Here is a 72,089-nt window from a genome sequence, read left to right as displayed (position 1 = left end):
AGTTTTTGTACAAACTTGCTGGTTTCTTTTTTTCTCTCTGAGTAAAGGTGGCTTGAAATATATTTCAGTAACCACCTCAAACAAGAAGATGTTGGTATCCTCAGCGTTCATTTGTCTATTTTAAACAAAATAAAGGGGAACGTTTTGAAATTGATAGTTAGATTTTCCTTTAAAATTGAGATGGAACTGACGATCTATTTAATTGCTGTGATATGGAAACTATCATTAATTTGTCAAATCTTTTGAGATTAAACGTTCTTAAACTGGAGCTTTCCTTTATCGCAAAAATATTTCCTCTTTTTGGTTTCAAGTATCTGGATAACCTTTTTAATAACCAATATTCTATTTACATTTCAATGTTGATTCCAAGTTCTGAGTAGGCAAAGATGGAAGTCAATCTTGCCATGAAATTAGTCTGCCATGTTTTCTAGAAACTATGCTTCACCGTTTTTCATCATAATCGATAATCTGCTCATGGTAAAGCAAGAATATTAATATTGTAGGCTTCTTGAATTTGAAAGTGTCCTCTCTTTAACAAAAAAAGGCTGTAATATTTTCCAGAGACGATTCCATTAAGGTGTATATTAATATTTAAAGATGTTTCATTCCACAGTGTTACTGCTAGAACAGTGGAACCCCTATAGATGGTCCATGAGGCATTTGAAACCTGCAGAGAAAGAAAACATCATTTATATACTTCCTGTTGTATTGATTATCGTTGTATGTTTTACCTTTAAAAAGACAGGATTTTGCTGTTTTTATCTCAAGGTTAGTCCATGAATATATTTCAGACATTAAACCGATTTTTGGTTCCAAAAGTTTTGGGTATTCCAAAGGCTCTAAACCAACGCCAGTTAGGATAGTGGAGAGAGTAATTGTAAAAATTGTTTGCAATTTGTGGATAACTTAATATTTTGGTAAGGTAAATAAACAACACCCCTTTATTGTTTTATACAGTATTATAACAGAAACTTCAGTTCATAAAGGATTTATCATTTCAGTCGCTCTTCAGAAATACAGGTCAATGCTTGCACTGGATCTGTATTCCTGCCAGCACACAAATGTATTTTTAATCAAAAGGCTAATTTAAAATGATATAGGAGCCCCCTGTGTCCACGTATGTTCCCTCAGTCAAAGACATGGGCAGATTGCATCTCTATTCATCTGCAATGCTGTTTAAAAGATTCAATAGTATGACTATGTTTGCTGAGCTGCTTCTTGGGATGACCCTATAGTCATGTTTTGATCAAAGTGAAATGAAGTAAATATGCAGATTCATTCCAAAGAACTGGGATACCCTGGTTTAAACATGTATATGCATAATGCCTGCTTGCCAAGATCCATGACGCATTTGCATGTGGAACGTATAGAATCCTACATTAGCATTCTCAGAGGTAGAAAGCATATGTGTGAGATGAAAAGTATTTTCCGGAAACATTGCGGTACCCATTATGTCTGTTGTGTGTTACGCCAGGCACTCTTCATGTCTTTCCCATTTGGAAGAGGCTAAATTGCGAATGGAAACATTCTCTTAAAACGTATGTTGATTTCAGGTACAACAGGTATAACATAACATGTGCATCATGATACTATATTTGTCACAGTGGTAAACCTATGAATAAGAAACGTGAAGACCAATTGTGTCTTGGGCTGTTTTTTTTCTGGATGGCTTATGGTCTTTGTCTTAGATGATTTACATCTGGCCATGTCTCGGCCCTAATGGTAGTCTTGAAGCATAATGGCCCATGATTATTTTCACTTCCTTTCTAATGATACGCTTAGCGCAAACGTTGACATGCCCCCTTTGTTGGTTTATTTTAAATATAAAAAAGGGCATTGTCGCAAGAAATAGAATATTAAAAAATAATATAAATATATGTTGTAAAAATGTATTATTTCATAAGAGCATTTTCTATAAGAATTGAACTTCAAATCATGTTATTGTTATGCAAGTAGGAAAATTGAAAGTTTTTGTTATCATATATTAATTTTCTTACTCATTTTCCCTTATCAGAGTCGGGGGGGCTGTAGCTTATCCCAGCTGCTTTGGGCACGAGGCTGGGGACACCCATTCATTCATCATACCTACAGACAATTAGGAGTACTCGGTCACTTTTATGTTATGCGAAAGCTAGAGTTCTAGAGCGAACCTTCCCAACACTGGGCAAAGTAGACTCAGACTTAATGCTAGAAGCGAACCCACAACCTTTTTGCACGTGAGCAAGTAGTGCTAACATCAATGCCGCTGTGCGCCTCAGCATCTTTATATTTCAAAATCAATGAATTGTATATATATTTACAACCAACCAGTGAGTTTAACTCTTAAGCGTATTACTGGAAGACATGGGTATTTGCGTTAATAACTTCACAGCTGCACGATGCTACATTATTTTTGATAATCTAAGGACGTGGCTGTAACCACACATCTGACTCTAAGTATATGTCTCAACTCAATGTATTAGTATATGTTTGTATTACTAATCAACTGTTGACGGAATAAATACGATTAACCTTTAAGGTGCTTAATCATAGATTTAATAGAATGATTGTTTTGGATTTGATGATGAATACTGTGGTTCACCTTACCTTGCCTCCCTTTCTCAGACAGTCTGTATGCTGCAGGCTGAGCATTAATTACAAGCTTCCAGATCAGATCCCAATGAGTCTTGAACATTGTCACACACAGAGAAACAAGTGCAGGCGTGTGAGGTCATCTGTTTTAGCAGAGGAATGTAGCACGGCACTCGAGAGGAAGCCCAAGTTGAGATGAATCGCATTTATATAAAGGTTGGCTTCGGATGACCCTTTAAGAGTTTGACTCGATTATTCTAACAGCACAGATGTGTAGTCGCCATATAAATGAGTTCCTAGAAACCAAATGCTGATGTGGGGCAATCTCTTTTATCTAAGGTCACCCGTCATCCTCTGTTGATGTTCTCATCGTTCTATCAGGGTTTAGCGTCGGAGGATGACATCATCCCAGTAGCTCTTTTGCCTCAGAACACCCTTAGTAGGCTCAACATCATTTAATGTTCTGATTGTGAGCTCCGGGTGAGGGTAAACAGACGTCAGTCTAATGCTGAAATGACGTTGGCAACACTGGAAAAACAGAAGATTAATCCAACAGCTGCGGTGCTTCCAATAAATAATGAAACCTCACATGGAGTGAAATATTTGTGATTAACTTCAGAATGGTATTGTTCGGTTACCACTGAAATATGTGCCTTTTTACACGGAGAAGACAAGCGCATCTACAGAATAATATGATTAAAAAACCTAATTAATTAATTTAATTTGCTGTTCCAGAAGTGGAGACGAACATGGGATGAATGTAAACGGTAATATAACTAAATGAGTGAACTAGTTTATAAGGTTCAAATATAAAGCACCTATATTTTGAGCAAGTTCTACACAAAATTGTGACCTTTTTAGTTTTGGGGTATAAGCAACACCACAGCAGTTTCACTCTGTCGTCTTTTCATGAGCTATGGATATTGTCATAAAACATTTAATTAATTTATGAAAGTATTTTACATTTTATGGGTAAATAATACAACTGAAAGAAACCATAAACTAAACAAAAACCTCTTTCTAGCCAGATTTTGGAAATGCTTTTGAGTCTTAAAATGTTGTATGCTGTTCTTTCGACTATAAGGCGCACTTACATTTTATCAAAAATGGCCAGTGCGCCTCATAATCTGATGCACCTTATGTATGTATTCTAGTTGTACTTACTGACCCAGAACTGATTGAATTTGTCAAATGTTGATAAGCTACAGAGCAACACTGCGAGGCTCGGTAGTATTTCTCCTGGAGGCTCCGTAGTATTACTCCACTAGACTCCGCATTGCTCCTGACTGTAGTACAGTAATATTACTGAGTTGCACTGCGCTCAATGTGCTTATAATCTAGTGCACTTTATAGTCTATAAAAAAAAAAAGCTCAGACTTGTCAGTCGCATAAATACACAATGTATACACAACTTTGTTTTAAACTTTTTGGCTTTCTGTTATAGTGCATCTTGTCAAGAGATGGTTCATATAATGGATTCAGCTGCCAGTGTGAAAACATTGGCAAGATCTCTTAGAACCCCAAAACTATTTTGAATATCCAATAAAAAAGGATGGGAATGAGAGGCGTTTTATCTGACAAACCAGTACTTTTGATATATGCTTGTTTTATGTTCTCTAAAACACTACAATTGACTGAGAACAACTGATTGTTATTGAACTTTATTTCTCACAATTAAATATTTGTTTTTTCATCACAGATTGCTTCAGGGAAAATGAAAATGAAAAAACAACATAAAACGTATTTTAGTGATTCCATTGTATGATTTAATTTATTAAATAACAGTTTTTAATTTTTTTATTTGGATAATTATGGACCGTGAGCAGCAGCAGTTGAAAGCTATAAAGGTGACAATTCCTAAATCTAAGTAGAACTCCAAAGGTGAAAAGTGAAATTGGAATGTCGAAAGCTCTTCTTAAATTTGTATTTCAAAGCTATTTCAACAATCATTGTTGTTATCATTGCTGTAAGGTTAAATTCCTTCCTTGCGTATCATCAATAAGCATCTGATTATATGTTCAAACATGCTCTCAGGTCCACACTGAATAACATTGGCATTTGCACACCTCCGAGCTCTATTAGCTCAAGCTTTTCCTCGAACTGTGCAAACGACAGCCTGTAAACCGGTGGCAATGTGTTTTCACAGGTATGAGTCACACAGATCCGAGACGCTGAGGCCGTTATTTAGAATCCAGTAAGCATCTGCTCAACAGAAGCAATGAGCAACAGATGATGAAGAATTACTCATCATAGATTAAGGAATTGATTTTCCGGTAAAAGAAGCGAAGTCGTGAAGATAAATGCATCAGGTTATGGTACAAGAAAGTGTCTGACTTCGGGTTCGCAAGAGATGTTTAAAAGAGGAGTTGTTGTGAGAAAGGTTTTTTTTTTTTTTTTACCCACTAGTGTGTCGTCAGTCTCTTAGCAGAGAGAAAAAGGAGCAGCAGAGAAGAAATTGGTCAGATGGATCAGGGTCACTTGAGGCCACCGTTTCCCCGAGGAGAGGTGGTGCTTCGGGAGTGCGCGGACATTCAAAATAACTGACAGCGATGTGGGTGGAATGAGGTTAGAAGAGAGGCGCAGGCGAGACGACATGACTCATCCTGGTATTAATCTTGGAGCGGAGCGCGAAAGAGTGTAACACGACCGAAGATGCTATCCGAGGGAAAGTTCCAGCCTCAATACAGTGTCGCTTTCCTATGAATTTCATCTGTGACCAGTGGTTCCGCAGAAGCAAAACAAACACCCACGCAGCCTACAGGATGCAGCAATGCACGGCCAACCGCCTCTGTTCAGACCTGTGGTTGCATTTACTTCTTGTGTGGCATTAGAAACCAATTCACTGTTATTGGTAATTAGGAGTTATTTACAAATAATTATACCATATGATTATATTAATTATTGATGAAGTTGTTATGTGTATGTTAAATGAGCCAAATATATAGATTATTAAAATATAAATAAATAAAATCAGAATGAGAAAATATGTTACTACCTTTTTTTTGGATCATGTCGAATTTATGTATAATCTCAAATATATTTTAAACACAATTTGAGTGTATGCGTGTGTGTGTTGTTGTGGCGGTGGCTACCAGTTGTAATGGTCCAACAATAGCATATCAAGGAATAGCGTATCGAAGCCATAGATTAGTGGGCAACTAATGTAAAACTTTCCTGACTCACTCACATCTTTCAAATGTCTTCCTCTCCCAAATGCAGTAAGTGCCCTTATCATGAATATAAAGTTTATATTCCCCCGTCTAAAATCTCGGTGAACGAGACGTTACGAGAGTGGAGTCTGTTATGAGTTTTAATTACACACCGCTTTGTTTATACAATGAGTCCCTTGGAGGTGGAGACTTCCAGGATTGATGACACGCAGTGACTAACCTCAATGCTTGACCCAGACAGAGAGTGGGTGTGGTTGTGGAAAACAAGGGTTAATCTCCAGGAAATAAAGTATTTTCAGGGGGCGGGGCTTAAGCACATTTTGCTAATGTAAATATTTAAATGAAAAGAGAGTTTTGTACGAACAGACACATACTGATGAGTACAAGATCTATTTAAGACACACTTAAATCACATTAGTTGCCCTTTAAAAACGAAGAGTGCCATCTTGTGGCCTCTGATAAAAAAGGATAGAGGACAAATTAGGTGCAAATTAGACACATGGAACACTTTAAACTTCTGTTCACTATTTGAAGAATTATAGCAACTTCAGATCAGAAGAGTTCGCAGCCTTTCTGCTCTGAAAGAAGTCAATATTATGTTTGCACGACATTGATCCAAAAGGCAGCAGCTTCTGATGTACATGTTCTGCATCACATGCTGAATATCGATTGGCCGAGGCATCTATAGGTTCAGCTCGCGTTGTTCAGGCAAGTAGTGACGAAACACTTGCGTCAAAAAATGAACTAATCAATAGGCTAGGAAATAATGTCATGGAAATGTCTAGATCCACAAATATGACATGGTGTCAGGAGCCAATCAAATAACAAAATATATCCCGCTGTGAAACGTGTTGCGAGCACAATGCCACCCTTGTAACCTCACATAATACCGGTAGGATTAGTGGAGCACTGGAAGGACAGGGATCAAAAGTTCATTTGAATTTGCTTTTCTTTTAAAGGCGAAGGCACTTCTTTGACTTGCCTAACAATCTATATGAGGACTTACCCACTGTCACCGGGTTGTCTGGATAATTCAAGCTCAGGTAATTCGATATAAGAGTTCAAGAGCCTCAGCCTAGTTTTCGATGCCTTAATTAGTATACCAGGAAAGAGGTTAGTTTAGGTCCGATCTTATTTCACCCTCCTACTTAGAAAAGACAATGGGTTTCCAAGTTCCTGTCTAGTGTATTTCAGGAGCTTCTTCAACCAGGATATTTTTGTCTTTTCCTAAATGTGCTGATGTTAAGCCTTGTGGACATGAGGAGGCACAATCTACTTACACTCTATACTACCCTGACTGTCTGAATGCTTTGTACTTGCAAAGAAATATACAAATTTAATACAATTCTTGTAGACCTTAATGCCTATTTTTTTTTTTTTTTTTTATTCCCAACCTTTCATAAACTCTAGCGACTGAAGCAGTATTCAGTCAGCCGGAGCTAACTGATCAAATAGACGAAGTTAATTTCTGATTTTTTTTATGTTCTAAATAAAGATTTCTTAAATTCTGAAGTATAAAATGATGAATTTTGCTTGAGTATTTTTGTATCCATTTAAAAGATGTATATCGACTGAATAATTTAATATTCGATGGCTTCAGCACGAAAACTTTGCAATTGAGTAAATGGTGTCTTGAATGGTAGATTTGTAGTCAAGGGCACCACACCTGAGGCCAAGACACTCCCGAGACCATAGAGTTTTTAAATCAACAAAAAGTCTGAAAATGTTCAATGTTAAATGTTTTTTTAATTGTATTTTTATATATAATTTAAGTTGAGACACAACAAATCAACCACAACTGTATGAGATATCTTGAGCAAATACTTTGGATGGAAACTACTCAATTGAATTATGTATTTTATTGTTTTATTAATTTAATTTGAGTACACCATAGCTGTTCTAAGGCTATTTGACGTCTTATTTCATTCTTTTAGTCTGTACTATATATATACAGACTCTGTACTAGTCTGTATATATATTTATACATACAGTATATATGTCATCGAATTAAATATCTGTAAAGATGTAAACTGGAGGCTTGAACGTACAAGTCCAGATATCTAACATCCACTTTTTGAAAGGCTTTGTCTATATTGGTCTATATAAGGCCATATAGATATATGATGAGTAAAAGCAATGGGGGTGTGGAACTCTTTAGTGTCTGATAGAGCTCTATTCTTAGCTTATTTATGAGCTACTGCCCATATGTTGAGTAGCAACTTGGTTGTTAGTACCGCTTAAAGGAACCTAGAAGAAATGCAATTTTCGTAAATGTTGGTTTGAATGTGATAACAAAAGCTTTCTTAAATTACTTTTAAATCATCTGTATGTTTACATGTATTTATTTAATTATCTTTACATGTTTTTATGGATGTTTGTATGGATAGATGTGTAATAGCTGCTGCACAAAACTCTTTCGAGGATCAATAGAGTATCTATCCATTTATCTATCAATGTATCAAAGGGTTGCTTTAGGTAAGATTACTCTCATCTTGAACCAGTTCCCACGGCTGCTCATGTGGTATTGACTTTAAACCCTAAACATGGTCGTGCTTGTACATCACAGTAGATCAGTATCAAACGTTACTCCGGTGCGTCAAATGTTATTTCTGCATAGTCATTACAAGGGGTGTTAGAAAATATCGATGTGGCGATATAGTCGTTATGTTCTTTTCCATGATACTGTATAAAATATATGTATATTGGACAGTACTGTATACATTTTAAAATATAATGAAGTCTGTGTTAAATTAACATGCAAATATTCACGCTGTGTTAATTTTTGAGTTCCAAACATACTTTTTGCCGCTGGATGGCAGAAGTCATTACATCCCCCACATCTAGAGGAGAATTGAAATCCTGAGAGATGGCTTAGTATGAGAGGATACATTGGAATATAGCAGCTTTTATAGCTAAAGTTTGGACATATTTTGGTTTCAAAACAAATGAAAGCCGTTAAGACTTTATGTCTTTAAATTCTACAACGTCAGAGTCAAGTACTCGGGCAATACTACAAATACAACTTTGTTCCTACAGTATCACAATATATCATACGGTTGCCCCGTATTTGTTTTCTATTGCAAGATTCTTCCTAATACACAGCCTTATTAATTATAGGACTTCAAAAACTGCTTCAAGTTGGTGTGAAGAGTTGCTGTCATATTATTGGCTCATTAGCAATTTGTGTTACCAAAAATCGTAAGTGGCACTTCCTGTCCCAGAACAAAAAATGTCGGTTGACCATGACAACAGGCTGTCTGAATGCGAGTATATCCTTGTCCTCCTCCAGCGGACTAATAATTTTGTTATCGAAAAGCCAGTAACTGTCAGTTTTTGTAGCGCTTTGTGACACTTTGTGTGGCTTTGCCTCCTTTTAAGGTAACCTGTTAAGCTCCAGTTTAGATGATTCAACATGGCCCTTTCAAAGGGACATAAAGTTCACATGGAAAACATAAGATTTAAGGATGAATGGACTGAACAATATCTACACAAAGTGAAATGCCACTTTGTGAGGCATAGCTGTTCTTCTTTGTGTCTGTTCTGTTGACAAGGAGTATAATGTGAAAACACGTAGCTTTTGCTACTTTTCATAAATTAATATATATATATTTCCATCCTGCTTCAGCATGCATCATGGTTGATACTATCCATAAATCATTACACATTTCTGCTCAACCAGAAAAATTATGCAATCGTTACATATAGTACATTGCTCTTGAAGGCGTTTTACATCCATGTTTTTACACGGTGCGACAAGAAACATTAGAATACATTGCAAAGAATAAGTGAGGGTTAATGTCATGAACAGTCCTATCATCAAGGAGCCAGTCAAGAACGATGAAAATATTTAACGTAATAATAATTCAATGTAAGGTAGTTGTGAGTTTTCACCGTGCGGATTGTATCCAACCTTAGATGAACTCAACATGCCTCAGTTTAATGGCGTTAGTTATCGGCCTCCAGCACATACAGGTCATAGTCTCAACATGCATTCCCGGTAGAATGTGACAGGTTACAGGTCATAAAACAATTAAAAAAAGCTGCTAGATGTTCTAGGTCAAAAGTGAGTCACAGTGAGTCCTGGGTTCCTGGTGCCGATATGTATTTTCATCTTTCTCTTGAGAAAAAAAAAAGTTAATCTGCTGATTTAGCATTTTCTGTTTCCAATACGCGTTTTGGTAAAGATTACAGAACATATGAACTCCTCTGACCCATGTTGTTTTATAATTGTTCCAGTTCTACAAAGGCCTTCGAATTTCCACAAATAAAACATTAAAAAAATGAAAATAAATGTATGGGAATCCCTTTTCTATATATTTCAAAAGGGGTGTGGCTAATTATTGATGCATTGAAACTGTACATAGTTGTCCTAAATATCAAACTGCATATCCAGAATGAGGATAAACTCCCTGTAAAAGTTCTGATAGATGATTGGCTCTACTGAGCTCCAAAAGTTCCGGTCCAAAAAATGAACTATGTTACATTCACGTTAGTCAGCTTATGCAAGTTTCTCCCGTCTCCAGTACATTCACCTCGACTGCCCTCCAAACTCTTTTCATTTGCAGTGGCTGTGAGCCAAAAGCCTGGGAGGAAAAGAACATTTTTTGGGGGAGAATATTTCAATGACTGGCAGCTGGGTAACGTTCATTTTGAATGTCTAAGTGCGACGTAATGGTCTTACAATCGGTTTTGCATCAAAAGGATTTGCATATTGGAATCACGCACAAAAGAGGTTTCCTCAGGGCTTGTTGAGAAAACCTGTCACCTTCGCCGTCTCAAATGACATTGCATTTTTCTGTTTGGTTATAGATTGTATCTTATTATGATGTGATTAAACCATTCATCCATCATCCTGACAACTTTACCAATTATTTGATTTGAGTTTTAGTTGAGTTTTTAAAAGCATATACGGAACAAAAAGTTTTGTTCTGATAAGCAACTGTTCAGTCGTTTCCCCCTTATATGGTTTGAAAAAAAAGTGCAGTTGTGACACTTCAAGTTTTACACCCGGCGACACTTGTTTAGAAGAAAGCGTTTGTTCCCAAATGTTTGGTCCAAGCCGTCTGCAGAACAGAAGCCTCTATTACAATCGATTAGCCACATATTTGACCAGATAAAGGATGGTACAAATATTCAACGGTTCAGCTCAGCGTCTTGGCTCGGGCTTTGCCAGCCGGGCAGACAGGCTGCTTGACATTTATCTGAGGGAAGGCCGGCGCATAATCCCTCCAACATCCTGCTCCATTCTTCTCAGATCTTCCATGTTGCTATGGTGATCTCCAGCACTGACTGTGAATGCAGCTTGTCTGTGATGGACAGAAGTATAGGTTGTAGATGGTGGGGTCAGGGGGGAGAGATTCTTGAGGGCACGAGAGTGTCAGTAATGTACCCTAACATGCCAGCGGATACGTTTTTGTAAGAAGTCAGTCACACTTATAGACAAGATAATTACAACAAGTAATTAAAACAAGTACTTAAATGAAAGAGGAACAAGTATTTCAACCTACAGTGTTCTCAGAAACTGTTAGTAGTGAACATAATCTACCAATAACATTGAAACAATGCTAAATATGAAGCTAACACTATTATCTAAGAACCTGCTTCTTTCTGTTTTTTTAACTTTTTATTTTTGACCTTAAATTGAAGTGTCATCTTTCCATGACCTAGTTACATGAATAGATGAATTACAACATTAAAGATGTTTTTTGACTATCGAAGTGCTGTAAATCCGACATCATGCAAAGCGCCGTATGAATTTTCGGACAATACCATTTTTTTTTTAATAGTTTTTCTGGAATTAAATCGAATCCATGTCCAAATCCTATCATCGAGTCTGCTGCCCTACTCTACCTATGCCTTCTTCTCTTCTCTCACGGTATCCTCCCTCCCTCTTTTTCTCCATCCATCCATCTCCATCCACACATCACAGCAAGAGGCCGTCAACACTGAGTCTGGTTGTATTAGAGGTTTCTGCCTTCGAAAAGGGAGTTTTTCCTCGCCACTGTCACACTGTGGTTCTCTCATTGTTGATTCGCTGAGATCTGTTTTTTGTTTTTATTTTCTACAATATAGTGTTATTTAAATTGTAAAGTGTCTTTAGATAACTTTGTTATATGACACTTTAAATGAAATTGAATTGAATATTAAGTAGATATTCAACTGGTCATCTAGTCGTATTGATTCACATCTTTAAGCGATTGTTTTTTTTTTCGGGGCACAATTTGTATTTTTGATTTCAGTTCTTCATAAAAAACACATATAATAAAAACATTTAAGTGACATTCAACTTTGGTGATCAAGAATGGATTCCATGGATTGATTAACATTTTTGCACCAAAATAACTAAATAATAAAGTCACATTTTTTTTCTTGAAACATTTTTTTTTTTTTTATAGAAAGCTCCGTTGAAAGTATGTCTAAAGGACATTTCTTCCACATTTCCAATCTGACCATAGGTATTATTCTGTCTGTGTTTACAAAGCAAGCTGTACTCACTGTCTCGGCTTAACAGTTCCCAGAACCAGTCAAAGGAATAGCTGAAGCCTTTTTTTTATTTTTTTTATGTCCCATCATGTCTGAATTATGTCTGGGGAAAACACTCTGGTAGGAAGCAGACGCTCATGCTGGAAGCAGAATTCCAAGACTATAAGCCACAGCTGGCTCACCCACGGTGATTTTAGAGAATTAACACCCTACATTGAGTAAATCTAATTTAGGATAAGTCTACGATTAGAACGCTGTGCGATAATAACTTTGGATTTACAGCGAATTCACCACATGCAAACTCTTGTGATCCAAAAAGGTGTTCTGCAGATGCGTCACGGCACCAGACGCGCATTACAACACATGCAGCTCAGGTTTGTTGTGATGCTTATAAGAGCAGACTGTCCTAGTTTAACGAAGAGAACCAATGCACTTTCCTCTCCGTCGCCACTTGACCTGAGCTCACTCCATCTGCTGGAAGTAAAATCCTTCACCTCGGCTGAACTTTTGGGATTCCTCTGAGCCGCCGGTTCCAGTGAGCGACCCCCTGCTTCTCCAACGGACTACAACTGTTAAGACCCCTACTGTGTAATCAATCTGCATACTGCATGAAGGAGAGAGACCCAAAATACTGCAGGAGAGTGTGGTCCGCAGGAAAAAGTTTGAAAGGGAGAAACAGCCGTGTAATTTGCCGATTTAAGCTCGATTCTTTCACTTGTTCCAAGTGTAAAGAGAACCCTAAAAACGAATTAGAGACATTGTTTCGCCGCCTGTGTCACCCCTTCAGATTATGCAATGGTCGTTGGGAAGGGGTCGATATGTGCCAGGTGGTCTGCCAATGCACCACAAAATGACTCAGCTACATCTAGCATGAATCCGAAACGCTTGTTTTTGGAGCAAACGTGTCCGTCACACTGTTACTGTCTCTTGTCCTCTCCTCAACTCTTTTCTCCTCCTCCTTTTTTTGGGTGTTTTTTTTTTTTCCCCCAACGGTCGCTCACATCCACCGCCGCTTTTTGGGTTGTGTGCTGTCCTCGTTTGCCCTCGCTTTTTTTTTTACCCTGTCCTCACTTCACCTTCGCTGCGCTTCAGTCCTGCAGATAGTTAACGGACTCGCACTGCGTCGGCATGAGCCCAAACAATGTCTTTTATACGAATCGCATTCAGTTTCGGCTCAGAAGAAAAGGAGTGCACATCAAGTTTTATTGTCCGACGGTGTCACATATACACGGCAGATGGTGGAGAATGATTGCTCTCTTTATTTCACCCAGATTCTTTTCAGGGTAATCAGCATCATACTGGGCTACACAATAGTCTGCAAACGATTTCAAACATGTATGAACTCGCTGTGGTTTCCCATCGTCCCGTTGTCCCCTGTGCCCCCTCTCTGTGGGTCTTTCCCCACTCTCACAGATCACAGGCTGCAGATTTTTGGACACAAAAGTGCTTCCCTGAGCCAACAGCAGGGACATGACCCCCGTGTTAATTTCTGTGTTGATGGTAATGTTCATTATTGATACGGCGTTCATGCGGTATCGCCTCAGTGGGAGAACGATTCACCTGAGATGACCCTGAAAAGTACACGGACCACAGCGGGAAAACACTGGGATATCTGACGTAATGCCCTTTTTTGGTTATGCGCGTCACTAGAACAAGAACAATTAGTTTGCACTAGATTTCACAATCTCACCTTTAAGCTATCCACGCTTTCTATTGACGAGATGTGACGCTTTGTTTTCTCAACCGCTGTTTTCTGGAAGATTGCACTGGATGTTTTGGGGATTCGTGATGCAGGAAGAAAGCGTTTGTGAATTGCAGCTGAGCTATGGCTGCCCTCTGCTGGAGTGCGGTAGAAGTGTGACTAATTGTGTGGCGACATGTCGGACCACCATGCTTGTCCGTACCTGGGGCCACTGGCTCCTCCGGCCATTTTTTACTCTGTAAATATGTTATTGCCGTGTTCAATTTCAAAGACTTATTTGTTCTATAGCCACTTTTTAGATTTATTGTATATGGTATGAATACAATTTTAATGCTATTCTACTGACCTGTTAAAGCAGCACTACGTAACATTTTGAGAAAAAAATTCAAACATTTTCTGTAATGATTGTTTTACAATCTTGTCTTGTTTTTATTTTACCAATACTCTTAACTTTGCAGCTTTTACTAGGAAGGTAAAAACAAAGATTTTTATTTTTTATAAACAAACTGTTGTATTTGGCAATGGTGTATATCAGATTTTACACTGAAGTTACTTTACTGAGACAAAGAAACAGTATTTCTAATGTATGTTTTGTTTGTTTAAACAACTTCTGTGTATCAAAGTTCCAATAGAGAGTCAGTCATTCTTCATTTTTATTATTTGAGGCTTATTAAGCCTACAATATCTAGAATTGGCCTGTATGATGCTCAGACTTAGAAAATGTGTCTTTTACTACAAAAGAGACTGTTTTTTATGAACCAACATCCAATCACTTTCAACAAATGTTCTCCTATCTGCATTTATCAGACTAATTCTTGACATTTATAATTCCTATTTATTTTTACCGCTTTCTGTGAAGCAACCTGTTCAAGAGCCTTATAGGTCACGATACACACATGTGATTTTTGTATTTTTTAAAAATGTTATACCAGTATTTAATTAGTGTGTGAAGCTCTTGTCGGCCACATAAAATAACTTGGTAAGCCGGATTTGGCCCCCTACCCTGAATTTTCTGTGTGTTTAGTCATGTCATGAGGAAGACCCCAACAGGCAAATGTACAAGACCGAGTTACTGGTTAAGTACATTTTCAATTGTGGCCTGTAATCCAAGTGTTGGCAGAAGAAATGTATTTGTTTGGAGTTTTCCTCAAGGACGATGTAAGAGTTACCAGCTGAGGTGGCTAGCAGAACGTCTCAAGAAGCCCCCTTGACAACTCCCTAGTGAGGTATTTTGAGTATGTTCATCTTAGACGAGGCCCCGGGACCAACCCAGGTCACACCAGGGAGATTATGTCTCCGGGTCGGCCCAAGAACGCCTCTTATGTTCCCTCAGCATAACTGCAGGAAGTTTGTAGCATAGGGGAAGTCCAACCTTTTACTGCTGCTAACTTGTGGAAGAATGGATAACTTTTACTGTTTTCTATGAAGCTGAACTCTATGCTGATGATACTCTATCTAATAGATAATGTATAAAATTTGAAGCTGATGTTGTGTATTTATCTGCTGCTGATGGTTTAACAATGTTTTCTTAAGAACAAAACCATGGAGTCAATGTAAGCAAACTCTTATGGCTGCTTTAGGCAGCGAATTTTGAGTGCTGTATAATTCAATGTCGATTTAGAGTGATTTAAACGTATTGGACCAATCTGGATTTATTGGCTTGCATCAAGTGCTGAAGTCAAGATTATTCCTTTTGTTAATGCGTATTAGGTCGTGATCGACTGGAGCTCAATTCCTTGTTTCATCTTCAATCCCATGCGAGTTTGACCCTGAGGACATTGCAACACCTTCCTCCTCTGACAAGGCAGGCTTTCATTGCAATTCTTCATGCGCTACATAGGCTGTAAAATATTTATAATTGGCTCCGATAAAAATTCTTGCACGTTTATATTTCCATAAAATCTGACAATTAACATGTGGAGAGCAACGTGTAAAATGTTCAGTTTTTATGGGAGTATACACTAAGTTGGCCACCATAACTGAACACACTCTGGCTCTTTCTGCAACACTCACCAGGAGACCACGTATTGTGTTCCTTGTGTTAAAAGTATATATACTATTTACATGCTCCATTAGGAATTAGGTCACCAATATGGATAACTGCTGTATTCAAAGCAGCGCCCGAGGGCCTGAGTTGGAAAACCTACAACCTTAAGCAACTGTTAAAATTACCAACAACAACATTGTTGTCAGGTGCAGAATAATTATCGTATTTTGTTATTTCTTCTATTGTATGCACCATAATATAGGCACAAACATTTGAACTTTAACATAATGTATTAATTATATATAGTCCAGATCTGTCCTTAAGCCACATGTTTAAGAGATTTTTACAGAGGTTATGGTACACAACTTGTACCACAGCAGTAAAACGGCAGGATAATAGTAATAATACAAATAATACCTAGCAAATCTGAACAGTCATAGTCAGGTTAATCTGCTTTTATTAACCTTTTCGCATTGATTTTTATTTGCGCTGCAGTCTCCAACGCCTCAGCATTCAATTCCTTCATTCCAACTTTACTTCCAAAATTCTTTATTTCCTTTTGTCAACCGATTGATTGCCTTTAACTTGAAAACTGCATCATATGCATTTGTTTTTGTTGTTTTTTCCTACATGAGTGATTGAGCTTGAGCACCTCCTGTAGGCTGTTAATGCATAAAGAGCTATAGATTAGCAAGATCAGTATTTAGCATGAGGGTTGTGCAGCGTGTGATAAAGAACAATACTCAGCACTTCAAGCTACAGTACATTTTTAATGTGTTTTCATCTTTCATGCAAACCATAATTTTCCTCAAAATACGGTCATTTTGATTCTGGAGAATCTGGCAACCAATGAGCACATTTTGGCACCACAGCTACGCTCTTTTAGGGATTGATTGCAAGTCATCTTGAACATTAGTTTGATACAGAGAAAATAGTTTTTTCTTGATATTCACATATCCTTTAAAATTTGATTCATAATTTCTTCCTCCCTTTAACATCATTTTCTATTAATCTAATTTATATACGTTTTTTACTATACATTCTTTTAATACTAAACATATTTCAAAATGAGATGCATCCAATATTCACTTATTTATGTCCAATATTAAAAGTTAAAAATGTTATTGTTTATTGATAACAATCATATGAACATATATTTCTCTTACGCCTTGAAGAAACATGCAAACCAAGATCTATAGATTCCTCTCCTCTAATGGAATGACTATGCACAACTTGTAAATCTCTACATGGTTAAAAAAAAATGTGACTAGGCTTTATGTTCATATGGGAGATTACGTCCAATACACTCTAGCGCAACAAGTGTAGGTTGTAAAAATTGTCCTCGCGGCTTAAGTGCAATTAAACAGTGGTGGCTGCTGATTAAAAAAAAAAAAAATAGGGGGATGGGGTGGGAGCAGAGAGTGAGCATTTAGTTCGCAAAATACCATTTAATTTCATCAGGGCTTACACTTATTTACTTACCCTGGCAGGCTGACGTAGTACTGATAAAATATTATTCAACTGATTAGTATAATCTGATTGTTGGATTTGATTATTTTCTTCAGGATAAACGTAAAGTACAATATATTACATAATGTTACAAGAGAGAAGCATAGATTTTGGTGCTGATTTGATGATGTGTTTTTTCTTAAATTCAATTAAAGTGTTTCACATCCTATGTTGATTTAAAATTTCATAACAACAATTCAATTCTAAACTATCCATCTGGCAAATGTTGCCTAAAACAATTCATTGAAATGTATAATGAATTGACCAAAAACATCACACATTTCATCCATTATGGTGGAAAAACAATGGAAATAACATCAGAAAATGTACAATAAAATATCATGTTTCATTTGACCAATTTACAGATAATTGAAATGACCAAATGTTGAAACTCTGAACTTTTTTTTCCCAGAAAAGATTTTCTATTACAAAGTTCAGTTATTATAGCAATTAGGCACTATTAGTCCACTAGGTCCAGAGAAAAGAGGCTAATGAGATTTAATCTAAAGCACCTTTTTTTTTGACGGGTCAATTTGCTTTATTGTCGTTATTTAACCGGCTCCGATCTAAAGTCCCTCAAATGACCTGTGCGTGAACCGGAGAAAGGAACCGTTGGCCTCTGTGTAGCCGAGTCCTTGGGCCACCAGAAAAGCTAAACTTAAGTAGACTGTGATTAAGCTGATTGGACATGCACAAGCCTTGTTCTAATTTCCTTCCCCCAGACATCATAAGCTAACTCTGTAATGAACCTTATTAACGTCCCCAAGTAATCGGGCTGTAATAGTTACATGAAAGGAAAACTTGAATTCCTTCCAAGCTTATGTCGGGCAAATGTTTGCTCTTTAGGGTGTTAGTCTACCTTTATTAGGCGTGTTGACTATACAGTACTTACACAGTATGGTACACAAATCGTATTTTATAGACCTTTAAAGTAGCTATAACCTTGTTAATTGGGGGCTCAAACATTGTACAAAATAAAGCCCTCACTTGCTGATTAATAACCGGAAATGTGTGCTGCTAACATTCAAATATAGTAATTCTATAGCCTTGTTCCTACAGTATATATTTGCCTTTGATATATAGTGATTCAACCATCATCTCTTGCAAGTATATTGATTCGATGTTAATAGTAATTAGAGATTTCTGCCTGGTATTCAGGAAAAAACAAACAATTTTCTCACAATGGAAATGTCGGCCTCATAAAAACAAACGTGACCAGCATCCAGTTGACATAAATCAATTAGCAGTTGACGCCGTCGTAACGGCTGAATGTGCTTGACAAAGACCCAATTTTGCAGTTGCTGAACCTTCTGACCTACCATCTCGCACGTACAACACACACACACACACACACACACACACACACACACACACACACACACACACACACACACACACACACACACACACACACACACACACACACACACACACACACACACACACACACGCACACGCACACAGAGGCAGACGGACAGAATTCAGGGAAATGTTTACTGAATGTTTTCTCCATTTGGTCTTGTGAAGAAATCAACAGAAAAATGCTTTGACGTTATTCAATATGAGCTTCTTTTTTTTTTTTTCCCTTCTCTGGAATGCATTGGCTGGTGAGTTGACAGATGGCGCCCATGGCTGATTGTTATTCTCACAGTCCAAACTGGTTCACAGTCTGTCTTGGAGAGCTAAAAGTGACCAGATCTAAAGATATCCATGACGACAGTTTATGATCAGATCATGGCAATCTGCTGATCTCATGCAGTTTTTTGTTGTTTTTTTGTTAAGACTGCGATTATTGATGAATATTTACGTGAATACTTTCCATGTTAAGAGTTTGTAAGTCCAGATATTGACAGTCTAAACACCTTTATGTGAAAAAGAAAATACATGATACATTTAAAGTAAAAAAGGAAACTAAATAAATACTGTTTATTATTGTTTATCTAGTGCACATCATTGGTGTTCCCATCAATATGATTGAGGACACATAGGCATAATTTGATCTGTGTCACCTGACTACCTCGGACACCGCCGTCTGAACGATTTTAACAAACTGTTCTTTTCAAAAATAGCTTCAGCGTAAGAATAACTGGAATCATTTTCCCCTTGCTTTGTGTCCACTTTTGCTCATTCCGTTACAAATGTATAACTTCTTCTAAGCCTTGCTGCGAAGTGGTGTCGGAAAAGATAGCAGGTTAGCTTGGAGGCTAATCTTACAAATAAGATCCCAGATCGGAGAAACTAAAACACCAACAACCTTCTAGTGTAAATCAAGATCTTCTATTCTTGCGATGACTAAATGTGCACAAAATTTTGAATTAAAATCAAGATCGATTTTGTGACTGATCCCTGATTTGATATCCGTTCTTTGTATGGTTTTATCGAGGCAGTTTTGAACCGGTTCACTAAACTATTTGTTTATGTGCATTTGTAGTAATCCAAAAAGAGATTTACAAAGGATTAGTTATGTACATTTTTTTAATGCAGCTGTCGAATTAGCAATACAACTTTAAATCCTTGTGAGTGAAACCAGAACTTTGCTTAATCCAAGCAGCGATTTCCTGCTTGGAGGTTGGAGAACTTTAACTAAACCCCCTTTCTTCTCCTCTTTGGACCCAAGCCTTCTCCTTTTATCTGAAGTTGTGCAGAGAAATTTCAAGGAGCGCTTGAGATATTGCATATTGTGTCTCGCTTTTGTTGGGACTTTCAAAAGCTTTTTTTTTTTTTTTTTGGTTATTGAGAGAGCATCCTTTTCTTTGGCGATTCCCTCGCTCCGTTCCTTTTGAAGTAAAATGTTCTCTTTGGCCAATCTGAGCGAGGTTTGATTCAATATAACCGAAGCGTCTTTTTGTGTTTTCAGAGTCTGACACGTCAACCGAATACACACTGTCGCAGTATTCGAGCACGTCAGTGTGAAAATGACATTAGCAATTAACCCCCTGTGTTCGGGTTTTTTGTCCAAGGCTGTTGTTTCATTCGGCCTCTAGCTTGATGAGATATCATTCATTCAGGGAAAGGCCACAGTATCTGGCTTGTTTACCAGACAGGAAAGGAATTTCAATGACTTGTTCCAAACTTTGGCACCCTCTGCTCACGAGGAATGGGCATCGCCGTTATTCTTGCTGAGTTATTGTTCGGCCTTTTGTGAAGCATAGTTAGTGATTGTTTAGTGCACCTTTTGAATGTGACAGCTGTGAAGAACAGAATATGTGATTGGATCTCGGATTAACAAGCGTGAATCCCTTTAGAGCTTTCATACTCTTGCGAGATTTGGGGTACCCAGTATGAAACAAAGGGGTCTTGCTTACTCCTCGCAAACACCACTCTCGCGTCAGGTTAAAGGGTCAAGTGTATTATTATTATTATTATTATAGTGCGCTTGAGACCAAATGCATGGACCTTATAGCTAATTGTTGCCATGTTGAAGCGCTTACCAGCCATGTGACTTGGCTTTGTTGTGTCCACTCTATGCCTGTGCGTGAAAAAAGCTTCCAGCGGAAATTCAAATTCCTTGTAAGATTCTAATGTATTCCATGTGTGTGTTTGTACATGAATGCAACATATATATCACAGGGCTCTGACGAATTGAGATGGAAAGTTACGATAAGCTGATGAAACGAATGAAAAAAAAAACATGAAAGTGTAGTTCTGGTACATAAAGACTTGAGTACAGATCTCGTTTGTTTTTGGCTTTGTAAGATTGGACCGCTTTTTCCGATTGCGAACCAGGAAGAGCTATGAAGTCATTTGTAGACCAACTAGAAATAAAACAACAATGTGTCCATTGTAACTTAAACATCTATTTGGAGAGAAATTAATGAAAAAAAGTGATATTGATTGATGTTTTAAATAAAAAAAATTGACATTTACAAGGTTTGCCAAGATGTGTATATTATGATAAGTATGATGTACTTGAACATTTTATAGGCCTGAAAAAACTGTTAAAATTCCTCAACTTAAGTATTATTTTGATAAAAGATGTATAAGTAAAAAGGTGTCCTCATTAACTCAGTTATTGTTTTGAACAGATGCACATCTAGTCATTTACATTCGGCTTTAGTTGAGTCCAAAGTAGCAGGACTGAATATTCCTTTCTTCTTGTATCTAAATTATTTGAAAATGAAAATAAAAACATCAGCTCTATATAAAGTGCTGTAAGTTGACAAATCAAAAACAAGTATTATACGATTCACCAGATCAATATTTGATATCCCGACAAATATGAAATGGCAAATTTAGAGATTAATAAGAAGATTAATACATTTAAAAATAATAATGCACTCATTATTATTGCAGTTAATTAATCGCGATTAATCACATAATACTGGAAATTTAAAGTTAGGATTTAAACTAATAGGAAACATTATTGTCCTAAGAAAGATACAAGCTTTTCTGAAAAAAATCAACATTCAATCAGTTTTAAACAACTCCATCGTACTGACTTTGTACTCATAGATGGCTCAAAATGTTCCAAAATTAGTTTTTTACCCTTATATTTCTCACTCCCTACAATCATGTGCATCAAAGGTTCAGCAACGTAACACATTTAGTAAGTTTTTGGTGACTTGATAAACTCGATATTCTGCAGTGTCACTGTGATTTCTCCAGAGGTAAAGTGGGACCAATCCCTCGAAGCTTCCGTGAGTGAATGTAATTCAAGTGGGTTCACAAACAAATTAATTTAGTCAAAGTCATTCAGCGCTGCCTTTTCTGTTCGTCTGTGCCAAATCAGAATAATGCAGACAATTAGGCGTAATAAGGCCCCTCCATTTGTTCTCACGTCCCTACCAAGGCTAAAGAAGCCGCTGGCTGATTGTATCCTAGGAAGAAAAAGGGCCGTTGCTATATATTCCCACCGAGGAATGAAAGTGTTAAGTGGAGCAAAGAAGGTTTAACTGCACTTATTGCAGTTTGCTGACATGCAAAAAAAAAAAGGGTTGACAACGATTTTTATGATGCAAGCGTGCTGTGTTTGAGGCCTTTGTTTAACCGGAATGTTTGCTTGCGTGACCTCTTTAGCCCTTTGCATGTTAACTCCAGGGGCCTCCGAGCTGGACTGCCTGCTCCCAAGCAAGAGACCTGATTTCAACTCTTTCTGTAGTACCAGAGTGTTTTAAAATCGATCGCTCATGTAAAAAAGAGGGTAGGAACAGTTTGTCCCACTGTATGATCCCACCTGAGGTCAGATTGCAGCTATGACCTTTTATTTTGTACTTTTAAGTATTACTTGTTAGTAGTTCAAATATTTATTTTATTTATTTCCTATTTTTCTCGAAATCCATTTCTCCTGTACCTTTTCTATGTACGTATAAACCTATTTTGTCCGATTATTTAATAATTTATATTGAGGCTCTTTACAAATAATTAATATAATGTTTGATAACATGCGTTAACTTCTTGAAATTTGATCTTTTCCCATGAATATCTTTTGTTACAAGGCTTTCTTATTGAACTTTTTTCTGCTGGATGCCTTTACATGCAGTTTAAACATGTACTTTACCAATTAAAATATCCACACGTGCAAGTCTCGGCACAAAACTTTATTGTAATATATGTATCTTCCTATTTTCATTCACTGTTTCTATTCATCTATTGACGAGTCCATCTTCTACACAATTGACAAGTATAAACCTATAAACCCTCGTGGCCCCGCCTTGGCCCCTGCAGTCAAACTTCTCCGGAATCGCTTTGAACGTCCCAACAGCTTGATTGGGGCTCAGTCAACACGCCATGTCGTTGGTGGTCTGTACATGTTGAACTGGGCATGAACTGAGTTGCATGTTCATAATCATGTTGACCTGAATATCGTGAAGTGAATCTTTGTCGTGCAACATATTCTTTCTTTCCTCCTCCGCTTCGGTTCTTCTTAATGCGCTCCGAGTCTTTTGATCTTCCTTTTTTTTTTTTCCTTCTGATCCTAGCAGGACTGTTCCTAATGTACACGGCTTGTTGCATCCACCTTCATCTTGACTAGCATCCGCCAGCTGCTGCACTGTCTTGCTTGCCTTCAGATCATAGCTGTGAAAGTATGATCTGTGATGTTGATTTTTGTCCTCCTGCCAGGCGCCCGTTGCTCCTCCATCCTCTTGATGCTCGCTGATCTCGCATGTTGTGCTCAGAAGCTCCGGTGAGACGCTCGTTGTTTTCTTACCGTGACTCGACCTCTCTTCGCGAGTGCATGACATGCTTGAAAAGCATCGACTCTGTCTGCCATTCACGGTGGCTCTAGAGTTCAATCAATTAAAGGAGTGATGTTCTTGGCAGGCTGAATGTAAACAACATAAGGACAATGCTGAGCCCAGTGAAGATGTGAAATCTTTACATCGCGGCTCAGTCACAACAAATACATAGGAATGGACACACACAATGGCGGCATGGAGCAGCCAGCTGGTGCAACACAAAGCATAATTGGGCATCACAGAAAAATGGAAGCATTTGATGAAGTTTGCCAATAATTGGGTCCAGAGTTTTATTTTCATGTCAAGAGGAGGTCTGCTTCTAACAGAAGTTTCCAGCTTTCGGGAAACAAAAGGTTGCGGCCTCACGCGGTCTTCCAATGGAATACAAGGCTCCTTTGTCAAGAAGAAACAAATGTCCTCCTGGGCGCCGGTAGAACTTTGGGGTTCATGGGAGTGCAGCGATGGGACCACTTCGCCACACACCTCCAAGGCTGGCGGGTCAATCATGGTGCACTTTTCTCACCAAATTGTGGAGCGAAAAAAACTGTAATTGATGATTTAAAAGAATATATTTTTGATATTTTAGCTCCACCAAGAAGGTGTTATTTGTAGGGGTGTGTATTAGCATGAATCTAGAGATAAGATATATCATGACACAGGGTCCCCAATACTATATATTGTGATACTGTAGTAAGAAGGATATATGCTTAGTATTGTCGAGTACTTGACTCTGGTGTTTCAGAATTTACGGACCACATGACTCTTGACGAAGTCGTAACTTCTTTCATTTGTTTTGAAACCAAAATATGTCCAAACATCAGCTTTAAAAGCTGCTAGAGTTAACTGTATCCTCTTGTCCTTAGTCATCGCAGGAACCCCGCAGGATTTCATTGTTCCTTTAGCTGAGGAGGACGTAATGACTTCTGCCGTCTAGTGGCCGGAAGTTTAATTGCAACACCAAAAATGAACAAACGGTGTAAAAATAATTTTATGTATTTTTAATTGTATAATTCTCTATCTCAACATGCAAATATTATTTCAAACACACTTTATTGAACTCTATACAAATATAGAACTATGGTAAAATAGAAAATATGATTTTAGCCCAAAAGTTCAAGTTCATATATTGCAATATATTGCCGTATTGATATTTTCTAAGACCCTCAGTTATTAGTTCAAGTCTCATCCCTTAGTTGTCAAACAATTTATAACTAGAAATCGAATTTTTTCATTCATGTTTGAACAATTTTCAACTGTAATCAAATAACTTTCAGATGATTATAAAATTATAATTTCTGCCCCTTATTCATACTTTTCTATTTAAATGAACAAAATATTTGCCTGGTTAGCAAATTCACTCTAAATATATGTAACATATTGTCCATTATGGCACAAAGGAACAGTTTCTAACAACATGTTCTTGTCAGGGTGCAGAACGGAGAAACCCAGGCGCAGTTAAATTGTAGAAAACTTGACTTTATTCCGTGGGGGAAGGCAAAGGCGTAGTCCAACAATCCAGAGTACGGAAACAAGAAGGCAATATCAAGGGTAAGGGGGTGCAAGACAATGATGACGACAAGACAAGGACGTAACAGAGAGTGGGGGCTTAAGAAGACAGGGGAACAATCAGCAGCAGCTGGGGGCGGGACTAACAAGACACAGCTGGGAACAATTAGTACTTAGACAGAAGTAAGACAAGCACAGACACAGAAGGGAGCAGATTTCACAATAAAACCGGAAACACAAGGAGGAACAAGTAGACTCATGACAGTACCCCCCTCTCAATGGACCACTTTCGGCGGAACAAGGCCAGTCGGGCCGCCCAAAGAGAGGAGGACACGGGGGGACAAGACAAAACGGATAAGAACAAGACTCCGAAACATGCGACAAACAAAAAACAAGGCAACAAATCCGACAAGAAAATAACACAAGACTGATAAGGCAAAAAAAACAAAAACTAAACCGATCAAAAGGCAAGGGGCACACAAAACAACAAACAAGAGAGGGAGAGTCAGAACTAGTTCTTTTTTCCCCTAGCTTTGATCCTGGATTTAAATTGTTCTAACAGTTTAGGGTCAAGGATGTCACGACCTGGAACCCACGACCTCTCCTCCGGTCCATAACCCTCCCAGTCGACGAGGTATTGAAAACCTCGGCCCACGCGTCTGGAGTCAATTATCTTTTTAACGGTGTACACAGTCTCACCCTCAATAACACGGGGAGGAGGGGGAGGCCTGGAAGCCGGAACTAGAGGGGAGGTCTTGGCCGGTTTTAATTTGGACACATGAAACGTAGGCTGGATGCGCATGGTCTTAGGTAGACGAAGGCGTCCAGAGACAGGGTTAACAATCTTTACAATCGTAAAAGGACCAATGTAGCGGGGCGACAGTTTGCGACACGGGTGATTCAGATTAATGTCCTTTGTGCACAACCACACACGGTCTCCCTCTTTGTAGGGAGGGGTCTCAGAGCGCCGGCGGTCGGCCGCAGTCTTATACGCGGAGATTTGACTTTGGCCCAGGTGTCCCGATAACGTTGAACCAGCGCCGCTGCCGATGGCACCTGGACTTCCCCTTCCAGGTCCGGGAAGAGTGAGGGCTGGTAGCCGTAGGCGCACTCGAATGGACTAAGTCCGGTTGAGGCACAGGTTAGTGAGTTGTGGGCGTACTCCACCCAGGGCAGGTCCTTGGCCCAGGCGGAGGGGAACGGGAAACCAGGCAGCGCAGGGAGGTCTCTAGGTCCTGGTTTACCCGTTCGGTCTGTCCATTGCTCTGGGGGTGGTACCCCGAGGACAGGCTGGGGCGAGCACCGATGAGGCGACAGAACTCTGCCCAGAACCGGGAAGAAAACTGGGGGCCCCGATCCAAGACAATGTCTCTTGGTAGACCATGCAGGCGGAAGACGTGGTTCAGGACCGCTTCAGCGGTCTCTCTGGCGTCGGGAAGCTTGGGTAGGGGGACGAAGTGAGCCATCTTTGAGAAGCGGTCCACGATGGTGAGGACAGTAGTCATGCCCTCGGCCAGCGGGAACCCGGTGACGAAGTCCATCAAGATGTGGGACCATGGTCGGTCGGGCACCGGCAGGGGCTGGAGCTTTCCCGTGGGTTGAGCAGTCGACGGCTTGTTGGCAGCACAGATGGGACACGCCGCCACGTACTCGCACACGTCCCGTGGTAAACCAGGCCACCAGAACCGCCGCCGGATGAGCGTCACGGTGCGTTGCTGCCCCGGGTGACAGGACCACCTGGCTGAAAGGCACCAATGCAGTACCTGTTTACGGAGGGTTTCAGGCACAAACAGACGGTTAGTGGGGCAGGAGGCCGGAGGAGGAGTCTGCCGCAAGGCCCTCCTGACCCTCTCCTCGACCTCCCAGACCAGGGACCCGACCACCAGGTCAGAAGGCAGCACAGTCTCAGAGGCTTGATCGGAGTTCAGCGAGTCGTACATCCGAGACAGGGCGTCTGCCTTAATGTTCTTGGTACCAGGCCAGAAGGTCACAACAAAATTAAACCTGGCAAAAAACAAGGACCAGCGGGACTGGCGAGGTCTCAGGCGTCGTGCAGTGCGTATATATTCCAAGTTCTTATGATCTGTCCATAACATAAAGGGGTTCTCCGCACCCTCCAGCCAGTGACGCCACTCATCAAAGGCACCCTTGATGGCCAGCAGCTCTCTGTCTCCCATGTCATAGTTCCTCTCCGCCTGGTTCAGTTTGCGGGAGAAGAATGCACAGGGGTGGACCTTACCGTCTGTGCTAGAGCGTTGGGAGAGGATGGCCCCGACCCCCGTGCTAGAGGCATCCACCTCGACCAGGAACTGCTGGCGGAGAATCGGGGCAAAGGTGAACCGTTCCTTCAGTTCCCGGAATGCTCTCTCTCGGAGGCCGGGCTCCAGTGGAAAGGCTGCGAGTCAGAGGTCAGGGCACAGAGGGGAGAACAGAACTAAAATTTCGAATGAATCTTCGATAAAAGTTTGCAAAACCTAAAAACCGTTGGAGTGCCTTTCGGTTATCGGGAGAGGGCCAGTCAGCGACAGCCTGAACCTTAGCTGGGTCCATGGCTATCCTACCGGGACTAATTACATAACCAAGGAAGGAGACGGTCGCAGCATGAAACTCACACTTCTCAGCCTTGACGAACAGTTGGTTAGCTAATAGCTTGTTTAACACTAGACGCACGTGTTGGTGGTGTGACTGTTTGTCTGTCGAAAAAATAAGAATGTCGTCTAGATAAACAAAAATGAACCGATTAAGAAATTCTCTCAGGACGTCATTAACTAGGCTTTGAAACACGGCAGGGGCGTTAGTGAGACAGAAAGGCATTACCAGATACTCGTAGTGGCCAGAGTGAGTGTTAAAAGCGGTCTTCCATTCATCCCCTTGGCGGATTCTAACCAAGTGGTAAGCATTACGTAGGTCCAATTTGGTAAAAATAGTGGCTCCTTTGAGCATCTCAAACGCTGAAACCATTAATGGTAAGGGGTAACGATTCTTAACCGTAATATCATTAAGAGAGCGATAATCAATGCATGGGCGCAGGGAGCTGTCCTTCTTACCGACAAAAAAGAAGCCAGCCCCAGCCGGGGATGAAGGGCGGATTATCCCTGCGGCCAGAGATTCCGAGATGTAACGGTTCATGACATCAGTTTCTGGGCGAGACAAGGAGTAAAGGCGACCACGCTGGGGATGGGAACCAGGCAATAACTCAATAGCGCAATCATAAGAGTGATGAGGAGGAAGACTTACGGCACGGGCCTTACTAAAAACCTCACCCACATCGTGGTACATAGACGGAACCGATGATAAGTCCGCAGAAGTAGTGGAAGGTACCGGAGAGATGCTAACCCTAATGGGAGAGCACAAAGTAGAGGGGGTTAGACACTTCTGACTGCAAGCCTTTCCCCACCCAACCACCGAGAGAGGGGACCACTGGATGTGAGGCTCATGGTGCTGGAGCCAGGGAAACCCCAAGATGATGGGGTGAGGGGAACACGCCAGCACATGGCGATGTAGCTCCTCAGTGTGTCCATCAGGGAACAAGTGTCTAATTGGGTGTGTGGGGTGGGTCACCCGGTTTAGAAGGTGGCCGTCCAAGGCCTGAACTTGGAGGGGAACCGGGAGAGGCTGAAGCGGAATGTTGAGGGATCTGACAAGCTTCATGGAAATGAAGTTGCCATCGGCCCCAGAGTCAATGAAGGCCTGGACCGGGGAGACCCTCCCAGCAGCCTCCAGGGAAATGGTGATGGTGGGGCGTGAGGGATTGGTGGACGTGCTGGTTTGGCTTACCCCGACCCTCTTCAGGGGTGAGCCTTGCCCCTTTAGCGAGCATGTTGCTGCAAGGTGTCCATCACCGCCACAGTAGAGGCAGAGCCCTTCATCCTTTCGGCGCCTCTTCTCCTGGTCTGTGAGACGAGTGCGTCCGAGCTGCATAGGCTCCTGGCGGGGAACTGAGGGGTGGAATGGAAAATGCTGCGGCCACTGGAGAGGAGGGGGAGACGACCGGCTGCGCGCCTCCTCGTTGCGCAGCTTCGTCTCGATCCTGGTGACCATGGCGATGACCTCGTCTAGCCCCTCCGGGAGCTCGAGGGGAATGAGCATAGTCCGTAGGCGCGGGGAGAGACCCTCGAGGAAGACTCGGGTGAGGACGGTCCCCTCCCAGCGACACTCTGCAGCCAGAGTGCGGAACCGGATAGCGTAGTCACTCACGTGCTGGGACCGTTGGCGGAGACGGAGAAGAGCAGACGCCGCTTCTTCTCCCGGAACGATGCGCTGGAAGGTCTGCTGGAACGCCGTGGTGAACCGCTCCACAGAGTCGCAGAGAGGCGACCGGTTCTGCCACTCTGCCGCCCGCCCGCTCAGCAGCGAGATAATGTAAGCCACTCTGGAGCGTTTGTTGGGAAAGGCGGTGGAGTTCAGCTCGAAGTGGAGACTGCACATGGTTAGGAAGCCCCGACAATCTCCAGAGTCACCGGAGAAACACTCAGGCCGTTGCAGGACGATCATGGAGGAGTGTGGAACCGGAACGGCGACCCGGACAGGCTCTCCGGTGGAGGCTGAAGTCGGCGCGGTGGCCGGACTAGCCGAAGCAGGAGGTGGTGTTGCGGTTCTGCTAGCGGCCGTCAAGAGCTGGAGTTGGGCGACCATAGCCGACATCTGGTGTCCCAGACTCTGGAGCATGGCGCCGTGCTGCGCCGCCATGGTTTCCATGCCTAGCTGCAGTGTGGCTAGGTTGGAAGTGTTCCTCACCGTCTGCTCCTGGTGAGTACGTGGAGCATCGGGCAGAGGACTCTCTGCTGGGTTCATCTTGGTCTTGTCGTACTGTCAGGGTGCAGAACGGAGAAACCCAGGCGCAGAGTTAAATTGTAGAAAACTTGACTTTATTCCGTGGGGGAAGGCAAAGGCGTAGTCCAACAATCCAGAGTATGGAACAAGAAGGCAATATCAAGGGTAAAGGGGTGCTAGACAATGATGACAAGACAAGGACGTAACAGAGAGTGGGGGCTTAAGAAGACAGGGGAACAATCAGCAGCAGCTGGGGGCGGGACTAACAAGACACAGCTGGGAACAATTAGTACTTAGACAGGGGGGAAGTAAGACTAGCACAGACACAGAAGGGAGCAGATTTCACAATAAAACCGGAAACACAAGGAGGAACAAGTAGACTCATGACAGTTCTGGATGACAATATGGATTTCAGAAGGTTTTTAACTGAGGATTGTGAGCCCTGCTTCGCCAGATAATCATCATGAAGATAGAAGAACTTCCATGAGACTGTGGTGACAAAGTGTGTTGTAAGATTCCTCGATAGGCTTTACAATTCGGGAACACGGGTAAGCTAGCGTCACTGGGGAACTTGTCGAGCATTAGCGCTTAAATAGTGATGGGTTGCTGAAGCTGGATAGAGACACTCTATTGTTTAATCTCTTGCTTTTGACAGATATTCTATTAAACCCTGTTTTACATCAAAGGCGTCACCTACTGAGTTCTAAAAATAGAATAATGCTTCATGAATCTTCATCAGCGCATCAATAATAAGCACCTGGGTTCCATTCCCGGACAGGATGCTACTACTCTCTTTTTGCAAACAAAAACTTCCTTATAGTTTAAATTTGACAGATGCTCCTTTTTTTTACCCACCATATCATTTTATGTGGCCAACTGCAAAGTTAACTCAAGATTTAAGTAGATCTATGTTTTTGTTGGTAACCCCTAAAGATGCCAGTATAGAAGATAAAATATGTCAACAATTAAACGTATAGTTAAGAGTTAAACTGACTGATAATTCTGATTAATACATTTGTCTGACAGTGACTCTGTCGTTTCCTGTTGCCAAGCTCAATCTAATATTTCCTCTTTGGTAAGTATACATTGTGTTTACCCCCGAAGCTAAACAGCTTTAAGATTTTAGTCCCGTGTGTGATTGAGTTTGACGCAACTGGTATACATTAAAGGAGTCTGAAATGTGGAATGCCTTGTGTATGACACGGTTTATAAGTCCTGGCCTTTATATTTACTCCCAGCCGTTCCTTCAATGTGAGGCATAGATTAAAAAAACATACCTTAAACATTTCGATTGCACTTTGAAAATAAGAAAAAACAGTTTACCTGCAGACTTTGTTGACATTTTCAAGAACAGATGGTTACGTTTTGGTGTTTTCCAAATTACCATCTGGATCCCAAAGTCATTGAAATATCTATCACAACGGTAGTTGCTGACAGTGCGAGCTCCATCCTTGCTGTACTATAGTTGAACAAGGCAGCTACTGCCACCTGCTGTCTGACTAAGTACATTCAAATATACGGTATTTAAAGATATACGTACGACATACGCAATAATGTCCATGTAATGGACCAACCTTCAGATCAAAACGGCAATAATTAAAAGCATACCTGCCAAGAAGGAAATATAAAGTGCATGAAAAATGCATGTTGCCATAACGCTGAATCAGAGGGAATTCAGGCCCAGTTTCTCTGCAACAAAAAACGTTCCATATCGTTTTTTTTTTCATTTTTTTTTCTAGCTAGTCTTTTTTGTAGACTTCAGCAAAACAAGTGTATTGACCTGTCACATTTTTTTTTTAAATTATTCTTGGCTGGTTACTGCTCTAATGACAGGAGTTCTAAAACTCAAAAATACTGATGACATAAATAAGGAACATTAAATGTCAAGCTCACATGAAAGAAACACCAATGACAAATCAAAGATGTCTTTTCAAATGTAGTTTTTATGTTCTTACGTTTCAGCCGACTTTACAATAATACTTATAGTTGATTTTTATTTATGCTGGTCTTGTTTATTTTATATTAATTTTTATGAAACAACTCAAACTTTTATTTCTTCTTATCTCTCAATCATCTTCCCACCATTTAACTGTCAAAATCTGTGAAATCCATTTTAGACATGGCACATGAATTCTGGGTCTGGAAAAACCCTTAAGATTTCCTTATCAAACTTAATTTTTTCTTGTCTTGCTACATTTGCAATGATCCCTACGCAGGCAATACAGTGCAGTATATACAGTACATTGAATATGTTTCTAGTGATAAAATTACGTTTTTACAGAAGCACACCGACTTAAAAAGTTAATTCAGACTCTAATGATATTCTCATCACATAGTCTAGAAATGTCTCTTTTTGTTTGTTCGTGTTGTATTTTGCAGGGATTACAGTCATTTTAATTTCAGGGCTGGTCTCCAAACAAGCTCCCACTCACATTATTTAGCAAAGGTTCAGCGCTGCCCAAGACAACTGTCGTTGTTTAAGCAAATAAAAACAAGGCGGCCCCACATACGGAACGATAAAAGATGCTGTCAGACGCCGACAACGCTCTGCAGAAACGTGGCAGGCTATGACAGTCTAGACTTGGGCTGAACCCTCCATGGCCGCACCATTCTGTCAGAGTGAATAGCACATCCCAAATGCCAAACAAACAGCTCCAATTCACCTCTACCCCGTTCTTAAATACCCACTTTTTTTATTTATTTCAAGTTTTCTTCCCTCACTCATTCATTCGCTTTCAGCCATCAGGCTTTTTGAATTTACTTTCCTAAGCTGCTATTGCCCAGAAACATGGTTGGAAATCAGCAACTGCTTCTTTAAACTAAAATATGTAACATTGTTTGTGACTGTATATATTTTTCCTTTGGTATTTGGAGATTATTAAATACAATAACCTGTGAAAAGAATGCTCTTGCGTCAATAAAACAAGCTTGCCAACACCTGAGAACGCTTCGCCATCTAACCATATTTGACTTGTCTAATATCTACCCCTTCTGTGTACTTTCTCTTTGAATCCAGGTTTATCTTTAAGTATAGTGTGTCAGATCGTTCTCATTAACAGGCTGACAGCCTGATCCTGTGTCCTGACCTGTGACTTTGGGATCAAGATGGATAATAAAAGTAGTTTAAAGGAAGTGCTGAGTAGGGAGAAGAACAGCAAGTCATAGTCTCAGTGTACGGTACTGATGGGCTGATGAGGTATCACGATACAGTGTCTGCATTTTTGAAAGGCCACTAGATGGTGCTCCAAGTTTAAAAATGATGCCAGGTTTCATTAAATCAGTAGATCAAAGCAGAGAGTGCCATCTAGTGGTCTTTCAAAAATAAAGACACTATCATCATCAGCTGTTTCATGAAGCATCATCAACACATCACGACAGCCTGTATTTAAACAGTTCTGGGACAAGCATATGTAACTTTAATAATTCACAAGTGATGGACTAGATGAAGCATTTGCCATTTTTTAAGATCAATAGCTTTAAAAATTAAGGAAGTTTCAATATAATTATTGTTATATTATAATTTTTTCGGCAAAAAAATAAAGGTGTCTGAAATTTGATGGATTTTCACTCAAAGCCCAATTTCTTGGCTGATAGAAATGAATAAAAAGGCACACATTCACTTCCATAAGAGAGCGCCACCTAGTGAACTCTGAAGCTACATCAACCCATCACTCCTTACAACAAGCTGAGAAATCTCACTTAGAAATTGGGCAAAATGAATGACCGCTATAAACGGTTGTTTTGCAGATGTCATTGAATTTTAGCCACATCAAGGGATCGCTGAAATGTGCTAAGGCTAATTTTGTAAAAATGTATGAAGGTCACGATGATGAATCTAAGAAGACGCACCAAGAAAGACTTGATCTAGGGACCTGGAGAAAGTGTTTTTGGATTCATAACGTTCAGCACTGAGAAAAGCCTGAGAGATCATCGTATGGTCGATGCCGACATCTGTTGCTCGAGGGTTAATCCCAATTCTTCTTCCTTTAGACCAAAGATGTAAGACGAGTTGTACGTGAAGTGTCTTTGTCCGAGATAATTGGTGCGTAAGATTGACACATGGATGAATGTATGGATATACAGTGTCACGAAGTCAAGGTATCAGTCCTGGGGAAGAAAAGAGATGAGCCAAAAGGAAAAGCTCTCATTTTACCACTTAACCTACCTTCACCCGTGATCTAGAGCTCTGGGCAGTGAGTGTGGAAAAAAAAAACGAGATCGTATGTACCAGAGGTATAGTTTCTCAGCAGGGTGTCGGGACTAACCTGAAAGAGATGGATCACGTGGGCCGGGAGATCTCTTCTGTACGTTCTCTTGGGAATGCCTCTCTGTTCTCTAAGCTGGAGGAGATTTCCGGAGAAAGGGAATTCTGAGCCTTGTTGCTCTGACTGCTGTCTTTGTGGCCCGGATCAGGGATTATCAAGCAGAAAAAAACATTGTATTAGTCTCTATCATATCATGGCTTTTTAGATTGGATTAGATAGACTTGATTAATCCTTCTGTTCAGTTTGGAAATTAGGTTTCATGTAAATAAAATTAAGCAAAAAAAGAACATCTTGGGCAAAAATCTTATCCATACAGTTTAATTCCAGCTAATGTAAAAGTCTGACGGCTGTAAGTCACTGCAGAGTTATTGCGCCACCTACTGGTTTTTTGATCGTCTGCGCTTTTACATCTGACCACTTTTAAAAAATGTAAATTTCTCCACAATCCAATCTTCACATGTTCTTAATATTCGAATATGTAAAATCAAACGATGCCACTCAATTGTTTTATTTTTAGTTATTGTCCCCTATTATGCCGAGTTTAACTCCCTTAATCAAAGACATAATGTGTCAATCATGTTACTCGGATCACGTCCATCCAACGTCCTCCTTGTTTTGCCTGCATATCAGCCATTCACGTGGATGGAAACTCTCCAAGGTTGCTGGGCCAGAGAGGCTGCGTTTCAAATTTACCCAGCAGCACACGTCACTGACGGGGAAGTGCCGAGCTCCCAAAATAGACCTGATGGAAATTGGTGAGAAGGGGCCCAGTGTCAGAAGTGTCAGTCACCAAGGACCCCTTTTGACAACAGAAGGAGGCGCTTGACTCGTTTTGTTAACACCAACAACCAGAAGCTTTTGGTTACGATGTTCATCTATATTTTATTTTTGGGTTCATCACAGTTTTTCGTCTAAGATCTAACTTTCTTGGACAGATTTTTTCCTATTTTATTTAATTGTTAAGCTATATAAAATAGTTTATAAAACTAGCTGTAACATTACTTACATTACATTTTTATTTTCTTAATCTTTTTTTCCACGTTTGCTTGTAAACAATTAAATTGTAAGGTTATAAGAAAAGAACATTGTTGGAATAGCTATTTGGTGGTGAAAAAAGATGGTGCACATTAAGGACAGTAATTGCAAGACACAAGTTACTTTTGGGGAAAAGTGTCATTTTTTTCATTTTAATTTCGATGAAATTAAACAATATGTAACAATGCAACACATTTTTATAGAATGCATTTTTAACACGTTTTTGTAGAATTTTGGGCATCGTATCTGTAATATGAAAGTCTACATTACCTGAAATAATTTAAATATTAAAACGTGTAAAAGTTTTTTTTTTTTTCATTTTTGTTTAACCTTTACTGTATTTGTGGTTTTACTGCGAATAAGGGATTTTTTTTTGTCTATTTTTATGTGCTTTTTCTTTGGAAATATGTTACATCATAACTATATTATATAATATATGATGTTCGGTGAGGTGATCTTCATTCATTAACCATCTGACATCGTACAGATAAGACCAAACAGATGAAGTTGACAAGATCACAATGTCACAATCTACCAGGACTTGCATGTGACAACGACGTGGTGTGAATCAGCCAATTATGAGCTGCTGTCATTGCATAAGAGGGAACAACATGCAGAGTCTAGTCAAGAGCCGCTCACAAAGGCAACATTCATGGGTTTTCCATGGAAGTCTGATATTTTGGAAACCACTACGAGCTGCTCAAGCTCCACGCATAACCCTGACCAAATTATCACATCAAAGCATCGCAAGTACGTCACTGAGTAACTGCTGTCGGACTTCTATAATGCAGTTACACCAGGATTCTCTTGGATTTTGGAAGAAACACAAAAACTGTTGTCCGGCAAAAAGAAACTACGCAACCTCCTGTTTAACTGTTTTGTTCTTCTTTTATTAATTTGGAGAATATTTCTGAGAAATTCAACATTTATTTTTAAAAAGAAACAACACGTTTATATTAAGTTTCCAGTTTGGAAGAACAGTTTGTCCCCCCTTATATTCACCTCTGAATGATAATTCATTATATATATATACTTTATATGCAACTAAAAATGAATATACTGCCCCTTTTAACCTGTAATCTGTCATCTATTTTAGTCATTTTAATAGAATCTCTTCTTGAATTTAGCACATCATAAATCTCTTCAGGCCAGCCCAGGGAGCTTGTGAAGAGTAGATGAAGGTTAATGAAGCAGAAGCTTTATTTTCCAATCTCTTGTTATATCTATTTGAACAGCGTTTCTACAACCTCACATAATTCTTGGGCACCATCTCCTGAGCTAAGAAATAGGAAAAAAGCCCCATGAACTTTCATCAGCCCATCACTACTGGATGATCGATCTTGCAAGTTGCATTTGAATTATTTTAAAGCCATTCACGTACACACTTTACACTGAAATGATAAAGGTCTGAATTAGCAGATCTGTTGTGTTTGGTCCCTCAAGGTTCTCCTTTGAGTCCTTTATCATTTTTGCTGTACTCGACTCCCCTGGGTAAAATCATTCAGAGATTTCCTGATGTTTCTTATCACATTTTTGCTGATGACATGATGACCTGGAGCTTATACTCCATGCGTTTGTGTCTTCTCGTTTAGACTATTGTAACAATTTATTTTCGTGTCTTAACAAGAAGGAGCTGTCTCACCTGCAGTTAATACAAAAGTCGAGAATTCTGACCAGCTTTAGTAGAAGAACTCACATTTCCCCGATCCTTAAAACTCTTCACTGGCTGCCAGTTTCACGATCAACTTTAAAATTCTGGTTCTTACTTTCAGATCTATTCATGGTCAGGCTCCTCCTTACATCAGACTTAGACTTAGACTGCACTTTATTGATCCCTTTGAGATGACACTCTCAGGGAAATTTCTGTTTTCCAGTAGCACAGAAGGAATAGAGAAAAACCAAAAAGCACACAGAAGAGGACGATAGCATTAAATAACAAAACAGTAACTGAATATAACGACAGTATAAACAAAATAAAATAAACTAAACAAAGTGACTTTACGTTATTTCAAATGAAATAGTGTTGTTAATCCACTGTAGAGGTGGAAGTGTCAGACTCCTTCCCCTCCGACTCCAGCCCAAAGCAACCTCCTCCCCCCAAGTGAGGAGTTGTACAGTCTGATGGCGTGAGAGACAAAGGAGTTTCTCAGTCTATTGGTCCTACACTTGGGGAGCAGCAGTCTCTGAGTGAACCGGCTCCTCTGGTTGGTGATGACAGTGTGCAGAGGGTGGCTGGTGTCATCCATGATGTCCATCAGTTTGTCCAGTGTCCTCTTCTCTGCCACCGACACCAGAGAGTCCAGTTTATTGCCGACCACAGAGCCTGCCCGCCTGATGAGTTTGTCCAGTCTGGATGAGTCCCTCTTGGATATGCTGCCCCCCCAGCATACCACGGTGTAAAAGAGGATGCTGGAGACTACAGATTGATAAAACATCCGCAGTAGTTTGCTGCAGATGTTGAAGGACCGCAGTCTCCTTAGGAAATACATCCTGCTCTGGGTCTTTTTGTACTGGTGGTTGGTGTGTGTTTTTTCAATTTATTGTCCAACCACAGGCCAAGGTACTTGTAGGACTCCACTATAGTGACATACATCAGTGATCTGATCCAGCCTTACACCCCAGCTCAGGCTCTTAGGTTTGGATCAGAATCTACGGCTGGTTCCTGAACACGCTTCCAGTAAACCAATAAACTATTTTTTTTTTTTAAATCAGCAGCAATTGAGACGAAACATGAACTTAGATTTATCTTTCATTTTTTTTATTTTAATTGGCTTTAGACTAGTAAAATAGACAAGTTCAGCTTTAGTTGAAATACAGTAAATAAATGCATTTATTACTTTTGAGCTTCTTTGTTTAGTCACATAAAACCATACGTGCTCTCACACAATCAACCAACAGCAGATATCATATTTGTTATAACTTTAAAAACTCTCAATATTCAAATATAAACACGTTGAATACATTTTCAGGGCACACAAGGGTTACAAATACAGACACGTGAGAAGTTCCACACCAGTATTGGCACTTAGTAGCAGAAGTCCAGCGATGCACACTTGATCTGTTCCACGTGGCTCAACAATGATTACAATCCAACACAAGCAATCAATGCTGTAGATGCTTTCAACTGTCCTATGGAAAACAAACTGCTGAGATGTGGCAAACAAAGTCAAACAAGTGTTGATAAAAAAAAAAGTGTTTGATATGAGGTAATAAGAGTAAGTTCCAAACATTCATCTTTACTTATTGTGACCACTTTGACCTTGGATATACAGTACAGGCAACACTTTAACAGGTGAAAGTCGTATAACAACTTAAATATGGATTTTTCCAATGATGAAAGGCACGAAGAGACTTCACTTAATAAGTAATACTGGTTAAAAATCTCCTGTAGAGCAAACTCTTTATCATGAAAAAGTTAGATATGCCATCATGTGCAGAAAAGAACCATTTGATTATTGTGTTAATCAAGTGTTTGAATGTAACAATAGACATAATGTAACTGGAGATTTTTGGAGACAAAAGTTAGGAGATGAATGACTAGTGCTAGTGAGGTTAATGGTTAGATTAACAGACAATAAGTGAAAAGGGAGGACACATCAAGAGGAAGGAGGCTTTGTCAACCAGTGAGAAGAAATTTCAAAAGACAAAGATGAAATAAAAATAAATATATGCAGCATAAGCACATAAATGTGTATAGTGCAGTTAAAATTCCACTTCACTAGCCTCAAAGTCCACAGGTGTGCACCAAGTCCACAGTTCACTGCACAAACTGAACCAGAAAAGCTGGTCAGCAACGCCCTCTAGTGGTTAAATATGCTAGTTACGGAGGACTATCCCTGAGTTTCTATTTTTCCAAATAAATCTATAATTAAAAGCTCAAATAAATTTGTCCAGATATGCAGGAATTTAAATGCCAGAAGCTCTATTCCAGTCTTGGTGGGTCAGCACCTCGTCCTTTAAGGAAGCCGGTCAGGACTTCGTATGTCAGAAAAACTACCATGTTCACCGGGATCGCTCGCGCACAGTTCAGTCCCAGGCTCCTGAAGAAAACTCCAGCTCCCTCCACTCGCACGGTGTCCGTGATGCAGTGGAAAAAACCTTTGTATCTCCTCTGCTCCCTCACGCCGTCCAACTGCAGGCGGGATTTAATCACATCCATGGGCGTTCCTATAGACCAGCCGGCCATCCCAGAGACACCTCCAGCCAGCATCACGACACCCCAACCTGTAATGAAGTGAGTATATATATATATATATATATTGACAATAACCTGAGTACAACCACACTGGGTTTATACTCATATTTATATCTACTCATTTTATATAAAATGTTTATTCTGTATATTTGATATTTTAAGAAACATTTTTTCTACCCATGTATATTTTCATTACATTGACATTTTAAATTTGACTTCAGCCACTGAAGTAAAAGTGTTTTCATGTCTTAACAAGGAGTTGTCTCGCCTGCAGTTGATTAAAAACTCTGCAGCGAAGATTCTGAGCCGCTCTAGTAGAAGAACTCACATTTCTCCGATCCTTAAATCCACACACTGGCTGCCAGTTTCTTTCAGGATCAACTTTAAAACTCTGGTTCTTACCTTCAGAGCTACCAATCTACACGGTTACATACATTTTTGCCTATAACTTTAAAAGTTCAACTTAAATATATAAATGTACATCACATTTTTTGGTATTACACATTTTGTGGCAGTCTCTGTGAATTAAAGAAAAATCCTCAAAAGCGAATTGCATGATTGGCATCTTTATAATAATAGCAAGAGTTTAAAAAAAATGCAAACAATTGTTAAAGAAAATATAAATAAAGTGTGTGACGCTGCCTTAGGAAACCTACCAGGTCCTTTCTCATTGCTGTCGGTCAGCCATTCACGAATGCTGGTGTAGGTTAGGAAGTAGGTAGCGAAGGAAGGCCCGTCCCTCAGCATCAAGGGTAGAGATCCTCTGTAGAGGCCCCGGACGCCCTCTTCTTTAACGATGCTCAGGAGACAGTGAACCGGACCTCTGTACTTGAGTTTGTTAATCCCACTCTTTTTAGACTCCATCTGACACTGGAGACGTACCTTCACAATGTCACCTGGAGACAAGACGGACACCTGTAGATGGAGCAAGAGACCATTATTCTGCTGTAAAATTCTCAGTGCTACATAATTGTAGGTGTGTAGCCGTTTGTGTAGCGGAAGGATTACTAAGTAAGTAATATTTGTATAGCACTTTTCTAGACCAGGTTCACAAAGCGCTAAAACAATCAATAGAATCCCCAATAAAAAAGACAACAACATTTTTGTAAACAATATGTGCCATTACACTATTACAAAAGGTTAAAAAGGTATTATAGAGCAACTAACGTGAAAACTCTCCTCTCTCACAAGTCATCCTCTCCAAGATGCACTAAGTCCCTCATCATGACCATGTTTTGAACTTATTAATAGTTTATAAAGTAATAGCGTCCGAAATCTTAGTGAACAAGAGGTTACGAGAGCGGAGTCCATTATGACGTAATAATGGCTTCACGCTTTCTCCAGCCAGCTGTGATCATGCCCCGCTTTGTTTATACAACGAGTCCCTTGGACGTGGAGACTTCCTGGACTGATGACGCACAGTGACAAACCTTGATGCTTGACCAATCACAGAAGATTGGGCGTGGTCAGGGTAAACAGTTGTCAGTGGGCGGGGCTTAAGCACATTTTCTAATGTAAATATTTAAAATAAAAAGACAGTTTTGTACAAACAGACACATAGTGATGATACAATAGAAGTTCAACATCTATTTAAGACACTGGAGAAGAGCTCTACAAATATAATTTATTTACATACTTACTTACTTAAATCAACACATTAGTTGACCTTCAAAATTATCCCAATTGTGTCTCAGCAGTTTAAGGTATTGTTACCTGAGTAATTCCAGCTGCCAAGCCGGACAGAAAGACATCCAGTTTTGTGTTTGTTCCTCCTCTTGCTTGACTGAAACATTGGAGGCAGTTTCTGTACGTGCCAAAAACCAGCGCCGAGGTCATCGATATGGTCGTCAATGGTAGAGACATGCCCTTGAAGAAGCCATGCACCTGTGGAGTAAAAAGACTCTTCACTCATCTTACTCATAAACTAGAACTTACAGGCTTTCGCTTTAGATTTTGTTTTCTCACTCACCCCTTCTTTCGTGAACGTGGCTCTTGTGCAGTGCCATATGCCGGTGAATTGGCTTTGGGTTTGAATGCGAACCTGTGATGAAGAGAAAACATTATCTCTCCATATTGAAAAATGTTGCGCAAGTTTATTCAAGTTTTCCCCTTACATTAATGTCGACTATGGGTTCGGATCAATCTGTGTATTTTTGGAATTACAGGCAGAAATGTATGTCCATGTCACAATCAACAACTTACTTTTCTTCGTCCAAAAATACACACAAAAAACATCCAAGTACCTCCATACTGCTCGTCCGTAACGTCCATCTTGTATTGAAGCTACAGAATGGGAGAATTTTGGCTACCGTCATATGGACATACACTCCTTTCTTTAACTCCAAAAATACACGGATTACTCTGTAAATAATACCAACCCGTATTCGACATGAGGGCGAGTAGAAAATGAGTGAAAGTTGAATTTTGGGTGAACTATCCCGATAAGTGAATGTACTGTACCTTGACTGTATCCACAGGGTAGCCCACTGCCAATCCACAGGCCCCTGTAACACATTTGTAACAATAATGTTTAGAAAACCTTCGAGTTTTTATTTTAAAAAACGTTTTAAAGATAAAATATATATTATAATATTCAACAGTAATAAATCTAAAACGTTTAAGTGATTTCGTAATGCACACAGTTTTTTATTGCAACAGGAAAACTAAAGTTATAGTAAGTAATAGTTATTTGTAAAGCGCATTTCTAACACTCATTCATCTGTATGGCTGTAGCATCATGCTAACATGCTATCTCCGCCACAAACCCTCGCTTTTTACCTGCGAAAGACCCCGACACGAAGTCGGCGATGTGCATCTTGTTCCGAGCGTCCTTAAAAACCAGCCCGACCAGCAGACATTTCTATCCGGTCAAAAAGCGTGACACGTCCGTCACCTTGAAAGGCGCAGAGCGATGCTGTCGTTTCAAGCTAGCTGTGACGTCAGCACAGGCTTCACTCGTGTTACTCAACAAGCCGCATGGCTGATATAAACACGATCACTATTAATTATTTAAAGGTATATACAAGCGAAACTAGACACTCAATAACAGAACAAATCAATAATCGTTATTTTCAATTTACATCATCGAGACATGGACAGAAGGAAATGAGAAAAAAGAAGAAGTTATTAACTTTACGAAGTCCAATGCATTAAGAAAAGTAAACAAATCGACATCTTTCTGTAAATGCAATGAAAACATTAAAACATGGAGGTAGGTTATTTTATTTATGACTCAATAAACTATAGAGAAGTTGTGTCTGTCAAAAAAAGAGATACTCATTTTGGTTTCATTAAAAAAATGTTTGGGCCGTAGTGTGTGTGTGTGTTATATATATATATATATATATATATATATATATATATATATATATATATATATATATATATAATATACACACACTATGGCCCATTATTATTATTAGATTTAAAAAAAAATTAAAATCTATGTTATATTGAAGTCTGTATTTTGGTAGGTGTGAACTCAATTTTGTTTGTATTTAAGTAATAAAGAAACACATCTACATCCGACAAATATGGCTTTGTCTGTTGCTGGATGTATCAAGTACACACCTGTACCCACTTGTTGACTCGTCACACATCTCTGATGATGGATTAGTGACAGCTCAAGTCGTCATGTGACACCGTCACTGGCTCTGTAATTCCAGACATATTGACGACTTGAATCATTGACTAGTGGATCCAAAAACATGATTTTTTTTATTTCACATCTAATATGGACTTTGGATATGGTGTAAACTTTAGACTTTAGACTTTCTTTTATTATTACACAGAAAACACAGCAGAGAGATGTATATATAAAAAGTATAAATGTAAATATTTAGTTAAAGATGTAATGTGCAATATAGTATAACAGAATAAATAAATATTGCATGTAATAAGTTATGTATATAAAGTATGAATACAAATAACAATAGTGCTAATATGTTATAAATAGAATAAATACATAATATTAATATTTGAAATAGTGTATAGCTCAAGTCATAAAACCATCATGGATCATAAACCGAAAGAATAGTGACCAAATAAAGTGTCTTTGCAACATAGTAACAGGAATACAATTTTGATTGATTTTTGATAAGAGCTAAATAACCGATTAAAGCCAAAATAAGTTGTCATAAGACTATTTAAAGCCAAACATCACGCGCACCGTGTGACGCGCGGCGCCGCGACAAAGTCTTACTGACGGGCCGGGGCGTCGGCGTCATCCCTCGGCTGCGATTGGTCAACTCCGCCGGTCGACCCCGCCCCCCCGCAAGTGTCTTCCTGCTCCTCGCCAGACCCGATCCTTCAAGGACAACCTCCTCGCTCCTGAGTCCGCTCTGTGGTGTCCGTGTCTCCCGGAGGTTATCTGGGTCAGAACATAACGACCCAGTACATTCACAACCGAACTTAAAAAGATTTATTTCCCCTTTTTTGAGTGGCGTTTGTTGTCTTAAGCTAACGCCTGCTAGCATATACGGTGTCAGTCCACCTGGGGAAGGGAAGTGAGTGACGGGAGCTCCGTCAAATAAAACCAACTTTTTGGATCAACCCCCGGGTTGTTAAAACCTTTAGAATGTCATCGAAAGATTATTGGATGGAGGTGGGGATGGACTACCTCGCCGGCTGCATCGGAGGTAAAGTCACCTCTATTTACTTTTTAAATTCATCATCATTCTCGTTTCTTTTTTTTTAAACTTTTTTTTATTCAAACACGTGTTTCTGTTTATTTAATGTTTTTGTTTTCACTCGCGAGCCTCGTTCACGCGTCCAACAAAATAATGTGATGCAACTCCGAGACAGGATTACAAGTGCATCGTTCAAATTCCACCGCTTGTCGGCACAATAATGCTCCTGAGCGGCCCTGGTGTGTCATGATGGGGTTTGACTTGTGATGGATCAGTGAATGAGTTTGTTCAGGAATGTCAACAACGTCACCTGACTTTTTTTTTTATTTGACTGATAAGCAAAATATGAGTTATTTTTTAATGATGAAGGTGTGAGTAGTTCAACACTCTAGTGTTGACATTGGGCATCTGTGTGTTTTCATATTTGGCCTGAAAATAAGATAAAAAATATGAAGCGTATTATTACAGTTATGGTATTATTCTATTGGAAATTAAACACGTACCAATGTAACAAATGGACTGTGTGAATCAGGGGTCTGGATGTCAATGTCCAATGATAAACTCCATAAATGCATAGTATTATCTTGATAAAGTACACAAATTCAATCTTGACGAAAGTTAAAATCTTGATTGAATATGGTTTTAGTCAAATAAGTAACAGAAACACAATCTTGATTAAATACAAAATACAATCTGGATAAAAGTTTAAATCTTGATTAAATACAATTTTAGTAAAATAAGATGTAGAAACAAAAAAACTGATTAAATACGAAATACAATCTGGATAAAATAAAATGTCCAAAAATACAACCTTTTTAAAGTCAAAGATACAAAAATACAATCTTGTTAAAGTCAAAGATACAGAAGTATAATCTTGATAAAATGGGATACAATAATACAAATCTTGATAAAATCAAAGATACAATAATACAACCTTGATACAAAAATACAACCGTGTTAAAATACCAGATACAGAAGTAAAATCTTGAAAGATAAAGTACAAAAATACAACCTTGAAATGGGTAAAACCTTGATAAAATGGGATACAATAATACAAATCTTGATAAAATCAAAGATACAATAATATAACCTTGATACAAAAAATACAACCGTGTTAAAATACCAGATACAGAAGTAAAATCTTGAAAGATAAAGTACAAAAATACAATCTTGATCAAATCAAAAATACAAATATACAACCTTGTATATAACAACTGAAAGATCATAATTTTATGTGCGCTCAAGAGCCCTGCTCTCAATGTTGTACTTTTGGTTATTTGTCTGGATTATTAATTAATTAATACAAGCAAAGAAAAACTGGAACTCTTTCAAGTATAATAGCTAAACTGTTATAACCTTTCAGCATCAGCGGTAACCTTGAACAGCTTGTTCACAATTGGAAACATGCAAATCACCCAAACAAGGCCAAGGTGATCTTGCAAACACACACTCTTGTTTAAAATGTCCACACACAAACACACACAAATGGGCATGACCAGTGCACACCCCCTCACTTACCAATCACAGGCTCTGCCTAATGTCAAGTGACCAATATAGTCTCTCCTGGTTGGAAAATCATCAGGTGAAAAGTTTGTGTATCATAAGTCCTCGATATATTGTTTCAAATATTCAAACGGTGTTCATATATCAACCATAATGTAAGTAAGTAAGTAAGTCATATTTTATTTGCTTTTCCAGACCAGGGTCACAAAGCGCTAAAACAATCAAAACAATACCCAATAAAAGGTCAAGACACCAGTAAGACCAACACAGGAGCCTCAGAGAATCGAGGAAAATGTAATGCAACCACTTTCTCGGCGTGTTTTTTTTTTCCGACGCTCTCGGGTCACACCAGTTCATTCGGGTCATTGACCGCTTGTCATTGTGTCAAACACACGCATGCTTGCGTTTCTTTTCCTGGCTCACACCTGATAGGCTCTTTTTACACACCGGTCATGTGACAAAGCAGGTGCTTAGATGGGATTAGGTGTCTGTGCTCCGGTCACACTGTCATTCTACCCTTAGCAATAATAACATGTTTATATATGAATGTGTATATATATATATATATATCTTATAAAATAGATGTCAATGTTTGTTGACGTTGATCTGGTTTATATTAAACCATTCTTAATAGAAAAAAAGAAGAAAAAAAAGTTTAAATAGTAAACGACGAAGCCTGAAGCGAAGTTGTCACCTTTTTTAAACGCTGCATGGTACGTCTAAAATGAAGACCTGATGGGGTGTTTGGTGTTCTCAAGTGTATAATCTTCAAAGGCGTTTGAACATCTGCTTGAGCTATGTTACAGTCTCTAGGTGTTGTGTGACTTTGAACTTCAGGATGTTCACATTTTATTGTGGGTCAATGAGTTTGGTTAATGAACTTCGAGAATACTGATTTGAATCATCAGAAACACTTTTTTACATTTTTTTTGTTTCCAGGTGCTGCTGGTGTTCTGGTTGGACATCCACTTGACACTGTCAAGGTCTGTATTGGGTAGTCAAGTGTTCATTCTTGACTCTCTTGGCTGGTAAAGTTATTATTATTTATATTACGGTCTGTCTTTTAGGTCAGACTGCAGGTCCAGAATGTTGACAAGCCACTGTACCGAGGGACCTGCCACTGCTTTACGTCCATCATCCGCCAGGAGTCGGTATGTGTTACTCGATTCCTTTTAAATTATTAATCATTTTCCCTAAGTAAAATAAACATACAACATGACTTGTAATCTAGTATCACAGTTGGAACTTTTTTTGTGCAGCGGAATAGATGAATATATATATATATATATATATATATATATATATATATTCTGCACATTCAAAAGAAAAAATATATAATTAAAAAACACCTTCATGACCTTGACAAACATTCTCGTCATGAGGATATTTATCTTGGCACTTTGGTCAGGAAGCAACCATATCAGTAGCTGATAAGCTAGGGGTGTGTATTAGCAAGAAGTGTGATAATTATCACAAAACAGGGGCAGCGATACGATATATTGAAGTAGAACTTACTTTCTTGACAAAGACATAGCTGCTCATCTAGTGGCCAGATGTTTAATTGCAACACAAAGATGAACAAACGCTGTGAACATGTGTATGTTAATTTTATTAGAACCATAAAAAACTGTGACAAAAAAAAGATTTGAAATAAATTATTAAAAAAAAAGAAGATATCAGAAATATAATAGTTATTACATTATTATTAATACTATTTTGATATAGTTCAGACCCCAGCAAAAGTTTGTCTGTTTGACTGAATTTAATGAAACTATGAACTTATTTTTTGCAACGTGTCTGACATCTTGTTTCATGTTTTGTATTTCAACTCTTAATATTGATAAAGTAGATTTTCTATTTTTTGTTTTATGTTTTTGAGTTGTTTCTCTTGACCTTCAATGAATGTAAAAAACACAATTTATATATATATTTGTGGAAGTTTTTTGCCCATCATTTCTTCATATTGCATATGGTTGTAAGACTTTGTGTGCCACAGGCTGGCTGTCCCCGGCTTCTCTGTGGAAACTGGCATAGTGAAAAGAGTGGCATAATCAATTAAAAATAAATGTAATGTTTACATATAGAAATATCTACTGTTTTTACCGCACTATAAGGCGCTCTTAAAAGCCTTTATATTTCTCAAAAAACGACAGCGGCCTTATAATCCGGAGCGCCTTATATATGAACATTACCTGGTGGGTGTTTTGTTTACAAACACTTTCATTACTCTGAGCCGACACGCCGTAGGCGGAAATACGTCATTGCGTCATCACAGGGTCGGATTTACGACTCGCATCACTTCATGGCGGATGTCTATGGAGTAAGATTACTGCCACCGTTTTGAGCGAGTGTGTCTTTGTTGTTGTACACTCAAAACTTTTTTTTTTTGCGGAAAATCACCATTCAGCAACCATTCATACACGTGCGCTCAACATCTTATACAGGCGCGTTCAACATCATGAACGTGTGCTCTAGCTGTCATACACGCGCTCAACTTCACTGCTGCGCACTCAACATTTGTCTGCTCACAACACCAGTCTCGCTTGCTGCTGCTTGAAGCCTTTTAAACATAATTTGAACATTGTTACCATGGGAGTGAACAGAGTTGTCAGAACGCTTAATAAAGTTTGACTTTATCTGACTGTTTTGTTGACGTTCCCTTTAGCACAGCTTTATCTAGTGGATGCATAACGCAACCCCAGTCAAACATTTGACTGTATCTTTTATTCTATGTGCCTTATAATCCGATGCGTCTAATAGTGCGGAAAATACGGTATATCTATATATAATAAAGTTTTTAACTTGGCCTCTTGAGAAAATGTACTTCCTGACCCCCTGGTTTGTTAAACTGGAGGGTCTCTTCTCGGCACCAACTCTCTGCACTTTTCCACAGGTATTCGGTTTGTACAAAGGAATCGGATCTCCAATGATAGGACTGACTGTGATCAACGCCATCGTGTTCGGGTGCCAGAAAAACATGTTGCGGCGACTTGGAAACGACACCCCCCTGAACCAGTTTCTGGCCGGGGCGGCAACTGGCGCCATCCAGTCCGTCATCTGCTGCCCCATGGAGCTGGCCAAGACCCGAATGCAACAGCAGGGCACCGGTGAGACTAAGTCCTCGCAGAAGCTGTACAAGAACTCTCTGGACTGTTTGAAACACATCTACAAGCGAGAGGGCATCCGCGGCGTGTCCAGAGGAATGGTCACCACGCTGCTCCGAGAGACCCCAGGGTTCGGCGTCTACTTCTGGTCCTTCGACATTCTGACCCGCAGCCTCGGCCGCGAGCCCGACGACGGCTACATGAACACCAAGCTGATGTTCGCGGGCGGCATGGCCGGCATCGCCTCCTGGCTCTCGACGTATCCGGTCGACGTGATCAAATCCAGACTCCAGGCGGACGGGGTGGGCGGCGTCAACAAGTACAGCAGCATCGCCGACTGCGTGCGCCAGAGCGTGAGGAAGGAGGGCTACATGGTGTTCACCAGAGGCCTCAACTCCACGCTGATACGAGCGTTCCCCGTGAACGCCGCCACATTCACCACCGTCAGGTATGTGCTCGACTACGCGAACGGGCCGCAGAAAGGACCCGCCGACTGTGAAACCGCGGGTCAGCAGACTGAGCTGCAGACTCGAGCCACCAGCCTGTGAGAGGTCAAAGGTCACTTCCTCAACTTTAGCACTTTACAAGATGAGAAAACCATAAAAACCCCAGAAGCGCTCCGTTTGACCGCGCACTCCAAAACCAGCCTCGAAACCCCTGGTTTATTTATTCATTGGCTTTAAAAATATATATATTTTTGTGCAGGTTGATAATCTATATTTGGTTTTTATTTTGTGTACGGTTCTTTGTACAAAGTAGCAATTTCTCTGTAGTGTTTTGTCATTTTTATGTACGTTGAGTAAAATATTTTTATATAAAGTAGAGGAACTCTTCATGCCTTATGGAAGCTTTCACGTCACTTTACAAACCTGATACAGAAGATGTGATATAAGTGACGTGTCAGCCTTTACATGGGACCGCTCGTATCGCAGCTGTTATCAGACCGAGCACAATCTAACGCACACGTCAGGTCTGTGGACTCGAAGGGCTCGGCACAGCCTGGACTTGTCTTCCAAATGGATGTGGATAAGGTTTTCTACATCTAATGTAAAACGCAAAAAAAAAAGGGCATATTTTTTATCAACCAACATTTATCAGTATCAAAGTCATTCCATTCAATCATTTCGTCCACTTTGGCGACAATCGGAAAATGGATTTAAAAAAAAAAAAGGGACAAACCCCTGGTAACTTGTGGACATGTGCTGTTATGAAACTTCCTGTACCTGCTGTGAACCAAGTCAACCTAATGCAATGATGGCGTTTATTAAGGAATGTTTTGTTTTTTTGATGTCGCTCATAGCCAAATAGACTCGTTTCCTGATCCGTTAACAGATCTCTAGGTTTTGTAAATATTGCTCAGTGTTACGCTACTGATTTAAGATCTAGAAGACGACCAGCATAGTTCCGATTAACCGTTAAAACGAAGAGTCTTGGACCAACGTACTGTGTTCACCAGCTTGTAAATCAAGGGGTCTCAAACTCGACCAGAGGTGCATTCTTAGAGCCGCAGGTTGGATTGTGTTACTGTGAATTTGGGCCATTGTTCTTTAATCTAATGTTGTGTGTGTATTATTTTTACAAATCTTAAGTTTGAGACCCACGGTGCTTCTCGGCTGCAGCTTCTTTGTCTCTAGAAATATACGTGTAAATGTGTCTCGCTGACTCGTCTGCCTTTCTGCATGTGTTGCTTCTCCGGATATTTGTGTTGTCGCGGTCGCTGCAGAAGAACCTGAATGTTCGGCGTCATTGGAAAAAACAAACCACTTGAAAGTCAGGATTTTTAGAGGTTGAAATGATTGTCCGTGGATGTAGATGTTTCGGTCAGACGTCGCCGTTCGGTTTAATGAATAACTTTTTCATGTCACTTTGGCCTGAGATTGACTGACGACACATATTTTTGTATTATTGAGCAGAAAGACTATGTTAAAGGAGGTTTGCAAATAAAAGTGTTTTAATAGATGTCCTTTTATTTAATTGTCCTTTTTTTTCCATCATTACTTTAAAAAACTATGACAGTCTCTTATATATGAAGGTCTATCAAATGCTTTCTTGCCTCTAAGTGTTATGACTCTATGATGACCTACGTTGCTTTCAAAGACCGTGGGAAAATTTCTGCATTTAAGAAATGTGTGTGAATGCACCACAAAGTTAACAAAGTTGATGAACACGGCTATATATTAATCCAGCTAAAATATTTTGATGTGTAACTAAATAAAAGTCATCAAAAAGGGAAACCTTGGTGAAACTTTATAAAAATACATTTGATTTTAGAAAATGTTTGTACAAAAATAGATCCATAAACGCAGTTTTGTATTTACAGTAACAGCATTTTTATTAAAGTGTACGAAATTATCTTTATTTTTACTTTCGCTTTAAAGAAAAAGTTGGGATATTTATACATTTAAGGGTAATAAACTCAACATTCTTAAGCCTCAACCCATAAATATATATATAAAAAAAAAAACATGTTACCATGGCTTGCGTACTTGAGTTTAGTTTTTTTTAACTCATGGGCTTTGGCCCCATCTAGGGATTAAAACATGTCACTACAGTATCACACACCTTTATTTATATTAATAAAATAATTAAAACCTATATTTTGAATCGATGCAATGACAACTATTAATAGTAACTGATAAACTGTCCAACTTTTACTTGATATACTGACATATAAATAGAGATTATTATTATTATTATATATTTTTGAGGAAAGAAAATAAGCAATATAATAAATATAAATACTTTTTGTTTAAAATCGAGCCTAAATTTGCAGCGTTTTATGGTCATGACTGTGAGGAAATGTCCTTGATGGATTGCAGAACATTTTACAACAGAAACAATGACTTATTTACTGCTTGGCAAACACACTTTCAGAACTTCCTGTGATATTTTGTCTGTTCTGCTTCTTCTTCGTGAATGTGAAGAAAAATTTTCCATACACACTCGTGACTCATTGATTTATCTCGTGTTACTTTAAAAGTACAACTGTGTGAAGTTTACAGTACTTGTCTTTAATTACACAATAAATATTGTAATTTAGTGACAACTGAATAATGCAGGAATTCTTGTTTATGGAAAAGGGAAAAGTCATTACTAAATATGTGTTTATTATGATTGATTTAACGACTGATTCATGATACATACAGTATTTATTACAGTTAATAATTTAACATTATTGGGTTTTATTAGACGGACATGTTTCAAATTACGTACAGTAATGATGTATATAACTAAATATATATTCATGCATAATTTGTAAAAAGCTCATACGTGCTCAGACTGAGATCGACTTGGGCGAGAACATCATGATTAAAGATTTATTTTTACCCATTTTCTGTCCAGATCATTAATATTCTCTAATTCATTATATTGTATTTTATTAACTTATAATTGAAACGCCATTGTATGGTATTATGTCGTGGTTTTATTTTTATTTATTTATTTATCTATGCTGGCGAAGCAACACCGCCCTCCTGCGGTCAGAGTGTGTATTAAAACTATGTATATAATGGTATTTTCTGTCCAGATTTATCGACGTGTTTTGCTACTTTCTTTCTTTTTGAAAACTCGAAAAAACAATCGTCATATTAAATTAAGCATCAATTTAACCCATAATTTACTTCTATTACCACTTGGTCATAATATGGATTTATTTACAGCTTTAATGTTATTTGTTTTACTGATGATGAAAAAAACAACAAAAAAACATTATTACTTGTTTATTTACTTGTACCATCTATTATTAAAAAAAATAAATATTATACTTTATTTAACTTAACTCAGTGGTTCGGTCCGGAAGTTCCTCTTCCTGTGAACTCTAGTCATGCTGTCATTGTCTGTGTGCGCTGCAGAGATGATGGTCGGACTTGTGACGTCTCTGCTTCTTCTGCCACTCATCACCGCAGGTGAGTCAACATAAATGACAAATAAAAACCCAAAACCTTTTACATTTTTTTTAATAATCTGATGTTCTAGGATACGAAATCTCGTCTCCGTGCCAGGCAAAGGTTTGTTTCCAGTGGAGACCCTTGGGCAGATATCGCGTCGGCCTGGTCAGCAATGGAAAGATAGTAAAAGTTAAAGCTGAGGATGAATGTTCGGTGAGAGTCACAGGACTGAAACCAGATGACGCTGGACTGTATCGATGTGGAGAAACATCAGACGAATTATCGAGAGGTTTGTCTTTTACCTCCTTATCTTACTTGAAAATTAGAATAAAGAGCAATACTTATTGTAGTTGATGACAAAATGAACTCTATGATTACAAATATTATATTGAACCTTTGAATAATTTGTAATAAAGTTGTATTTACAACTGTGTTAGCTAAGTATTCACTGCATTTATTTTCAATTATTTAATTTATGAAAAAAATTAAAATTATGAAACTTATGTCATAAATGTAATAAAGATTCTTCAATTGTATCCTTGCAATATTGCAAAAATAAGTATACATGTTAAAAAGTGTGTTAACACATGCATTCTTCTATTAACACTATGGGTTTATTTACAGCTTTGATTCTATATCAATTAAATGTTCTTACTCGGTTGAATAATAATGTGTTATTTTGATGACTTTTGCCATTTCAAAAACATTTTTACATACAGGAAAAACACATTTAGGCCAATTTATTCACATTTACTATTTGTCTTTTTTTTTCTTTTTTTTTAAATCATCTAAATCATTTAATTTAACGTGACTCAGAAACTTTTCAAAATTATCTAAAGTATATATTTTTTCAATTGTTTAAATGTATGTCTTTTTTTTAAATGTAAAAAGTGTATTAATCCCATGATTTATTCTATTATAATTGATATGCAAAATATAAAAATATGTCTTATTTACAGCTTAACTTCTATATCAATTCATGTGTTGTTGATTTTGACAGGTTAAATTATTTGTATAATAAAATGACTTTTACAAAATATTTCTTTTTTTTACAAAGGAAACTCCCATTTATGCTTATTTTTCTTTTGAATTAAATTTGCATTTATTTAAAAATTAATATTAAAATATTAAGTATGTCAGCCAATTTGTTTTTTCCGTGCAATGAATTTTTTTTAAAATAATATATTAACTAAAAATTATGGCAACAATTTTTTTTTTAGTAAAATAATAGTTTATTTGTTAAGCCTGCAATATCATTCTTCTAACACCACTTGACCATGATATGATTTATTATTATTCAGCTTCATTTTGAGTCTTTTTTGTCCTTGTTTTTACAGGTTTTTGGTTGCGTGCACTTGAAATATTTTACGATAATTTGTCAAATATTTCATTGTCAATTTCAGACAAATCTAGATGCTTCCTTTTGAAATGTCAATAAAGTTGAGGCGACTAGTTCAAATGATATAAAACGACAAAGCACTTAATGGGTTTAATCTTAATGACATTGGAAAAATAGATTAATCATAGATTCTCATTTTTATTAGAAAAAATCACTGAAAAATAGAAAGAAATGTTGCGTGTTGCATGTGCGTAACATGATTTTTATTTTGAAGATTGTGTTCCTCGACAGCTCTGCCTGAAGCTCCAGTGCTGAACCTGATTCCCGGTCGACCCTTGACCCTGCAGTGTGTCCTGCTCTCCTACCTTAACCCCTCGACATGTAGTAACGACTACAGGTTGGTGGCCTTGTGGTGGGTGGACGGGTCTGGGAAGAGGATCGCGCCAGACGCCGAGCATCAGATCAGGAATCGCACGGCGTGTGACACCACACTGACCGTCACGTTCCAGAACCCTAATACCAGAACCTACAGATGTCAAGCAAGTGCGGGTGAAGAAGTCCAGACGTCCGTGGAGCTTCAAGTCCGAGTGCAACGTATGAATTTCTTCATCGACATAGTTTTAATTTTGCAGTAGAGATTTAACATGATAGAATCTGTAATTAATTTAATTAATTACAGTATTTGTATTTTTTAAACTCACCTACAAATTACTGAGAAAAGTTCTTTTTTTTTGTAAAATTCATTTCTGACTGCAATTGATTAATCTCAATTTATCGCATTGTTACACAAGTATATATTTAACAGCAAATAATTAAAATTTGCCACAACTCAAGCACAGGGGAAAAAAAGGTCACACACTCTAACTGTGATTAATTAATCGGAATTAATCGCATAGTTTGACAAAGCCTATATTTTAACAAGAAAACAATGAACATTTGCCACAACTCAAGCACACAAAAAACAAAAAGATTTCACAAAAAGACAACTTGTAAACAGAGACTTTATTTTTTAATTCGATTAAATTGATTAATATTATATATCATTAATTTTGACTCTATATAATTAATCACATTGTTTGAAACACTAGAAAATAATGAAAGCTTTGCATAACTCAACAACAACAAGAAAAGATGATTTTACAAAAAGAACAGAAACTGTAAAGTTATAGATGGAAAATTAGATGAATGTGATAAAAATCTAAATCACTATTTATGACTGTAATTAATTAATCGCAAATAATAGCATCAAGGAAAATTAAGATTTCACCAAAAGACAACTAGCAAAGAGCAACAGTAAAGTTAGAGATTGAAAATTGGATTAACGTGATAATATATAAATATATTTATGTCAGTCATTATGAATGTAATAAATTAATCGCAATTAATCGCATCATTTGAAACCCATACTTTAACAAGAATATGATGTGGCACAACTCAAGCACAGGAAAAAAACACATTTTTACAAAAAGTCAACTTGCAAACAGAGACAGTAAAGTGAGAAATTGAAAATGAGATTAATTCGATTTAAAAGTATAAATCACTCATTATTACTGTAATTAATTCATCGAAATTAATCACATGATTTGACACCTCTTTATTTAACAAAGGATAATGGAAATTCTTGGCACAATTTAAGCACAAGAAACAGATTGCACAAAAATAATACTAGCTAACAGAAACAGTAAAGTTATAGATTAAAAATGTGATTCATGCGATTAAAAAGAATAAATCACTCATAATGACTGAAATTAATTAATCGAATCACATGATTTGACACTACTATAATTTTAACAAGGAAATAATAAAAAAAATTGGCATAAGAAAAACAAAAAGATTTGACAAAAAACAGCTAGCAAACAGAAAAGTTAGAGATTGAGAATTATATGAAAAATTTAAAAATATTTATGTCACTCATTATAAATGTGATTAATTAAACGGAATTAATCCAATAATTTAACCTCCACATATTGATATGATGAAATAATTAAAATTTGGTTTAAAAAATGTATTTTGAATTGGAAAATGGTTCATACTGTTAAATAACCAAAAAGTATATATATAAAACTTATACAAACAAAAGATTCATATTTACAATAAAGCATTTTATATACATTTTAACTTAAGGGAAGGTGTTGAGAAATAATGGTACGTATCGGAAATAATTGCTAAAGAGAACAATCTGAACTTTTTCTATTCCTCATTTAGAAGAATTTCTTGATACCTGATCATGAACTAGTGACCTTTCGAAGTCCTGGGATTTGCACCAGCAACGATTTTTACATTTTTATTTTGCCGCTGAATAAAAGAGTCAATGTCTTGTAGAGCCTATAAGGGGACGACAAGGCCCGACAATTACAGAGGGAGACACAGACGAAGCTGGTACTGGTACGATAAATCATTATTTAAGACTAGCGTATGAAAGTAAAACTGATCTAAAATACAATACTTTTTTTTCCCAGACGAAAACCTGTGGGGGGTCTTTTCGACGGTGGCGGCTGTTTTGGGGTTTGTTGCCATGACGACATTGGTGGCTCTCATGGTGAACATAAGGAGAAGTGAGTAGAAATCGACTTCAAGAGTTTGACCACAGAACTCTTGCAAGTTTCCTATGAGGTCGTGTTAGCTAAGATGTTGCATCCAAGTCCTGTTTTCACACATGTTTTACAAGAGAAATTAAATCTGGTTTTAGAAAAGACACACGACGCCTCGACTCTGAAACCCAGTGTCAACGAGGTGAGTTTATTTTTATTTTTTTTTTAAACCAGTTGGTGATGAAGGATGTTGAATAAAAGTGTCTTTGCAGGTCAGCGGCTCGGAGGAAGTGATCTACGCGGACATCGTCCTCCCTGTCGTCCACAGCAGATTGATTTTCACGGACGAAGACGCAACAGAGTACGCTTCTGTTCGCTACTCATAACTTTATCGACACCTGCAGTCGACACGATGTTAGCTTAACGTTTAAATGAACGACACTCCACTACCTCATCACGATCCCCGTCTTCCCTCCCTGTACGCAAACAACTATAACACCTGAGGATAAGAATAAAATAAATGTTTTAAAGGAGCCAAAACGTTTTAATCTTTAAAAGGGTTATGATAAAATCATCAACACACTTGAACATCGCGAACCCGTTATCGACATTTAACAGCATTTTTAGCCAACATTTTACATGCAAATATTCCTGGTGTTTGTTCATTTTTGATTTGTGATTAAACCGTAGCAAAGGAACAATGAAAGCCCAAGAGATCCCAGCGGTGATGGCTTTGTACTGGGGACAAGAGGATACAGCCATTTTTATATTGCGTGTTTAATATGCTATGAAAGCATTGTATCGATTTTTAACTAACAATTTACATGCAAATATTCATGCTGTTTGTTCATTTTGGTTTTGCGATTAAACCTCAGCAAAGGAGCAATGAAATCCGACAAGATCCTAGCGATGACAACATTTTTTTTACTGGGGACGAGAGGATACGGCCAGCTCAAGCAGCTTTAATATCACGTGTTTAATATGCTATGAAAGCATTGTATCGATTTTTAACTAACAATTTACGTTCAAATATTCATGCTGTTTGTTAATTTTGGTTTTGCGATTAAACCTCAGCAAAGGAGCAATGAAGATCCTAGCGATCACAATTTTTTTTAATACTGAGGACAAGAGGATACGGCCAGCTCTAGCAGCTTTAATGTCGCTTTTTTTCCATGCCGTCTCCAGTTTGCCCAAGTTTAAATTCTATAGTGAAACATTGACATTACATTATCGCAATATATAGTTTCCCTCTGTTTCGTGATACGTATCGTATCGACAGCCAAGATCCACCACTAGTCTTCAGTTAAACCAAAAACAAAAGTTTAAGACGTTTTTATTTGTTCAGGCTTTTCCTTGATTTTCTGGAACTCCTGTTGTGTTATCAGTTTTATCTTGATCTTTAAAGTATATACTTATTGAATATTGTTTTGATTGTTCAAGCGCTTTGTGACCCTGGTCTGGAAAAGCGCTATATAAATGAAAATAACTTACTTACTTACTTAATTTCCTGCGTATTTTTATTTCCTATTTTATGAGCCTGTTCTTCAATGTGACTACAAAAATACTTTTCATAATCAAAACCTTCTTTTTGTGTATTTTTTAGAATGTCTTTGCATCATTTTCCTATTTCCCATTTTTCTTCTTGTTAGTTTTTTTTTCCTAGCATGGCTTTTTGAATAAAGAATAAGACACACAATGTTTGTGTTGCTTTTTGACCCTCGGAGCCTTGAATTTGTCTAAAGTTATGCCGTTTTTCTAACACTTTTCTTTCAAAAGAATGTCTTTTAGTGTTAAAAAAAGAAAAAAATTCCATCCAACTATTCCCTCATCATGTCTGAACACACAATCCCCCCTGAACACACACACACACACGTGCACGCCGCCACTCACACACGCTCAGCAGGCGACGGACCGCCGGAGCCGTCCCAGCGTTGATGCATTTGCATTTTAAATGCTCTCTACTGTGCTCACAGTGCAGCACGACTCATCTACACACCTAAGGTGAGTGTGATCGCTGTGTGTGTGATCAAGGACAATTACAGGTCTGAGGGGGGGGTGCACACACACACAGACACACACACACATTGATAAGATGGTGGAAAACATTATAAAGTTCATATATAGGACATTAGAATGAGATGATGGCAAGTATTTTGTCGGAAGAGACGTAAAAATGGGATCTTTACATCTTTACAAAATCATCTGCAGTTAATCCACGTCCAGGTTCATATTCTGAAGACAGTACGTCCTCATTTATTACTGCAAAAGTGACATAAATGTCGTCTTTCGACCCGTCAATATTTGTGATCATTTGAAGAAAATATCTTCATCTTTTTTTTTTGTGCGGCTAATACTAGAGGGTTGTGTGTCCTGTTGATGTCAGAGCCTTGAACCCCGGTGAACCGAGGCACCAGCGTGTCTGCCTGCTCCTTGAAGTGGACAGTGGGGGACAAATGCTGTCGTCCCCTGGAGTGTGAGTGAGTGTGTATGTATGCTTAAAAGGCCTTACAGTTGTGGGGGTTGTGTTGGCGGGGATTATTGGGAGTGTGTGTGTGTGTGTGTGTAAGACAAAAGGCCTTGATTACTGAAATCCTGCAAAAGGCAGCAGAGAGAAGGTGTTAGAAGTGATACAGTGGACGTGGAGGTCAGGAACCTTCCTCTCTCCTCGTCATCGCGTCCACACCCAGTCTGCACATGCGCTTCTAATAAACAACCGCTATCGGCCAATCTGCTTGTGATCAATGACTAGAGGAGCGGGCGATTCATGACTTTCATTTCATATGGATGTTTCCACTTTGTACATCTAGTTTAATGAATATTTCTTGTTGTCAAAAGTGCATTTTTATTTTAATTTTTTATTTTAAATGGTTTATGAGGGAACAGTGTGCTCTTAAAAATATATTTTTTTTGTTGAACAAACGCACCTTTTTTTGCCTCTTAATAAACATTTTTTATTTTTGAATAATATTGTTTATATTCATCAATACTAGACAACTGATGTAGTACATGTCCCCACTGTTATAATGAAGGAACTATATATTGAAAACTTGATATTGTTGTGTTGATTTCCTAAAAAAAGAACCTACAGATGTTTGCATTATTGTGTTCATTGTATTTTGAGGGAACAGTTTTCCATTTAATAAATCCGTTTTTTCTTCCACTTCTGTTTGTATTCGGACAAATAAGTTGTACAAATACTATTTTGTCTAAATGACATTGTTGTTTTCCAATAATATTAATCCAGCCAACTGTATTAAAGTATATTTGTTCCAATCTTAAAAAAACTGTTTATTTATTTACTAAACATTATTCTACTCAATTTGATGTTGAACAACCCGAACCAGAGTCAAAAACATGAAAATGAATGTTATTGTTTGCTTAAAAAAAATAATAAAGATACAATATACTTTTAGTGCTAATTGTTGTGTTTGACTTGAGCAAAGATTTTAATTTTATAAATGAATTATTTTTTAATGGGTTTAAGGAAACAGTTTGACATAAAACAGTTTTTTAAATCATTAAATATTAAAAAAAATAGTATTAGGACATATTTTAAAAAGAGGGTTCAACAGAAAACATTTATTTGCAAAAAATAAAGCGTTATTTCTACAATAGTTGTAGTCATTTAAACTAGCCAACTGTAATATAGTATATTTATAGTTTATATTTATACTTGATATTATCGTAGAATTGAGAAATGCAACACAAATAATAAATATTTTTAAAAATGAATTGAATGTTGAATAAGCTCGCACACGTTCTGGTAACTAAACCACATCTGCTGCTGTGTAAATGGAAAGTGAATGATACGAATAAGGGCCTTTAAACTCTAGATTCTCGCAGGTTTTCCAGGGCGTCCCCTCGCGCGTAGAAGCAGTGAAAGGTAACGGCGTAAAATATACCATCTTGATCTCACAAATACGTAATTTATTGATCCACTTCGGGGTCGGAAACATCCCGGGTGTCGTGGTCATGTGACCTGCTGCAACAACAACACCAAAGATGATCAAACTCGACGCATCGATACCCGCCGGGACTTCTTTGGCCTCCTTTTGTTAACACTTCACATTGAAATTGACCCTGGTCTTCTGCGGCCCGGCGGGGGGTCGAGACTGCGAGGAGGTGTGTGTGTGTGTGTGTGGTGGGGGGGTGTTTCTCTAGAGACAAAAAAAGCGAAAAACAATTTCCTGAAGGCAACACTCACAACACACCTCCACACCTTCTGACCTGAGCACGACGCACACCGACGCCGCTCCTCGCGCACGCCATGGACTAGTCTTGGCTGGAGGTTCTTCACACTTTGTTGGATATTCGCTGATCTAAAGTGACCCGCAGGAAACTTTATTTCGAAGTTAAAGAAAATCAGGTAAATGGTGTTTTCTCACTGTTACGGGCGGAGGGTTGCGCGTCAAGAAGTAGGTCTCCGTGTCGTTGGCATTGACTTTGGTTTGACCCAATAATTCTATTTAGTTCAACTTTTTGCAATTCAATTAATCGTGCTGTTTTTGTTGGGAATATCGACCGTGTTTCACTTGAGTCTCGATAATACTCTAAAACTAACGAATAATATTCAATTGTTTTGTGAACTTTACCTGAGCGCCGCCATCTTTAGTCAATAATTGGGGTTAAAAAATAAAGTTTCTCATATATTTGTGTTTGAAATTGCTTATTTAAACAAGCTTTATGTTGATGTTATTTTGTGCATTTTTACCCGGTACGTTGCACTTCCAAACCGTTGTTTATTAAGGTTACACACCAGGTGTAAACACGTGAGGCCCAGCGATTCTACCTGTTGTTCTTGGGAACATTGCATCGAATTAAATGTTTGTTATCTCAGGGTTAATGTGACCCACAGGCCCGAAAACAAAGGTGTTTGAGGTATGCCTTTGTGTGACCTCCACCACCGTGCATGTACAGTATTTCTGGAAGCCAGGGAGGTCAACTTGACCGAGACAACAAAAGTTTTTTAATTTAAAAAAATAGGTTTTAAACCAAACCCGTTTACTTTTTGTTATTATTTAAAACGAATAAAAACGTGCGAAGAATTGTTAAAAAAAATAAAAACGAGAAATAAATAAGTACAATGGGAGAAACATATTTCTATCACTTTTCACGAATCTACCTAAAGAAAAACATCTTTTATTTATTATTGATTGTTCAACATCACATAATAAGTCACTTGTTCTCACGGTAAGTTAATAAAATTAGTTAAAAAAAAAAATCTTGAAAAAACACATTTACTTATTTTCAATAATCTTGCAAAGGACAAAAAACAACTGGAAGTTACTTCCATATTTATGAGCTATTCGAAAAGGTAAATAAAAGTTAAGATTATGAATAAAATAAAAGTTTAATAAAGTCAACAAACTACAAAGAAGTCGCTTCGAAAAATGCAAAATTTAAAATCAAAGAAAATAAATACAATAAGTGAAACGCAACGAGAGAGAAAAAGACAAAAATAAAGTTTTTATTTTATTATCTTAGGTACAATTATAAGTGAAACACATGAGCTCAAGTGTTTAAGAATTTGTTTCTTTATCCAGCTTGACAAGAAATGCTGCAGAGGAACGAGCTGGTGCTGTCCGTCCTCACGGAGCTCCAGGACGCCACGGAGAGCCCGGGCCTGGACGCTCTCACCAGGACCGCCGTAGAGGTCTACAAGGTTCTCGCGCCCTTCCAGCTCCCCGGGACCCCCTGCCAGGATTTCCCCGAGTGGACAAGCGTGGACGATGCTGCCCATGGCCTCTACCCGGCGGACGCCCCTGGAGACCTCCTGCCCATCAACTGCAAAGGCGAAGGAAACCTGCTGTTTGATGCCGTCAGTATGTTGTTGGTGGGAAATACTAAACTGAGCCTGGAGCTGCAGGTGAGACGCCTTTGTTTGTCGAAAGCCTTGATGGATATGTTTCAATGGGACCTAAGGAAGTGTTGATCCTGCGATAAGGAACCGATTTTGTAGATGTCCGGAGGTTTTGAAGGAATTATTATCCACTTGCTTCTCATGTGTTTAATAACTAGCAAAAAAAAATGGACTTTTTAATGCATGGTAGTGGTGAAAGTAAATATACACTTAAATATTGGGATACTTCTCAATACGTTATGTATATTCCAACAGCAATGTATCGTGGAAAGGTGTGTATTTTGCTACATGCTAGATTGCAGCAATCATTTTGTCCTAAGCAGCGAAAGGAACAATTAAATTCCACAAAATCGCAGTGATGACTGAGGACGAGAGGATGCAGTCGACTCCAGCTTTTAAAGCTCGTGCCTTATCGCAATATATCGTATTATTGCCCCTGTTTCGTGATGCGTATCGTATCACCAGATTATTTTCTTTGTGCTAGCTGGTGTTGGTACAAAGCTGAACTCATTTTTCTTGTCTGCAGGTTCGGACCGTTTTAGAAATGGTCCTGCGAAAGAGGTACTACCTGTCCGAGATGATCGATTCCAAGATGATGCTGCAGGCGGTCCGCTTCAGCCTCAGCGCGGAGGAGTCCGAGGACATGCTGAACCTTCCCGCAGCCGTCCTGGAGGCCATCTTTGACGCCGACGTCAAAGCCTCCTGTTTCCCGGGATCCTACGCCAACATGTGGCACGTGTACGCACTCTCGTCCGTTCTGCGGTTCAACATCTACTCCGTCTACCCCATGTTTAATCCCAAGATCAGACCCTACTTCAACAGAGTGATCCGTCCCAGGAACTCGGAGAGTGACTCGCAGGTCTTTACCCTCCACATCATGTGGTCGGGCGAGCTCCAGTCCGAGTCTGTGTTTCGACCAAATCATTTTGTGGCTCTAGTCCACTCAGGCGACCTGAGTTTAGGGAGTCCAGACCACCAGGTGAGGATGTCGCCTATCAAGGGGGAGGAAATGCCAAACCAAAGCTCCAGGTTCTCTTACCCAAGTCTAAAAGACAAGTACAACATCACCAAGAGGACCTTCTACCGCTGGAAGAGGCAGTCCCAGGAGCATTGTAACAAGTCTGCGGCCCGATACGAGGCTAAGAACTTCCTGCAGGCCTGCTACCTCCAGGGGAGCTTGATCCCGCTGCATCAGTTCAAGGAGTTCTTTCCAGAAATATCCAGGTCGTCCTACTACAACTGGAAGCATGAGCTCATGAAGTCCGGGGGAACCTTCTCCACGACGTCCTCGGGCGGCGAGATAAGCCCCACGGAGAGCACGGAGCACGACGCCTGGTCTTCCCCTGAGGCCAAACACGACGACATCGACCGGCATGACAGCGTCGCGAGCATGTTCGGCTTGAACATGGTGGATCAGGACCGGGCGCAGAACAACTCCCACATGCAGGAGGCCAAGCTCTGCCTGCAGACTTGTATCGCCATGAACACTTCCTTCCCCTTCCGGGTCTTTAAAAGAAGCTACCCGGGGATCTCCAGGTCCACCTACTACAACTGGAGACGGGAAGCCATGTACAAAACGAGCGGTGGCAGCAGCTCAGACAGCTCCGACCCCGACAAAAGCCAAAGTCCAAAAAATCTCACACAAGTCCACGATGATCGTCCACCCGAGCCGAGGGTGAAGATCTGCGGGAGGAAGCACAAGAAGTTCCGGCAGGCGTACATGAGTAAAAAACAGCTCAGGGATGCAGCAAAGCTTCACGCCCCGAAGTTGACCCTGACCAAGTTCATGCTCAAGTTCCCGTCCATGTCTCCTTGCTTCTACTGGCTGTGGAGAAGCGGCAAGAACCACAAAACCAAAAAGAGTGAAGAGGAGCCAGCAGGCCCAGAGAGCAACCCTGTGACGGCAGAGAAGATCCCGGAAGTGCAACCCATCGTGGAAACTGTAAAGTTCGTAGGGAACTACACTTCCTGCTTGGACGCCCAGCAGACGCGGCTCCCACTGCCGGTGAAGATGCCCATGGAGGAGCAGATGTTCGGGATGGATGCTGTCGCTCTGGCCAACTTCAAAGTCAAAGCCAAGCTGTTCCTCCAGCAGCGTTTCGAGGAAAAAGCATTCCCATCGTTCAAAGAATTCCGGTCTTACTTCCCCTTCACGCCACGGTCCACGTACTACATGTGGAAGCGAGCTTTGCATCATGGGATCTCCCTCATCCACGGCTAATACATAGTGTAGGAACACACCCCTGAACTCTTGCCATCTCAAGGAGTCGTGCTTGTGTGAATGGAAGCTGCCGTGGGTCGTGGTAAACCCTGCGTATCGCCCCGCAGGCATAAGGCAGTTCAAAGCCATTTTCCTAGTTTGAAGCTGTTCTTTCCCCCATTCTTCTAATCCCAGCCCATCATCCCTTTATTAATCTCCCTTTTAATATGTTTTTTCCTTTGAGTATTTGGTGCTTGTGAATAACAATCTTTGATGCTTTTTTTTTTTTTTTTTTGAAGATCTTTTTTTTGTTTTTCCTGCATCTAAGTTTTTGTTTTGTATTTGCACTAAACGCACACTTCTGACCATCGAATGTATCTTTACAACAATGCTGTGAATTTGTCATCTTTGTATTTCGAAGTAATGTCGACCACTTGCTGAATTTGAACTTGAATTATAATTGCTGCTCCTTCAAAAACTTGACTTTTTTTTTTTCCTTTTTACCAACCAGTTCTAAATAATGTGCTTTTTAAACGGTCTAAAATTGAAATGGTTGAAAGACAGGAATACTTGTAAAATGTTGAAATTAGATTTTTAAATGTAAATATGCTACTTTTATTAAAAAAAGAGAAACTGACTTATGCTGTGTAAAGATTAAACGGGTCTTAAATACAGAGTGAGGAACCAGTTTAAGTCATTTCAAAGGTTATTGTCAGGAAAATAGAAGCCAAGTATATTTATATAAATTGCGGTAAGTTTCATAATTTTTTCACATAATTGATTTGTAAAAACAATGTGAAACATGAATATTTTGAAAAATATGTTGAATTAAGTCTTGTTTTTAAGTTAAAAGTTTCAGAAAAAAACGACTTTGCACCCATAATTAAAAGGTTTAAAACAATATTTTTTAACATGAACATAAAAGGAATCAATTCATTATTATTATTATTCGCATTATGAAAACGTTGTTAGAGAACATCTTGTTTCCTAATAGTCACCAGTAAAAAACAACAGTTGATTTAAAATCACCACAGCTGTACAGAAGAGGGTGTGAAAGGTGGATGTAAATAAGTTTTACCTGCTTCCCCCCTTTACTCTGCATCCGACTATTGTGCTTATGCTAAAGAAGGCGACGGCCGGGATGAGGAGGGACGCGGGCCAGACAGGGGGAAGGGGCTAATTGTATGTATGAGCAGAGGTGTTGAGATAAGAACATTTAGAAGTTTTGGGGGAGGATGGAGGTGCTGAGATGTGGAGGAAGGTATCAGTGGATCAGACTGGATGGTGATACTGGTCTCATTGTAGCTTGTTCATGTAAAAAACAAGTTCTCCAGGATAAAATATCTTGTGTAAGCTTCATGATACAAGGTTATAGTCCAATATGTTTACTCTAAATCTATAGCTACATTGATATCAAATTTGGAAAGAGACAACTGTTCAATATCAGAAATTTAATTAAGTTTATCTGTCCATTATCTGTCCATTAAAAAAAAAAAAAAATTAACTAATGAAAAGAATGGGCAGATAAACTGAGTTAAATGTACTTTTATTTGTATCAGGTGTGAAGAAATTAATTTGGTCTGAAAAACGAAAACAGAAATGCCAAATAAATGAAATTAAAGAGTTTAATTGTGCTATTAATCCTTTTATTTTATATACATTTATTTGTATATGTAATAAGTTAAATTATTGTATTATTTATAAATAACTGAACTATATATATATGTTTATGGAGAAAAACTGGATATATGATACAAAAGCTATAAAAAAAAACATGTATATATTTACTCTCTATTTATTTTAGTGAACTACTTCCAAAGATCATTAATGAAAAGGGACAAATGGAGAAATTGATGTGAACCAGTCGTAATAACAGTGACAAAACAAAATTAGTGAGCTGTAAGTAACATGTATTCATAATTTATTTTATAGTTTTGATTCCATAAGGGCCACATAAATATAGTATTTTAACATTTTGATTTCCATCATGGAAATCGTTGGAAAGTTACAATAGTTTAATCAATTATTCCTCGATGTGAATTACCAGCAGTTTAAATAAGTTAATATTTATAAATTGTATTTCGTGGGGATGAAAAGAAAAAAAATGTTAAAACAAAATAAATAAAAAATAAAATAAATAAAAAAGGATTGGATTTTAAACTCGTGTTCAGCAGCGAATTTTTAAAAATTAAACTTCTGATAAATGTCTCGAAAAATGTACTCACAAAGCTCCAAATTTAACAGTGGAACATTTTTGGACGCGTTGTTCGAGATGCATATAAACATTCACTGCAGTGTGAGATGAAACTACTGCAGTGGAGGCGAATATTTCCTGACGCTGTGGCTCCTCTACCATCTCTATCTCCATTAAAGTGTGATGTGGGGAAGCCTCACTGGCGCTGAGCTGCTCCACGTTGTTTATCTGCAAAATAGCGTGGAAATAATGAGAGCTCGAGTCTTCCAGGAATACTGGGAGAGTTATTGCGATGTTTGCCACTAGAGGGCAGTGTTGGACCGCTGGTGCCGCAGGTCAACTTTGTCACTGATGATGCGTTCAGGAGCTGAACATGTGCTTCTGACGAGATGATGCGCAAAAATGAAGGAGGATAAATAGTTAAGGCGCGATCGAACGGCATGAACGACTCTTATAGATCTTAAAATGGCTCCTAGTATTGATGGTTACAATACAAACTCATGCCAGATGTGAGTCAAGGAGCCTGTCAAGTGATGGATGATGATGGATGATGATGGATGGACAGAGGATTTGGGTTGAATATGTTTGTCAATGTATATTCAACACTGAGTCACCTCATATCAAACATCATTAACCAACTACCAACTTTTCTTCTACACTTTCCTCCATCCATCCATATATTCCTCCATCCCTCTATCAATCCATCCATGTATTCATCCATCCCTCTATTACTCAATCCATCCATTTATTCATCCATCCCTCTATCAATCCATCCGTGTATTCATCCTTCCCTCTATCAATCCATCCATTTATTCATCCATCCCTCTATCAATCCATCCATGTATTCATCCATCCCTCTATTACTCAATCCATCCATGTATTCATCCATCCCTCTATCAATCCATCCATGTATTCATCCATCCCTCTATTACTCAATCCATCCATATATTCATCCATCCCTCTATCAACCCATCCATGTATTCATCCATCCCTCTATTACTCAATCCATCCATATATTCATCCATCACTCTATCAATCCATACATGTATTCATCAATCCCTCTATCATTCCATCCATCCATATATTCATCCATCACTCTATCAATCCATCCATGTATTCATCCATCCCTCTATCACTCCATTCGTCCATATATTCATCCATCACTCTATCAATCCATCCATGTATTCATCCATCCCTCTATCACTCCATTCATCCATATATTCATCCATCCCTCTGTTACTCAATCCATCCATATATTCATCCATCACTCTATCATTCAATCCATATATTCATCCATCCCCCTATCACTCCATCCATCCATATATCCATCCATCCCTCCAGTGACATCATTATGTCGGCTGACTCGGGTCAATACTCTGTTCTGGTTCTCTTGGATCTGTCCTCAGCCTTTGACACAGTTGATCACCAGATCCTCTTAAGAAGACTGAGGGATGGAGTGGGACTGTCTGGGTCTGTGTTAGAATGGTTCTCATCTTACCTTTCTGGGCGCAATTTTAGTGTATCTGCCAATCAAATGAATCGGCGGATCTGTTGTGTGGAGTCCCTCAAGGTTCTGTTCTGGGTCCTTTATTGTTTTTGCTGTTCTATATTTCCTGATGTTTCTAGCCACATGTTTGCTGATGAAATCCAGCTCTACTGCTCTTCTGATCCAACTGAGCCTCAGAGGCTGAACATCTTAGTCAATTGTTTGCAAGAAACTGACCAGAAACTGTTTCCTTCAACTGAGAAAAATCTCTAAACTCAAGAATATGTTGTCACAACATGATCTGGAGCTTGTAATCCATGCGTTTGTTTCTTCTCGTCTGGACTATTGCAACAGTTTGTTTTCATGTCTTAACAAGAAGGAGCTGTCTCGTCTGCAGTTGATTCAGAACTCTGCAGCGAGAATTCTGACCCGCTTTAGTAGAAGAACTCACATTTCTCCGATCCTTAAAACTCTTCACTGGCTTCCAGTTTCTTTCAGGATCAACTTTAAAATTCTGGTTCTTATTTTCAGATCTATTTATGGCCAAGCTCTTTACATCAGTGATCTGATCCAGCCTTACACCCCAGCTCGGGCTCTGAGGTCTGTGGATCAGAATCTACTGATGGTTCCTGAACACGCTTCAGGACCAGAGGAGAGAAATTCTTCCAGTCTGTTGCTCCTAAGCTTTGGAACAATCTTCCTCTCCCTCTGTGTTTGATGATCTACTGACTCCTTCAAGAAATATCTTAAGACTCTCTTACTCGTGCAGGCTTTTCCTTGATTTTCTGAGACTCTTGTGTTTGTCTCATGTTGTCTTGACCTTTCAAGTATTTATTTTATTGAGTATTATTTTGATTGTTTAAGCACTTTGTGACCCTGGTCTAGAAAAACACTCTATAAATATAAATTACTTACTTACTAACTTATATCTATCCATCCAGTTATTTATCCATCCCTCTATCACTCAATCCATCCATACACTCATCCATCCCTCTATCACTCAATCCATCCATACATTCATCCATCCCTCCATCACTTAAGCCATCCATATATTCATCAATCCCTCAGTCCATCCATATAATCATCCATCCCTCTATCACTCTATCCATCCATATATTCATCCATCTCGTTAGCACTCAATCCATCCATATAGTCATCATCCATCCGTTCCCTCATACATCCATCCCTTAATTTATTTAACCATGGAACCATCTATCCATCATACTGCCTTTTTCTACTTCTACACATCCAATTCTTTATTTATGCAACCATCCATCCACCCATCACTTAATTTATACATGAATGTATCCCTTCATTTATCTAAACACTCATCCATCCATCCATCCATCCATCCATCCATCCATCCATCCATCCATCCATCCATCCATCCATCCATCCATCCATCCATCCATCCATCCATCCATCCATCCATCCATCCATCCATCCATCCATCCATCCATCCATCCATCCATCCATCCATCCATCCATCCATCCATCCATCCATCCATCCATCCATCCATCCATCCATCCATCCATCCATCCATCCATCCATCCATCCATCCATCCATCCATCCATCCATCCATCCATCCATCCATCCATCCAGCCATCCATCCATCCATCCATCCATCTCTGTCGTTCACGTCTTTCACGTCTTTCTTGTCACCTGCAGACTGAAGTCACTAGTGACGCTTCTTGACCCTCAAAAATAATCAGCCCTCAATCTATGGGAAAAAGGACATCATTATTCAATACAGATGTTATTTTACAGAGACAATAATGATGCTGAGTTTGTTGTCTTCTCCCGCCCACTTCCTGACACTCGTTTTAATGGTTGTAACAATTCTCTGGCTGGAGATTGACGAGTCATTCATCGAACACATGATCGCCTTTCAATGATTTAATAAGATGTGTCATCTTGACCGACAACAAGCTAAATAAGATTTAAAAATGCATTAATCATCACCTTTACTTGATGAATGAAAATAACCAGCATCCTTATATTCCGACTACCCACTAGAGGGCAGTCTCTTCTATACAATTTTATTGAGAGCGCCACCTACTGAGCTTTAGAAGAAAGAACACTACTTTCCGAAACTTGATCAATCAATCTATTGTTCATGTGCCCTGTGATAGTCTGGTGACCTTTCCAGGGTGTCCCGAGCCTCCTATTTAAACTTACTTTACTAGGACAGCTTCACGCAAGTCTATTGAACCAAATCTCAATATTTTTTAATGAATATTTGGATTTTAAATTTTAAACTCAGAACAAAACATTGACTATATAATAAATATCTATATTTTTAATTATTAGGAATATGTCTTTTTATAGTTCACTCATTATTTTTTTTAATCATTATTTAACATATTTAATTCATAAAACACTGATAATCTATTTTTTTTAAATATTTATTTATGTGCTTTTTACTCAAAAATGGTCATGGGTTCTTGTGTACCTGAACAAGATAATTATTGTTACATTTTTGTTTTTATTGTCATTTATATTTTAAAATTCAATTAAGTTTTTGTCATGTGCTTATAAAAATACATAATGATACATAAAGACATTTTAAATTCAAACTCTGTTGCGTGTTGTGTGTAACTATTGTCCGCCGTCACAGAACCTTACACTAAAAAAAACAAGAAAATCTCTACAACAAACAAACCTCTACTTTTGATCTCCTGTGTGAATAAACAGCGCCTCATTAGAACCCCCCCCTCCACCTCCTGGACCCCCATAATCACGTCTCTTGCGTGGCTGGTGGGTGTAAGTGCAGCCGCTCGCTCCACTAATGGCTGATATCCAGGGCTGTGATTAAAAGCTCTCCGACCGTGAACCATGAACCCGTTCGGTCGACGGCATTGTCTGTGGAAACTGCGAGATAAGAGCTAATTGCGTGATTCCGTTCCTGCTCGAGATGAAGAGCGTCTTCCAGAGGAAACTTTTGCATTATGCATGTGGGGTTAGAGAGTTCATGGTAACTGGCTTTATGAAGGTTTGAAAAAAGGTAGAATTGTACCTATTTTAATCACTCAAACTTTAAAAAATGGGCAAAAATCGCCGTGTCCGAAAATGGGAAAAAATTTCGGAATACATTGCTGGTGACCTTTTTTCGAGCGTTCAAAAAACAACATTTTACACATTCGGGCAACAATTTTTTGCACTCACATGATCCGTCTGATATCATACTTAAGTATTTTGACCTTTTTTTCCATTTTCGGACACGTCGATTTTAGGCAATTTTTTGAAGTTTGACTGATTAACATAGGTAGAAAATGACCTTTTTTCGAGCCTTCAAAAAACAACATTTTACACATTTTTTTGCGCTCACATGGTCCGTCTGATATCATACTTAAGTATTTTGACCTTTTTTTCCATTTTCGGACACGTCGATTTTAGGCAATTTTTTGAAGTTTGACTGATTAACATAGGTCGAAAATGACCTTTTTTCGAGCCTTCAAAAAACAACATTTTACACATTTGGGCAACATTTTTTTGCGCTCACATGGTCCGTCTGATATCATACTTAAGTATTTTGACCTTTTTTTCCATTTTCGGACACGTCGATTTTAGGCAATTTTTTGAAGTTTGACTGATTAACATAGGTCGAAAATGACCTTTTTTCGAGCCTTCAAAAAACAACATTTTACAAATTTGGGCAACAATCTTTTGCGCTCACATGGTGCGTCTGATATCATACTTAAGTATTCCGACCTTTTTTTCAATTTTCGGACACGTCGATTTTGGGCCATTTTTTAAAGTTTGAGTAAAAAAAATCGGTCGAATTACAACTTTTTTTTCGAGCCTTCAAAGAACGACATTTTACGCATTTTCGTAACAATCTTTTGCGCTCACATGGTGCGTCTGATATCATACTTAAGTATTCCGACCTTTTTTTCCATTTTCGGACATGTCGATTTTGGGCCATTTTTTAAAGTTTGAGTAAAAAAAATCGGTCGAATTAGACCTTTATTCGAGCCTTCAAA

The 72,089-nt window shown here is 38.8% G+C and overlaps 4 protein-coding genes across 4 annotated transcripts; 3 read left to right on the top strand and 1 right to left on the bottom strand.

Annotated features, from left to right (window-relative positions):
* Positions 1-37,761: 37,761 nt before the first annotated feature.
* Positions 37,762-42,286, bottom strand: slc25a47a (solute carrier family 25 member 47a). Its single transcript, XM_087812673.1, has 6 exons — positions 42,151-42,286; positions 41,833-41,876; positions 41,342-41,413; positions 41,086-41,256; positions 40,029-40,287; positions 37,762-39,401 (listed from the first exon to the last, which is right to left on the bottom strand). Exons 1-6 carry the CDS (start codon positions 42,185-42,187, stop codon positions 39,100-39,102), a joined length of 885 nt encoding a protein of 294 aa, XP_087668799.1. The 5' UTR covers positions 42,188-42,286; the 3' UTR covers positions 37,762-39,099.
* A 1,379-nt stretch (positions 42,287-43,665) lies between these two features.
* On the top strand, positions 43,666-50,566 carry LOC148062298 (mitochondrial basic amino acids transporter-like). Its single transcript, XM_087812337.1, has 4 exons — positions 43,666-44,009; positions 46,443-46,486; positions 46,571-46,654; positions 48,397-50,566. Exons 1-4 carry the CDS (start codon positions 43,949-43,951, stop codon positions 49,153-49,155), a joined length of 948 nt encoding a protein of 315 aa, XP_087668463.1. The 5' UTR covers positions 43,666-43,948; the 3' UTR covers positions 49,156-50,566.
* Positions 50,567-50,643: 77 nt separating this feature from the next.
* Positions 50,644-56,897, top strand: LOC148062297 (uncharacterized). Its single transcript, XM_087812338.1, has 7 exons — positions 50,644-52,512; positions 52,583-52,783; positions 54,125-54,427; positions 56,156-56,218; positions 56,293-56,388; positions 56,523-56,566; positions 56,637-56,897. Exons 1-7 carry the CDS (start codon positions 52,431-52,433, stop codon positions 56,748-56,750), a joined length of 903 nt encoding a protein of 300 aa, XP_087668464.1. The 5' UTR covers positions 50,644-52,430; the 3' UTR covers positions 56,751-56,897.
* A 3,701-nt stretch (positions 56,898-60,598) lies between these two features.
* Positions 60,599-65,008, top strand: vrtn (vertebrae development associated). The gene is made up of 3 exons (XM_087812336.1): positions 60,599-60,730; positions 61,908-62,230; positions 62,751-65,008. The coding sequence occupies exons 2-3, from the start codon at positions 61,919-61,921 to the stop codon at positions 64,443-64,445; spliced, it is 2,007 nt and encodes a 668-aa protein (XP_087668462.1). The 5' UTR covers positions 60,599-60,730; positions 61,908-61,918; the 3' UTR covers positions 64,446-65,008.
* The last annotated feature ends 7,081 nt before the right edge of the window (positions 65,009-72,089 follow it).

Source organism: Callionymus lyra, chromosome 17, assembly GCF_982586985.1.
Source record: "Callionymus lyra chromosome 17, fCalLyr1.hap1.1, whole genome shotgun sequence".
Classification (NCBI taxonomy): domain Eukaryota; kingdom Metazoa; phylum Chordata; class Actinopteri; order Syngnathiformes; family Callionymidae; genus Callionymus; species Callionymus lyra.
The sequence above is the reverse complement of the archived record's forward strand: the minus strand, read 5'-3'. Positions and strand labels throughout refer to the sequence as shown.

What these genes read in the sequence shown, in the direction of transcription:
- slc25a47a (XM_087812673.1), bottom strand. Translation starts at nt 42,187, where the DNA reads ATGCACATCGCCGACTTCGTGTCGGGGTCTTTCGCAG. An exon ending in CGTGTCGGGGTCTTTCGCAG is followed by an intron (nt 41,877 to 42,150) that starts GTAAAAAGCGAG and finishes AATGTGTTACAG; the next exon opens with GGGCCTGTGGATTGGCAGTG. An exon ending in CAGCAATGAGAAAGGACCTG is followed by an intron (nt 39,402 to 40,028) that starts GTAGGTTTCCTA and finishes ACTTCATTACAG; the next exon opens with GTTGGGGTGTCGTGATGCTG.
- LOC148062298 (XM_087812337.1), top strand. Translation starts at nt 43,949, where the DNA reads ATGTCATCGAAAGATTATTGGATGGAGGTGGGGATGGACTACCTCGCC. An exon ending in ATCCACTTGACACTGTCAAG is followed by an intron (nt 46,487 to 46,570) that starts GTCTGTATTGGG and finishes TCTGTCTTTTAG; the next exon opens with GTCAGACTGCAGGTCCAGAA. An exon ending in CCATCATCCGCCAGGAGTCG is followed by an intron (nt 46,655 to 48,396) that starts GTATGTGTTACT and finishes ACTTTTCCACAG; the next exon opens with GTATTCGGTTTGTACAAAGG.
- LOC148062297 (XM_087812338.1), top strand. Translation starts at nt 52,431, where the DNA reads ATGCTGTCATTGTCTGTGTGCGCTGCAGAGATGATGGTCGGACTTGTG. An exon ending in CATGGTGAACATAAGGAGAA is followed by an intron (nt 56,389 to 56,522) that starts GTGAGTAGAAAT and finishes ATCTGGTTTTAG; the next exon opens with AAAAGACACACGACGCCTCG. An exon ending in TGAAACCCAGTGTCAACGAG is followed by an intron (nt 56,567 to 56,636) that starts GTGAGTTTATTT and finishes GTGTCTTTGCAG; the next exon opens with GTCAGCGGCTCGGAGGAAGT.
- vrtn (XM_087812336.1), top strand. Translation starts at nt 61,919, where the DNA reads ATGCTGCAGAGGAACGAGCTGGTGCTGTCCGTCCTCACGGAGCTCCAG. An exon ending in AACTGAGCCTGGAGCTGCAG is followed by an intron (nt 62,231 to 62,750) that starts GTGAGACGCCTT and finishes TCTTGTCTGCAG; the next exon opens with GTTCGGACCGTTTTAGAAAT.